Genomic DNA, 71,475 nt, shown 5'->3' with positions numbered 1-71,475 from the left:
CAATACTGTCCCTTAAAGTTTCCACTTCCTCTTCACTGAAAGTGCTCCTTTCCTCCCTTGAACTATGACTCAGAAGTGGGTATAGGCAATGGAATTGCCCAACACTTGCCCCTTAGGGTTTTCACTCCCTCTTCAACAAAAGTTCTCCTCTCTGCCCTTGAACTAGTAGGTATAAGCTATGTAGTTGCCAAACAGAGTCTGGTCCTACATCCAGTGCTAGCACAGGGGTCTCCTATAAACTCTTTCGGACCAGTTGCCAGGTCCCCTTACTGTCACTGATTAGCAAGCTCTAACATTACTCCTGCTTCAGTCACCACCCTGTGTCACCTTTGTTGGTTTGACAACATCTGGAGTGTTTTGTTTAGTCCTGGGCACCAAATTTTATCAAGGATATTGATAAGCTGTGGAGGTGACTGTCCATTTGAGACCATGCCACATGAGTATTTGTTGAAGGAACTAGGGTATTTAGCCAACAGGCAAGACTTAGGAGAACAAGATGACTATTCTTAGACATAAGAAGAATAAAACAAATATTAATCTTATCCTGCTTAGCTCTAGAGGAGAAGTAGAAAAGCAATAGATGAGAGCTTCAAACTGGCAGATTTTTGCTCCACCTAAAAATTAGAGCTTTCCAAAAAGGGAATGGTCTGTGCTAGATAGAGATTAGGGTATTCTCTTTCACTAGAGGATTTCAAGTAGAGACCAAGTATCCACTTGTGAGGGATTATATTCGAGGAACTCTTGCTAAATTTACAAGTTGATCTGTATGATTCTGAGGTCCCTTCCAAACCTGAGATTGGTGATTCTCTGAATCTCATAGTCCATTGAAATTTCATGGCATCTGAGAGATTGTCTAGTCCAACCACGCCATCTTAGAAGTATATGAATGTAGGCCCTAGGATTGCAAAGATAAATAAGGCAGTGTGTGAATTGATCTTCATTTCCATACCTGGCTATATAGACACATTTTTCTGTTCTGTGCCATTTTTCTTCCCAAACCTGCTTTGTTACATCTTAGGTTAGATGTGTGCATTCAGTCTTTAAGGGGTTCTATAGTAGTAGTGGTGGTGGTGGTAGTAGTAGTAGTAGTATAAGTATTAGTACTAGTAGCAGCAGCAGCAATAGCAGTAGCAGCAGTAGTAGTAGTAGCAGTAGCAGTAGTAGTAGTAGTAGTAGTAGTAGTAGTAGTAGTAGTAGTCATGGTTGTGCAATAATAGTGGTAGGTGTAGTAGTGGTGGTGGTGGTAGTAGTAGTTGTTGTTGTTAGAATTCATATAGATTATAAACTCCCTGGAGGAAAGGACTGTCTTTTGCCTCTTTTTGCATCCTCAGGGCTTAGCACAGTTCCTGGCACAAATGTTTATTGACTAATATAGCACTTTAAAGTTTGCAAAGTATGTTACATATATTGTCTCATTTGATCCTCCCGACAACCTTCTTCCTCTCCCTCCTCTGTCCACCAGGGCCACTGAGATCACTAATGATCACTCCTCTCTAAATAAACACCTTCCTCAAAATAAGGCCTGAACACAAAAGATGATCTGCAAGTGAAGGATGGGAATCCTTTTGTTTGGAATAACTAAAATAAATGAACAACTGGAACTTATTACAGAATTAGAAGACTGAATATAGATTAAAGGTTAAAAGAAGCAATTGTGTAACATAGTATGAGGAACATTCTCTGTCTCCACTGAAGACAAGGTCTTATGTCACAACAGGAGAGAATGAAGTAAACAATTGGTATGATATTCCTTACTACATGAGTTTTAAGGACCCACATGAGCTTTTCATGTTTGTAACTCCAGTCTGTTTTATGAGGATGACCTTTTCCCTCACCTCACGTGAAATGGGATCTGGGAGCAGCTAACACAATAATTGTGTGGAATACTTTCAGACAAAAAGGCTGGTGCTATAGACCTATGTGTTTCTATAGTGCTTTAAGGTTTGTAAAATGCTTTACATGTTTTCTCATTCTATATTCACAACAACTCTGTGAGGTAGATGCTATTATCTCTATTCTACCTATAAGGAAACTCAGGATGAGAGAAGTTAAATGACTTTCCCAGAGTTATGAAGCTAGTATGTTTCTGAGGCAGGATTTGAACTCAGGTCTTTCTGATTCTAAGTGCAAAACTCTATCCACTATATCATTCAATTGCTTTGTAATATTTTTAAACTGGGCCAGGGATTAGGAAGGAAAGGGATCTGGTGGGAGGTCAGTAGGTTGCTTCACTAGCTATGTACTTTGAGAGGTGGCCAGGCCTCTGGTCAAGAGAGGGAAGGAGCAATGTGAACTGCTGAGACAGTTAGGATAGGTCAAAGCATCTCCTCAGAGTTCCCAGGAGCTCAAGCCTATAGTGAATCTCTGGAGCAGGGAGGGGGAAGTTTGCCATGGGGGCAGTACTGAGCACAGAACTCTCTTAGATCAATACTCCCTACTCCTCCGATGTGGATATCTCTTCCATTCTAACTGCAAAGCAGGAAAGGGTGCTGCCCAGGAGTCTCAGAGAGTGAGTCTTCTGAGAAGTAAGAACTAGGCCTGGGCTATAGGAATTGCTGACCTTAGCAGAAATAGGAAGTAGCCGAGGATGAATACTGGGTCCTAGAATCCAGAAGTTGTTTCCTGAAGGTCAGTGTCTTACTTGGTGTGGGTAAGGGGGAAAGGGGAAAAGAACTCACTATTGGGTCATCCTCCAGAACCTTACTTTGTGGAAGAGGAGGGAGCTTTGTTGTTCAGTTGTGTCCAGCTCTTTGTGACTCCATTTGGGTTTTTCTTGGCAAAGATATTCAAGCGGTTTGCCCTTTCCTTCTCCAGTTCATTTTATAGATTTATAGATGAGAAAACTGAGGCAAATAGGGTTAAGTGACTTGTGTAGAGTCACACAGCTAGTAAGTTTCCGAGTCCAGATTTGAACTCAGGAAGATGAGTCTTCCTGATTGCTAGCCTAGTGCTTTATCCACTGTGCCGCTTAGCTGTTCTGTCCTACCCCTGCCCCAACCAAAAAAGAAAAAAAAAAGTCTAATGGAGTAGAAAAATCCCTTACCTATTAGCTGTACACTGGGCAATTCACAGCCCTTCCCTGGCCCAGTTTAAGTATCTGTGAAAAGGTGTTTGGAATAAATGATCCTTCAGGTGCTTTCCAGTTCTGATGTTCTACAATTCCATGATTCGTTCCTCATCAAAGATCTGCCAGGTCTTTGAGTTGAGGCTGGAGTCTGCTACTCAGCTTCATATAAGCATTTAGAATATCTAATCTTTATCTTCCTGATCTTTGAAGGATTCTAGGGATAAAAGCAGGTGTGGGAAGATAAAGAAAGGGGCATGTTAGGCATCTTGTTGAGATTTAATTTTATTCCATTTCTTGTATGTGAAAATAGTTCCCTGCCCTGCTCTCTTGAACAATTTTGCATGTTTATCCCTCTATGTATTGTCCATTCTCTTCTATGCCTCCTTTCCCTATAAACTCTGCTTCATGTTCCTCTCCACTCTCCAAACTGTGCTCCCTTTTCTGCTTCTCTCTAGAGGAGAAGCTGTCCAGGCTCAGGTCTGTCTTTACATAGTGATGCGCATTAATCTAACCTGATTGCTTTTTGGATTGTAGTGGTGGTGATGATGATGATGATGATGAGAGCTCACATTCACAGAGTGCTGTAGGGTTGCAAAATATTTTACATTTATTTTCCTTCTTGATCCTCATAATAATCTGGTAAAACAGGTATTATTATTATCCTCATTTTACAGCTGAGGAAACTTTGGCTAAGAAAAATTAAATGACTTGCCCAAAATCATCTGGCTACTATGTATCTGAGGTAGGAGATGGCCTTGTATTCATTTGGCTCTATCACCAACAGAACATCTACTATTATTGTTGAAATTGGGAGACAAATAAGGAGATAAGGAGACAAAAGTGGTCCTCTTGGTCCTTCTCAACTGCACTGGCCTAGGCTTATTTCCCTTCACTAAGGGAAATCTCTAAGCTTTCTCTCCAAACCCGATCTATCTTGATATGCCACGGAGGCTACATTTCTCTAACTATGCTTGTCAGTTCAAGTCACATCCTCTGCCATATATCCCAAAACAAGTGCTTTCCTCATGAAGACTGAGCTTGACTGAGCATTGCACTGAGTACCAGCAAGGACCGTTTCTTGATTGAACATTTCTCTTTCCACAGGAGTAAATCCAAGGATCTCTGTGCCTCCCTGCTATTAGTTAGTATGTCTTTATCAACTCCACTCTAATTAGCTGCCTTTCATCATTATTCTCTCCTTATGTACCTCTCTAGTCTTTCTCTATTTGTCTTTGTTCCAGGCACTAAAAGCCAACTACACTCAGGCTCAGGAGTAAACGATACAAACTTGAGAAGTAGTGGGTTTTTGGAAGTGGTAGCAAGAAAAAAGCAGCAAGCCAATTGCAAACCAGAGGAAAAGCACTCATAGAGAATGTAGTTAAAACAAGTCTGGGAACACAGTGGGGCACCAAATGTTTCGTTTTGTTTTGTTTTGTTTCTCTTTCTCTCTAAATATATTTAATATTTTCTTTTTCCCAAATTACATATAAAAACAATTTTTAACATTTATTTTTAAAATTTTTGATTTCCAAATTCTCACTCCCTTTCTCCCTCCCCTCATACCTCATTAAAAGGGCACACAATTTGATGTAGGTCATACATGTGCAGTCATGAAAATAACTTTCCATATTTGTAATTTTCTGAAAGAAAATAAAGACCAAAAAAAAAGCAAGAAAAGTAAAGAAAAATGTGTTTTGATCTTCATTCAGAGTCCATCAGTTTCCCTGGATATGGATACCATTTTTCATCATGAGTTCTTCAGAATTGTTTAGTCATTGTATTGCTGAGAAAAGCCAAGTCATTCACAGTTCTTCATTACACAATACTGCTGTTACTGTGTACAACGTTCACCTGGCTCTGTTCGTTCATTTTGTATCCGTTCATATAAGTTTTTCCAGGTTTTTCCAAGAGCATCCTGCTCATTATTTCTGATAGTACAATAGTATTCCATCACAATCATATACCACAACTTGTTTAGCCATTCCTCAATTGATAGGCATCCTCTCAATTTCCAATACTTTGCCACCACTAAAGGTGCTGCAACAAATATTTTTGTCCATATAGGTCCTTTCCTCTTTTTAAAAAATTTCTTTGGGATACAGACCTAGCAGTGGTATTTCTGGGTCAAAGGGCATGCACAGTTTGATTGCTTTTTGGGCATAGTTCCAAATTGCTCTGCATAATGGTTGAATTAGTCCCCAATTTCACTAACAGTACATTAATGCCTTAATTTTTCATTTGTCATATTCCTTTTCTGTCATAGTAGCCAATCTGATACATGTGAGTTGGCACCTCAGTGTTGTTTTAATTTACATTTTTCTAATCAGTAGTGATTTAAAACATTTTTATTTAACTATAGATAACTTCTGTTACTTTATCTGAAAACTGCCTGTTTGTATCTTTTTATCAATTAGGGAATGGCTCTTATTTTTATAAATTTGACTCAATTCTCTATATATTTGAGAAATGACTCCTTTATTAGAGAAATTTGCCACAAATTTTTTTTAACACTTGTAATTACTGTATATTTTCCTTCATCTGCCCCCTGCTTATCCTACTCTCTCTCTGTCTCTGTCTCTCTCTCTCCTTTCATCCTGTCCATCCTCAAGTGTTTCACTTCTGACTATTGCCTCCCCCAAGCCACACTTTCAGTACATCCCTCTTTCTCTTATCCCTTTCCCTTTTCTGTAGGGTAAGATATATCACTATAGCTGACTGAGTATGAATGCCATTCCAATGGCATTTTTGTGGTCAAATCCAATGAAAATTAAGATCAAGTCCTCTCCTCACCTCCCCCATCTTCTTCTCCACTGTAAAATATATATATATATATATATATGTGTGTGTGTGTGTGTGTGTGTGTGTGCTGCTTTTATGTGAGACAATTTACCCCATCTACCTTTCTTGTTCCCCTTCTCCCAGTGTATTTCTCTTTCTCATTACTTAATTTTATTTTTTAGATATCATCCCATCACATTCACCTCACACCTGTACCCTTATTTATAGTCCTTCTAACTGCCCTAATAATGAGAAAATTCTTGAGAATTACAAGTATCAGCTTCCCATGTAAGAATGGAAACAACTTAACCTTATTGAATCTCATGATTTTTCTTTCCTGTTTAACTTTTTATGATTCTTGAATTTTGTATTTGAAAGACAAATTCTCTATTCAGCTTTGGTCTTTTCATCAGGAATTCTTGAAAGTCTTCTATTTCAATAAATGTTCATTTTCCCCCTGGAGGATTCTACTCAGTTTTGCTGGGTAGGTGATTCTTGGTTGTTACCCTGGCTCCTTTGCACCCTGGAATATCATATCCTGAGTCCTCTGATCTTTGAATGTAGAAGTTATTAAATCTTGTGTTATCTTGACTATGGCTTCATGTTATCTGAATTGTTTGTTTTTGTTTTTGTTTTTGTTCTTCCTGGATGCTTGTAATATTTTCTTTTTGAGAGCTCTGAAATTTGGTTATGATATTTCTGGAAGTTTTTATTTTCAGACTTCTTTCAAGAGATACTCAGGCAAATTCTTTCGATTTTTATTTTATCTTCTGGTTCTAGGATATCAGGTCAGTTTTCCTTGAAAATTTCGTAAAATACGATGTCTAGACTCATTTTTTGATCAAGGTTTTCAGGTAGTTCAATAATTAGTTGTTTTGCAGTGAGATATTTCACATTTTCTTCTATTTTTTTCTTTCTTTTGACTTTGTTTTATTGTTTCTTGATGCCTCATGGAGCCATTAACTTACATTTGTGCAATTCTCATTTTTAAAGAATGATTTTTTTTTCAGTGAGTTTTTGTACCTCCTTTCTTTTTTGGCCAGTTCTACTTTTTAAGGGGTTCTTTTCCTCAGTGATTGTTTTTGCAGATCTTTTTCTCTTTGGCCAATTCTGATTTTCAAGGCATTCTTCTCTTCATTGGATTTTTTGTATATCTTTTTCCCCCCATTTGGCCAATACTGCCTTTTAAAAAGTTCTTCTTGTTAGTGGATTTTTGTGCCTTTTTTTTTTAACCATTTGGTCTATTCTGCTTTTGTTTTTAAGATGTTAATTTTTTTTTTTAGTTTTTTTTTTAGTATTTTTTCATCACTCTCATTTCTTTTTTTCATTTTTTCGTCTCCCTCTGCTATTTGATTTTTAAAACCTTTTGAGCTCTTCCAGGAATTATTTTTGGGCCTGAGATCAATTCACATTTTTCTTTGAGGCTTTGGATGTAGCAGTTTTGACTTTGTGGTCTTCTTCTGAGTTTGTGTTTTGCTCTTCCCTGTCACCATAGTAACTTTCTGTAGTCAGGATCTTTTTCTGTTGTTTGATCATTTTCCCAATCTTTTTCTTGACTTTTAACTTTATGTGAAAGTTGGACAGGTTATGCTCCTGGAGTGGAGGGAATGCTGTCCTAAGCTTCAGGGTTTTTCATGCAACTTATCTCAAAACTAGTTTTGGGGGTTTGTAAGTTTTCAGTTTTTCCAAGTTAATATGATCTAAGAAGAGGTGTATTTACTACTCTCCTGGACTGTGCTCTTGTCTGTAAGTGACCACAAGCACTCTTATGCCCTCTGGAACTGTGACCAGCATCTCTGTGGTTACAAGCTTTGATGTGCTAGTGCTCCACCTTGCCCTAGGCCTATGATCTAGGACTTTGACCTGGATCTGCGTATGGGTAATCCAACAGGGTCCTGCACCCAGTAATCTTCTTCTAACTAGTTGTCTGAGCCCTTTGCCATCTATGGGCTGAGAGCACTGGAAATATCTTACCACAAAAAAAAATACTAATTACTGGACTACCTGCTGCTGGTTTGCTGGGGTAAGGGCTCTGCTGGTACAGCCCACACTGGACTGGGCTGCCCTCTCACCCTGGTGGGACCTTTCCTACAAGTGCTTTGAGTTGCCCAGGGCTTGAAAATTGTTTTACACAATCATTTTGTGGATTCTGCCCCTCCAGAATTTGTTTCAAAGCTTTATTTTAAAAAAGTTATTTGGAGACAAATTTGGAAGAATTCAGTCAAGTTCTTGCTTTTTCTCTGCCACTTTGGTTCCCGTAAAATATTCCTAAAGGGGTATAATCAGAATAGGCTAAATTACTAAAGGTTATTTGATTTTGCATAAGGATAATAAGGTCAATACCAGACTGGCAGGAACTGAGCTTACCTACTGGAAGACTCTATTGAAGTGAGCATGGGCTAATATTTTACAAAATATAAGGATGAATCTGTCTCTCTTCCAGCAGGAGCTTGTTCTGAGAAGAAATCACAATTAAGTGCCAGTTTGAGGATGGTGTTATTGGATGAATCTACTACCTGATCAGCCTGTTCTGTCTTTCAATTCTTCAACGCACTGGCTGTGGGCATACTTCCCTTCATGGTGTCCTAGTCTAAAGGTTTTCCCAGTCTTCTTTCAAGAAACCTCATAGATTCTGTATCCAGGATCTCTTTCATGGCTCATTTCCTCCTTGTCTTCTTCCCTTGGAGGTCTCTGAGCTAATGAAACTGCATTACCACTCTATGGACAAATATTTAGAGTTAGCCCTGAGTCTTGTGTAAAAAGGCTGAAGAGAAAAGACACAATACATATCATTGGGAGTAGATTTGAGATATGACTTCCCAACTGTGAAGTGATCCTGACTGGCAATATCAACCCTGATCATGTGTAAGCAAAGTCCAGGGCCCTAGCTTTCTTGTACCCATTCCAGCCAGTTAATGCATACCTACAGCTCATAATTCCTACTCTCCAATTAGCTGTGACCACAGTCTCCATACCATTGTAGTCTCAGGACACCTCCAGGAAGCAAGATGATGTACATAAGGACAGCCCCTCCTTGTACCAGTGTTAAGTTCACATCACATTTTGATGCCTCTAGGACTTTAGGCATTTAACTCCTTGACCATCTTTCTCCTCTACTTTGGCCTATTAGAAGTATTAAATCAGGGAATTCACCTTCAAGTATTTGGAGGATTGCAATGTGGTACAAATATTGGACTTATTCTTCCTGACCTCAGAGGGTAGAACCAGGAGCTAAGGATCGAAATTGCAGAGGGACAGATTTCATTTTGACATAAGGTAAACTGGCTAGCAATAAGAATCATCTAACTGTGGAAGAGGCTGCTTTGGAGATCAGTGGGTTGATTGGAGGGTCCCAATTAGAGGTTGGACAACCACTTGTCCCACACACAATAGAGTTCATCTTTGATGTGGTACAAGTTGGTCTAGATGACCTCTGAAGTACCTTTTAACTTCGAGTTTTTATGATTCTAAGAAGTTATTCTACCCTTTGTTAGCAAGTGGATATTTGCAAGGTTCCTCTATAAATCTGACATCATGTCCAGTGCACTGGGTAGCAATTCTAGTTCTAGTTTTCTGCTTACAGGTTTCCCTGGCCTGGAGTGGGCTCACCACTGGATCTCTATCCCTGTCTTCTCTGTATACCTGGCTGCCATACTGGGCAATGCCATGATCCTCCACATTGTCCACACTGATCCGTCCCTGCATCAGCCAATGTATTATTTCCTGGCAATGCTGGCAAGTACACACCTAGGCCTGTGTGTGTCTACCATGCCCACAGTGCTGGGAGTTCTGTGGCTTGATCTCCGTGGCATCCACCTCTATGCCTGTGCCCTCCAGCTCTATATTATCCATTCCTTCTCTTTCATGGAATCAGCCATGCTCTTTGCTATGGCCTATGACCGCTTTGTTGCCATCACCAACCCACTGAGGTATCCCACCATGCTCACCAGCATCTGGGTGGTGAAGATCACAGTAGTACTAGGGCTCCGGAGCACCGTGCTTATCATATCTCCAGGCTTACGGCTGCTCTGGTTCTCCTATTGCCACCATAACACCCTCTCCCATTCTTACTGCCTGCATCCGGATATGATCCACCTTTCCTGCTCCAATACACAATTCAACAGTTTCTATGCCTTGACTGTCGTCTTACTCTCCATGGGGTCAGACTTTCTCTTCATCCTGCTCTCCTATGTCATGATCTTTCACTCTGTTTTGGCCATTGCTTCCCATAAGCAGCAGCTCAAGGCCCTTAATACATGTGTGTCCCACATCCTGGCTGTTCTGTGCTTCTATGTCCCAGCATTGGGCCTTTCAATCGTGCACCGGTTTGCTAGGCATTCCTCACCCATCATACACATCGTGATGGGCAATGTGTACATCCTCTTTCCACCTCTGATGAATCCTATCATCTACAGCATCAAGACCCAACAGATCCACAGGGCTATTATCAGGATCATCTCTTTGAGACAGGCCAGATAATTGTAGAGTCTCTTCAGCTCAGAGGATACCATTCAAAGAAGTTATTTAGTGAAATATAGTAATAAAATTAAAAAAAAAACACTTTTTTTTCTCATGAACCTTGACCTCATTCTTCCACAAATGTAGATGCATTTGAGGAGAAGAAAGTAACAGATATCCTGCATAGTCACAAAGAGGTAGTCAGGGTACACAGAGAAAACACATAGGTCCTGCACACATGAATGGATAGAAAATTCGTGTTTCTAACATTGAAAAGCAACTGATTAATGTCTTCTAGTAATTTCACTTAATTATTTTCTTCTGGGTGTGCTCTCCATCTGTCCTTGCTTTCTGCTGCTCTTATTGGGTATCACATTTTGGCTATAGTTGGTACCCACCTATCTTATATTTTCAAGTTTACCTAACACACCATCCAACTTCCACTAGGACTATTGAGATTAGTAGGACTTTCTCTTCCAGGAAGAGCTATTGATCTGTTAATCAGCTCATTCAACCACTTCCCCCATTCACAGAGTTCTATTGTTTGCTCATTGTTGTTTTAGCATACTTCTGCCCTTCAGGGAAGGATCTTAATTCTTTTCTATAAGATCTTTCAGTATTTCCTAGTACCTAAGTTATGGTCTTTAACTACAATTCTATTCTGAGCACCATCTACTACTCTCTCCTCTATCCACTAACCACTATGGTTAGTAAGCCTCTCCCCATTGAGAGGAAGACTATATATGTCTTTAGTCACTTCTTGCAGCCAATAGTTAATGATACTTTTCTTCTTAATCAATTTGCTAGAAAAAAATCAATTTGCTAGGCTAAGATCACATCCTACTCTTTGAACTCCTTTCTCATCTACCATTTCCTTTGACTTTCTCAGTTCAGCTCCAGTCTGACTTATTGTTGGAAACTCTTCTTAGTTCTTATACTTCCTCATACACCTTTATTATAAGGATCTGGATGAAAATGGTAAGAAATGGCTTTTTATCTTGCCCATTATATTCCTCTATCGTATACAAATGGAAATGCTTATGCAATTTGGAAAAGACTGAAAAAAGTGACTTTTATGCTGTTTCCCTCCATGAAAAACGATTACCATTACCATCCGACCTTTCTCAATATTCTGTCTACATAAAACATTAAATACTCCTTGGTCACTGCAATATAGAAGCCCTTTCAAGTTGACTCCTTTTAGTTCAAGCTATTCAACCAGTTCTGAATGTTATCTAGTTGTGTAATTGTGTGACCCACATTTTTCAGTCTTCCCAAAAATATAATAAAAAACTATTAATGCTTTGTTAAAATCTGGATCAGCTATATCCCCAGCAATCCTCTAATCTATTAGTTTAACAACCTGGTCAAAAAAGAAAGTAATATTAGTATGGTATGGCCCTTTCTTGATAAAGACATACTGTCCATTTATGATTAATGCTTCCTTTTCTAGATGTTCCCTAACCATCCCTTTATTAATACATTTTAGAATTTTGCCAAAGATCAAATTCACGCTCACTGAAGCATGCCACATGATTCTGATTTTGAAAACTAGATAACATGCCTAGAATCAGAGGTAGAGAACCTGTGACCTCAAGGCCACATGTGGCCTTCTAGGTCCTTGGTGCAGCCTTTTGACTGAGTCCAAGTTTTACAGAACAAATAATCCTTCTACTAAGGGGACTTGTTCTGTGAAGTTTGGATTCAGTCAAAGGGCCACACTTGAGGACTTAGAGGGCCACATATAGCCTTGAGACCCCAGGTTCCCCACCTTTGGCCTAGTTTGATCATTTTTACATCTCCCATTTACAATCATCTTTCAAAAATCACTGACTGGCAGTGGCATAGCAATTGCATTTATACAACCATTCAGAAATAAACAAAAAAAATACAGTATTTTCTGGGTCACTTATCTAGACACTCTTTGATCTTTCCTTACTTATCTGAAATGTCAATTTGTTTTTATCCAGATTTATTCAGTCTTTTCCTATCCAATGATAATTCTCCTTGGCAGAGAAAATGGACACAATTCAATAGCTGAACAGATTGATTTTCTTGGTTGTCAGTCAACCTCATCCCATCCAGTTTTAGCAGCAATTCTATATATTTATATCTATCTATCTATCTATCTATCTATCTATCTATCTATCTATCTATCTATCTATCTATCCATCTATCCCCACCACTTTGTTGTTCTTAGCATTTCTTTCTAGCTTCAGCTGGCTCACTATACACTTTAGATCTCCTAATAGTATTGTTACAGGACCATATCATGCTTTTGTGTTTATCTGCTATCACCTATTTGCTTATATCTACTATGCATGAATTGTCATATGTTGATCATTCATTTCCTGATGCAAATTATCTCTTTAGATGATTGTCTCTTTCTCTCTGTCTCTGTCTCTCTCTCTCAATTCCTGTTAGAAACTTCTTCCTTACCTGTCTTTAGAACTTGGTTCTTAGGAGTTTCATTTTCCTCATAGCATAACTTCCCCAAAAGTTTGACCAATGAATCTGCTTTAAGCAGAGGTGAGTCTTTAGTGGAATGGCTCAGGGCTTTGGTTTTAATTGTTCTGTCCAATATTTTTATCTGTGAATTAGATGGAAGTATAAATGACTAGTATATAACATTTTCAGGTGACACAATGTTGGAAAGAACAGTTAAAATGATAAATTATAGATTTTGTCTTTAAATGGTCATGTGTTATAGAAGCTAGTTTTCTGGGCTTGGCGACTAGTAATCTCTGTTGTTGCTTACTTGCCATATGGCCATTGACAAATTGCCTAACTTTTCTGAACCTCCATTTCCCCACGATTAATATGATCTTAATAATACCCTATGACTTATATCATAGAGTTGTTGTATGGCTCAAAAGAAAGTATGTATATAAAATACTTCACAAATTTTAAAGAACTAAAGAAATGCCATCATTATTGATGTTATTATTGTCATTGTTCCATTATTATTATATTGGTTTTCAAAATTTCTTGTTCAGCTGGAAATATGACTGAAATTTAATGGACATTTAAATTATGTTTAATTTAAATGAAATAAATTTAATTAAAATTTAGCTTAATTGAAATAAATGTGAATTTCTGCACTTGAGTTGAAAAAGCACAATGCAACAGCAAAATAATGGTTGTCATGGCAGAATACATCTAGATCAAGGCGTAGTCATAAACATAGATATAGACATATTTTCTACATAAATGTGTATTTGCATATGTAAGTGCATATATAAGTACATGTACTTTTATACATATATGCACTTATTTTTCTGTATGCATGTATATACTTGCAAACACATATATGGGCAGGTATGTGTGTGTATTCTGAATGACAATCAGTTTGCCCACCAGGAACAATAGGAAGAAGTTACATGTAATGGGTATATCAATTTGATGACTTCCCCATTCAATTTCATGGGATTGCAGGACATCACCTTGGTCAGAGAGGTCCCATGAATCCTTACCCCTGGCAGTGGATAATGTCTCTAGGTCACTTCCAATGACTGGGATTGAGGATGCACGGTGGTCACATGAGATGACCCCATTTGCTGTCTACAAGAGTGAGCTGTGAAATGGCCCGCCTCTTTTGCCTTTTTTCCTTTTACAGATTCTTTCCACCTTGGAATTTCAGTTCATCGTACTGCAAGGGTGTGCTCCCCTACCCCAAGAGCAAAAAAAGATGACTTGTAGGAGAAGCTTGGAGCAAGAATTTTATATTTGCTTAAGTGAGCCTGAGATTTACATCTCTGGATTTCTAATCACTTTCTATTTTCTTTCCTAAGCATAAGTCAAAAACTAAGGATCTTGAGACTGAGTTGGAGTTACCTTGTGAGTAATCCCACACTCAAGAGTTATGGAGATTGAGTGTTCCTGAGTTCTGTTCAGGAGGATAATTTCCTTAATGGTGTGATCCTCAGAAAAGAAAAGGACCACCAATAGGAGAATACTGTAGCTGGAAAATTAAAGCCTTTCCAGGAGGCCTTTCTGATATCATTGTGAGTTGCTTGGGCAGAACAGGCTCATCAAGAATAGGAAATATTTGTTCAGCAGTTTCACAAATCGCCTTTGATTCCTAGGGAGAGGATAATAAGTGTAAATATCTATTTCAGGGTTTTATTTATTTATTTATTTAATTTGTCTGTGAGTTCCCATCAGTCCTTTGTATATTATGATTTTTGTATGGTGGATAAAATAAAAATGGTCTCATACCTAATACTCATATTATAGTCCAGGAACCCCTCAGGATCTCTGAGTCCTTCTCAGGCAATCTGTGATGTGAAAACAACAACAATAACAAATTTAATTTCTAATACAGTAAATATAATAAATATAATTCATATAAACAAAAGCTTTTTAGGCATACTTAGTGATCTTTAAGAGTCTCAGGGGTCCTGATATCAAAAGATTTGAGAATTGCTGTTTTAGAGCAAACAGATGGGGATATAACCCAAGAGAGGCTGACCCCACCTTAGAATCAGGTCCCCAAGATCATACCTGGCATATAAATCCGGAGTCATGGAGAGGGGAAGGATAGCAGACTGGAGCATCCAGTGGCCAACAGATAGAAAGAAAGATTCATTCTCTATACAAAGAAAAATGTTACTAACAATTGAAGATTTCCCAAAGGGAAAGTAGGCTGCCTCAGGAAGCAATGACATTTTTGTCCCTTGAGATTTTCATGCAAAGGTTGGAAGGGTGCTTATTGGATGTGTTTGTAGAGGGGGTTCTTGTTCCAATGCCGACAAGACTAGCTGGTCTCTGAGGTCCACTCTACTTAGGAAAGTTTCTAATTCTATGATATACAGGATGAGAGAAGTATGTCTAGAAAGCAGGGCTCTTGAAGCAGCAATTCAAATGTGATTTTACGTTCAATGAATGCAGACGTAACATCGAGGAAGCGAGAGCTGATAGGCCTGTTGAATTCTCCCCTGTTCAAACTGCGACCAGAGTGGAGTGTTCACTTCTAGGCGTCATATTTTATGAAGGACATTAATTGAAATGTGTCGAGAGGAGGTCGTAATGGTAAGGACTTGACATTACTCCAATAAAGTGAATAAAGATTATCATTCAGGAGAAAAGGCCGGAAGTAGATAAGACAACTGTCCTCAGGTATTTAAGGAATTGACATGTGGAAAGGAGATCAGACCTGTTCTGCTTGGTCCCAGAGGATATACATAGGATCAGTAGTTGGACATTGCAAAGAGGCAATGATATTTGCAAATGTTCTTTCAAAAATGTGCAAAGATATTTGCATCAATACAATTTGCATTAAAAAATATGCAAAGATATTTGCATCAATACAAAGAAGAAAAGCAATCTGATAATTAGAGGTTTCCTAAAGTGACATATGCACAATGAAGAATCAAGAATTCACTATCACTAGAGATCACCGGATGGAGGCTGTGTAACCACTGCCCGGGAATTTTGTAGAGGAAGGAAATGAATTAGGAAGTGGATAGGCTAGATGACCTCTGTGATGCCTTCTAGATCTAGTATCCTCTTTGCATTATGCTTCAGGTTTTACTTTCCTCTCAAAATCTTTCCCTGCCCACGATCCATCTTGTTCACTCCTCAAACACTGAACAAACATTTTATTGGCACATTGTGCCATGGTCCATCTGCTATCTCAAAGTTGTCTCCTCGGAGACAATTATAACTATCCTTCCCAACTCTCCCTCACTTCCTGCTAGGTAAAATTTCCATCACTTTTAATCATCTAGCCCCTCCAAGGAACTTACCTGGAGGAGCCTAGAACTAATCACAGACTGACTCAAGAAGTTTGAAGGGAAACTTAGGGGTTATCTGTGATTAGTTCTAGGCTCCTCCAGGTAAGTCCAAATCTTTTTTTTTTTTTTTTTTTTTGGGGGGGGGGAGGCAATTGGGGTTAAGTGACTTGCCCAGGGTCACACAGCTAGTAAGTGTCAAGTGTTTGGTCTGAGACCGAATTTGACCTCAGGTCCTCCTGATTTCAGGGCTGATGCTCTATCCACTGCGCCACCTAGCTGCCCCTTAAATCTTTTTTTTTAAACTACAACTGTAACTGCTTCTTCTCTTTCTACCACACCAAGATAAGAAAAATCAATATCTCTCAACATAGTTCCTCCTTTTAATTCTCCCTCAGCCTACACAGAATATGAATTCCTATTTTTATGTTATTATTTTTTAATTCTCTTTATTCAACATGTGTTCATTCACTATATATCTACCCACTATCCACCTAGGACTGTGAGTCTGTGTCAGAGTGGAAGTCTTGGAGGCAAGTTCTTTATATCAGCCTGACAGCTCCCTGTTCCTCAGTTTAATCTGCATTCTTCAATAGATTGAATATATACTTCTGTAATGGGAGTACAAGGCAACCTCTTCAGGCCTTTATCGTATATGACAGCTGGCAGGACAAGTCTAGTAGTAGACACCCACATTGAGTGTGAGGGGAAGAAGAGAGATGGAATGAGTAGGAGGCTAGGTGGCAAAGGGTCTGTGAAGGGAAGAGGGAGGGATATAAAGTCATTGGTCAATTATGGGAGTGGAAAAGGGAGGTGATTATAGCTTGTGGGATGGGAGAGGATTTGTGAAAGGGAGAAAAGGAATGTGTACATGCATGTTCATATACCTGCAGACTATGATATCCATACTCCAGTTGATAAAACCCCTGGACTCAGGGCAGGCATTTCCCCATAAAAGAGACAAGGGACTAAAATATCCAGAAAGAAGGAATCAGTTCCTTGGTCTTCTAGAGCCATAATAGAATGGGATAGCCATAGAAAGGATGAACATGATCGAAAGAATGGTCTGGAGGCAGGGTTAGGATTAAATTACCTTCCAAGACATCTAAGGCATATCTAAGTATAGGTGCTTGTGATACATTCCTTCCCCACATCCTCAACCTCACACCACCCTTCATCCCCACCCCTTTAAGCTGTTTAGAGACTAAAAGCAGTCTCTAGAGGTTGAGGAAGCAATAAAAAAAAAGAGAAGAGATTCAAGGACTGGGGAGACAAGCTTCTTGAAATATGTGGCTCTTTTCCTCACTCTGATTAACCCAATTTTGGGGGATAGGATACCTCAGGAGACTGTGGAAAAGACCAAGGGAGAGAGCAAGAGAGGCTGAGCCATGCACCTAAGCTACCAGAAACTACTTAGTGGTGGTGACTATCTATGGACCATAAGAGCTGAGACATTTCCACCTCCTTATTGTCCTTCACTGCCCCAGAATAAGATCAGATAAACCTGAGAGAGAAGAGGGAGCTCCAGATACTCTGGATTGAAGGTGGAGATATTGGCTAGTAGGGCACCAAGGGATTTTTCAAAAGCTGTCTCTTAGGGTCAGAAAATTTGGGGGATCCAGGTTGCAAGGATGGTGGGAAATAGTACCCTCAGCTTTTCATTTTTTCACTGGCTTACTCATTCAAGCAATATTTACTGGGCAAGGACTTTTGTCTTCGGTAGAATTTGGAGAGGTGCTCAGGAGAAGGAAAGGTGTCCTGCCCACAGGACTATAAATCTGGGATTGTCTCCCTTGGGATTTTCTACCAGGAACCCTCACAACTATTCCCTATACCAGCTTCAGTGAACTGGAACCATTAGTCTGAGCATGAAGAGCAATAAAGGCAAATGCATGCTTCTTGCCATCTCCTTTAAGGTCCCTGTCTCCCAAGGTTTCATTTCCCATGGCCTCTGGTTCTTCTTCCCAACCCCATGTTTCTATATCTTTTCTCTCCCCTCCAATTCTCCTTTCCCATCTCCTCCCATTTACCCACTCCACCAAAATGAGATGCGAAACAAACAGAAAGGAAAGAAAACTCCATGAAGCTCATTGGACGGAATGCAGTTTATTGGTCAGGGGCTTTGCCCATAGGGCCAGGCCCCATTCATTCCATGTGCAGAACATGGACTATAGGGAACACAGGAGTCTCAGCTGGCTGAAGGCCTCCAGAGGGGCAGGGGCTTAATGGTACTTGTGGGCCAGGGCATTGGCCACACCAGCCACCACTTTCTGCCAGGCAGCCTGAGCCTCAAGGGTGAAATCATGGCCAAAGTGCTCAGCCAGGATGATCACAATGATGTTCCCCAGGAGCTGTGGAAGAGATAGACAGAGGGACATAATGAACCTTTGAAAAGAGGAATCTATCCAAACTTCCTAGGCAACCCATCTGTATTCCACTTCACCCCCATATCCAGCCTTGATTCCTGGGCCATATTCACTCAATAGGTTTCAAATTGTAGAGCCTGGTCCTTTTTCTTCACAATGCCCCCCTGAATTTCCCACATCCCCCAGTTTCCTCCAGATCCTGATCTTTCTTTCTACTATTCTCCAGATATTATTCCATCATTAGACTATTTAATTTCTCATTAAATAGAAGTATCCTTTTCTCTTCATAAGTTTTCCCCTTACCCCATCCCCCACCTCCCATCCCTGACTTTATTTCTGTGTCCTTTACCAAATGACAGTGGAGTCTTTAAGACCTACATGATCCCCAGAGGGGAGAGATGAAAGATTGAAGGGGAAACTGAAGAACCTGATAAACCTAATGAGCTAGCAAGGGAAAGGCAAAGTAGGGAGATTGAGGAAGAGAGAAAGGAGGAAAACAGAGAGAAAATTGATAAGAGATAGAAAAGTAAAAATAAAAGAGAAAAGGAATTTCATTAGTAGAGAATGAGAAATGAAGGAAGGGGAGAGAGGTTGAAAAGAATGAAGAAGGAAAAGAGAGTATATGAGGCGCGCTACAGAGAGGGTGGAAGGAAGGAAGGTAAGAGAATAGGGAGGTAGAATAAAAAAGGGTGAAGGAGAGAGCAAAACAAAAAGGAGAGAGAAAAAAAGAGAGTGTGTATTAAAGAAGGGAGAATAAGAGAGAGAGAAAAGAAATTAAGTAAAGCTAGAGATAGGAGCCCAAGAGGTTCCTACAAGCCTTTGAGGAGTCCCTACTTACTGGGCCATTTGTCACCTCCTGAGCTCTACCCCAACCCTTCCTCCTGAGCCACTTACCCTTCAGGACCCTGTGGGGGCAGAGATCTGACTAACAATTTTGATGTCCATAGGAAGTACCATATGGAGAGAAATAGCCCAATATGAGCGCTCAGTGTGACATACTGGACAGAGCCCTGGATTTGGAGTCAGAGATCATGGACTCATATTGCACATTGTTCATTCACTGTCTTGTGGCTCTGGACATGCTATTTCCCCAAGTGCAAAATAAAGACAGAGGATTTGTGAAATCCTTTCTAGCTTCTAATTTGTGATCCTGTGAACTTGTAATTCATCATGTAAAAATAATATGAGAAATAATTAAGAAAAAATTAACAAAACATTTTAGTAGCTTCTAAATTTAATTACTCTTGTAAACTAAGCACCGAACTCAGTTGCTTCTACCTGATAGAAGGCATTGTACATAAAATTCTCTGTCACCTGCCCTAGTTAGAGCTTTGTGTGGGGGCAATCCTCCTATTGGGGCTTCTCAGGGGAGCAGCCTCAGAACTTACCCTGAAGTTCTCAGGGTCCACATGCAATTTGTCACAGTGGAGCTCACTCAGGCTGGCAAAGGTGCCCTTCAGGTCGTCCAGGTGCTTTATGGCATCACCAAAGGCAACTAGCACCTTAGCTCCATGGGCAAGGACCTTAGCATTTGAGATGACAGCCTTGGCGTTGGACAGGTCACCAAAATGGTCAAAAAACCTGGAGGTCCAGGGGTAGACGATGAGCAGCCTTTTGGGGAGAGACAGAAAGGAGAAGGTGAAGTTTAGGCTGTTTGATGACCACCCATAATCCCCATTCTCTGCCCTTCTTCACCCCTTCTCCATAACCTCTGGTACTTACCTCGCAAGAGCTTCACCACCGACCTGTTCAATCTTCACCTTACCCCACTGGGAGGTGATGAGGTTCTTCTCCTCAGAACTCAGGTGCACCATTTTGACAGGTTTGTGAGTTTGCTTGTAAACAAAGATGTGTCAAAAGCAGTGTGATGCCTCAGCTGTCTCAGTTCTGCCTTTTATCCCTGTCTTCAAAGCCTTACCCTTTGGGCTTCTGGCCATCTATTGGCTCTGGTAGGGGTGTGGCTGACCTGGAATGAAGCCAGTGGAAGAGAGGGTGGTACATGTGTTGGGGGTGGAGGGTTGGGAGGTGATGGACTCCTGTTTATTAGTTCAGTCCCCAGGCTAGATTGGCACCTCCTCAAGGTTTGGGACTCTTTCAGAGCACTGGCCTGAGACATAACTCTTCCCTTATCTCTTGGCCCCTTATAGGTTAGACGTTGATAGCAAAACATATTATGGACTGTCATAGCACAGATAAAAACCATTTTCCCGAATATTTGCTAATGTTCCCTTACTGCCTTCTCTTTGCCCCTGTATGCTTCTCCCCATGGTTTGTTCCTTAATCTCAAGGCAGTTGGATATAGTGAAAGGTACCAGTGGCCCGGGCAGAAGACTTACTAGCTCGGTGACCATGGTCAAGTTAATTAGCCTTTCTGAGCCTCAACTTCCTAATATGGCAAAATGAGGATAAATAAGACATGTTCTATTTACTTCCCAGGGTTGTTATGAGGACCAAACAAGAAAATATACACACTTGAGTTTTGGGATTAACTTTCACCCAAAATATGCCTCATAGATAATTTTTTTTCTACTTCCAACCTCTGATTTCCTGGGAGAAAGGAGATGACCTTTCTTGGACTCCAGAGATTCTTTGTCCCCTCTGAGGTTACCTGCCATCTACACTTTCCATCTCATCACTTCTTTCTCCCTTTTCCTCTTTCTCTCTTTGTCTCCCTACTTTTCCTTTCCCTGGCTAAATCATTAGGTTTACCAAGTTTTTCAGTTTTCTCTTTAATCCTTGTGGGAGAGATAATCCTTGGTAGATAAATTATGAAGTTCTTACTCATTTCATCATACATTTAGAGCACTTTAGACCTCTCATTTGGTCTGGTCAAATAACCCTACTTCCCAGAGGATTTTGGTTCAGGATCATTTTCTTTGATTCCTAAGCAGATTTCTTTCTCTCCCTGGCCTTCAATACAATCTTTTTTTCCCCATAACTTGCCTGAGAACTCTTTTCTAAGTCCAAACCTTTCCTACTGACAACTCCTTTCCCTATAGCCAACCCCAAGGGAGTCTATCACATGAATAACATGAGATCTAAGATCCTTTCCTCCTATGAGACTCTCAAAGTCTTCCTCGGGGTAGGTAGAGAGGCTGAACAAGCACCCCTGCCCTTTGCTCAAATACCCAGGCCAATGAAGGCACTCTGAGCTCCCAGCTCTTAACAATAATATAAAAGATCCACAGTATAAACAAACAGCTACATGCAAATATTTGGAGCCATTTCCTTACCCTACCAACTTTTGGGACCTGGCTTTAAGATATTCTCTAGTTTACCTTAAGGCTTGAATTGGCCCTGAGCCCTCTCTACCCCCAGACCATTCCCGTGCCTAGAATAGGGAAGCTCTCACCACCCTACCCGACCCAAGCTGACTCAGCTCTCTCTCCTCCCAAATAATCTCACAACACCTAGAATTCCACCTCCTCAAGAACCCATTTTTAAAAAAAAAAAATTGCTAATCAGAAGAGGTGGTAAACCTTCCCTCCCCTGCCCATTCCTTTCTTCTTTCAAATATGAAATTCAAAAACTTACCCTTCCTCAAACTCTACAACTCTTTTACTATTCTTCCACAATTATTTACTATGTTTATTCAGCATTAATTCACTGCAGCATTCTGGCTATAAGTCTTAGCATATTTGTTTCATAGTGGCACCCTTGAAGGTAAACCTTAAGTGTGTTTCTGTCAGACTGAAAACCTCTTGTAAGCAAGGTCTAGGCAGCTGTATCAGATTAAGCAATCCTGAGGACAGTCTTTTATGTCTTCAGGGAGGGAACCCCAGCAATCAGGGTCTGTGTATTTGTGACACATTGGGGCCAACAGAGTCAGAGCCTGAGTCTTCAGTACCCTGGTCCTAAAAGGACCTTAAGTGCAGGTTCTGTAGTCTGCCATGGTCTCTGTGTCAAATTTATACTGCTTTAAATAATATATAGTTATAGTATAACCCCCTCATGTAATATATGGGGTAACTGAGACCTAAGGAGGAGAATATACTTGCTTAAGTTCACCTAATTAAGCCCATGCCAGAGCCAAGACTAGAATAACAATACTGATATATCACTTTACAATTTTCAAAATACTGCATAAATTTTCGCATTCTCCCCATCTAACCACCCTGTGATGTTGGTGCTGTGGATAGTATTGGCTTCATTTTTCAGATGAGGAAACTGAGGCATATAGGGGTTAAGGAACTTGCCCACAGTCACATGGATAGTTCTTTCTAAGGCAGGATTTGAACCCATGTCTTTCTGATTGTCTCAGTCCAATGTTTCCTACCCAAGACTACCTTTCCAGGTCTCTACCTACAAACCCTGTGCTTTTCACCACCCTGGTCTGCCCTTTTAAGGAAATTCTATAGTTCTTTCTAGCTCATCTAGAGTGTAAAAAATTTCCTTTTCTCTTAGTTCTGCCAAATTAGATGTGAGATATTATCAGGGTACTTTTTTGTGGGGCTAGAAAATGAGGAAAACCAAAAGGTTAAAAATAGTGAGTTTACGCAGTAGAAATCTCATCAACAAAGTCAAGTCTTGACTCGAGAGTTGGACTGAACTTAGAGAGTCATGAAGCTTTATCAGCATCAAACAAGAAAACTTGGTAAAAAAAAAAAAGTAAATATAAGGTAATTTCTTGAGGTTGCAGGTGAGGGGAGGGGTGAGGGGAGGGGATTAGGCAATTGCTGTTGAAGTCCAGAAAAGTTTTATAGGAAATGACCTCAAGCTCACCTTTGAAAGAAGCTAGGGATGCTAAGAGGCAGAGGTAAATAGGTGGCAACTTCCTGGAATTAGGGACTGCCATATACAAAATCACAGAGGCAGGATATGAAATATGGTGGATGAAAAATAACAAGTAAACGAGTTTGGATGAAAGGTAGAGTGCATAAAAGGGAGTAAAGTGTAATAAGCCTGGAAAAGTAGGTTGAAGTCAGAGGCTGAAGAGCTTTAAACACCAAACAGAAGAGTTTCTATTTTATCTGAGAGGCAATTTAGCATGACTAGAATTTTCTAAGTGGGAGAATGACTACTGATTTGAGAATAGCACTCTGATAGCAGTATGGACAATGGGTTGGAATGTGGGGGAAGTGAAGGTTCAGAGGTTAATTAGGAAAGCACTGCAAGTGAGAAGTGATGAAAACACAAGGTAACCCTGGGATTAAGTAATGAAGATGAATACACAAGGTAACCCTAAACTACTGTGGTGGTGGTGGTTTGAGCAGAGAGAAATGGGCCAATGCCTGAGTTAATACACCATAAGAAGTCCTAATGGAAGGGGCCCAGAACTTACAAAATTTGTCAAATGGTTGGATATGTTAGGAGGGAGATAGAAGAGTGAAGCATAATTTTTAGGTTGCAAACTTTAGTTATTAGAAAGACATTGGTGCCCCGAATAGTAACTAGGAAGTTAGGAAGAGGAGTCAGTTGAAAGGGAAAGATCATGAATTCTCTTCACCCCTTCTGGAAGAAACATTGGCCTCTATTAGCATTATACCTAGATTTCTCTTTTGTCCCCATCATATTCTACCTTAAACTATGACTCTTTTGTATACTTTTCTTGTTCTCCTGATTTCTTTCCAGTGCCTTCCCATCCTGGGTTGTCTTGTGTCTGCCTTTTATGTGCCTTATATATACTTATATACATACACATTGCTTCCCCTTATAGAATACAAGTTCCTTGAAGGCAGGGGCTTTGTATCCCCAGTGCCTAGCACAGTGGCTGGCACATAGAAGGGGCTTAACAATGCTTGCTGATCCATTGACTCCTCCCAACCTAGGTCACTTAGAGAGGAAGGCTGTGGCCCTGTCTTTGTTTGTGTAAACAACTTTAAGTTGGACAGTGCTCCTGTTGGATACAGGGTGCAGGTCTGCCTCAAAAGAATTCAATCATGCAAACCTTCTTTCAGTCCAAGTAGAGAGTTGTGTGATGCCAATATAAGCGGGACAGACTCCTAGTGAGTCTGTGCAATTGATGAGGGTAAGATTGATATTTTATACAGAAAGAAGGTGGGAAGATCTGAATGGGATTAAGGAGTGGCAAATAACCTGGGATGGGGCCAGGTACAGACAAGGGAAGGAGTTAAGTGGTGGGAGAGCCCCAGTGAAAGGGCAGTTAAAAGGATTGTCGACTGGGATGAATCAGGTGCCTCAAGAGCACCAGAGATCTGGGTTTAGGGGCTTTGTGATCCAGGTCCCAAAGACATGGTCTTTTCCATCTGGGGGGTCCATCATTAGCACCCCATCACTAGCACTTGTAAATCATCACTTATTGCTTTCCTCCTCCCCTGACCCAAGTGATGACCTCCACCTTTCCTGAAGAAGTGAGTTATAGTAAGAGTGTTGAACTTGGTAACTCTGCTATATTCTGGCAGTGTGAACTCATATTCCCCATCTATGTTTTTTTCTTTTTCCCTAGTCTGTAAAATGAAGAATTTGGACTCAGTTTCCCCTCAAGGCCCTGCCAGTTCTGGGATTACCTGATAATCTGTCATGGACCCCTATTCTGATTCACAGTAGTAATGAGAAGCAAGTTGCTCGTTTTCTCTTTTCTTCTAATTGTCCTTCCCTAATTTCAGTGAGTTCTCTGTGTCAACAGATCTCCCCTGAGTATTCTGTGACACATATCTTCAGTATGTCCTTCTCCAGTTTTAGGAGACTGAAAAGTCAATATGGATCAATAGTGTTACATGTATTGCTATCCTACAACTCCCCACTTCATGTGAGGGTTAGATCCCTTTGACTACAGGTGATTCAGGTGCCTTTGACCTTGAGCGGGACAGAAGGTGTCTAGTGGACAGTTGAAGATTATCTGGACTGTGTGTGTGTGTGTGTGTACACTTGAGAAGATTAATGTCTTCATTACTTTTTTTTCAATTACAGGAAAAAAGAGCAAAGAGAACCTGGTCCTGTGGTTACCTCTTTACTTCTTCCTCCTCAGGTTCCTTATTTCTCACCCTGGCAATAGGAGCCTCCGTAACTTAATAGAGGAGGCGTCAGAGCTCAGAGACACCAGAGCTCCCAAGCTGTCAGCAGTTGTGTAATGACAGAGTCAGTGACAAGCTATGGGATCCAAGGAAAGAGTTCTGCCCTCTTTCTCCACTCCAGCAAGATCCCTAGAAATACAGAGCAATCTAGTCAGTCTGAGAGTGAAAAGCATTGGGGTCACTCTGTCTTCATGCATGGGTCGGGGCTTTGGAGTAGGGACATAAGTTAGGGCAGAGTTGGGGAACCTGCAACCTCAAGTCCATTTGTGGACCTCTAGGTCCTCAAGTGAGGCCCTTTGACTGAATCCAAACTTCACAGAACACATTCCCTTAATAAAAGGATTTATTCAGTAAAACTTGGAATCAGTCAAAAAGCCGCACCAGAGAACCTACAATGCCACATGTGGCCTGGAGGCTGCAGGTTCCCCACCTCTGACTTAGGGGTATGAAGTGAAGAGGAAACATCAGTGGGCCTTCTTAAAACTAAATACCTCTCATCACATTAAGCTGAGACATTTTACAAGTGGTAGGAGAATAAAAGTGGGCTTTATTACTAAAGGTGAGGTTAATAAAAGCTCTTAGTGTTCCAACTATTGCCTATCCAGAATCCATGACTATTTTTCCCATTTCTACTCAAAAGAGGATTCTCTAGAGTGCTTAAAGTTTAATTAGGGTCTTCTGCCTTCTTCCAAGTATTTCCCAAGGCTTCTGTCTCCTCTAGGGGTCCTTATATCCATGCCCTAGGTATTTGATTTTCCCATCTCACCATCATTTTTTCACTCTCAAGAATACATGGGCAGGCGAGTTTCAGAAAAACAAACAATCGAATTAAGAATGCTGAGCTAAAAGTCCTTCGTTAGTCAAGAATTGTGTCAGCAGACTGCCTGCAATATTCTGCCCAGTTACAGGACAGGCTCTGGAGTCTGATGAGGCCTCTGTACAAGAAAGCTACTCCTATATCCCTCCAAAGATGCATTGGCTCATGGTTAGTTGCAGGCTGAGTGCTGGCTACACCAGCCACAAATTTCTGCCAGGTGGCCTGAACCTCAGGGGTGAACTCTTTGCTGAGATGCTTCTCCAGTACAATTACTAGTACTTTTCCTAGGAAATATGGAAGAGACAGAGGGTCACAGAGGCCTGGAGAGCAAAATTCTATAGTCAGGTCTTATTTAAGAGGAAAAGATTCATATCCCACCCCCTTCTCTCAAATCTCCTTTTAGCTCTGTGTGTGTGTGTGTGTGTGTGTGTGTGTGTGTGTGTGTATGATGTTAGAGTAGCCAGTGGATCACAACCTCTTTTCCTTTTTCCATATAGTATTCCCAGACTTGCCTCGTGCTTTCATGATGCTGCTGTTTCTCCTCTCCCTTAAAACTTCTGCCTGTTTCCCAGATAGATTTATGAAATCTTAGAATTGGATGGAACCTCAGAACCTCAGGGCTCTTTAGCTGTGTCAGCATATCAAAATCAGATTTTTAGTTCAACTGAAAAATATTAAGGAAATACTACTCCCCAGCCATTTGTCACCAGGATGGTACTTTAGGACTCTGAGTGATAGGTAAGCCAGCTCAGCCCGCTGCTGGTCAGCCCAAAACTTCAGAATATTCTTCCTACTATTGACTCTACATCTGCTTTCCTGTAAATTTCTCCTCTTTGGTTCAAGTTCTGCTCTCAGACTAGCTCTTCCCATGTTGATACTTCCATGATCTCTCTCATCTATGCCTGAAGGCCACTGAAGAGCTATGATACTGGTACCAGGAGACCCTGGGAAGAACAGTCATACTTACTTGAACTTTTTTTCCAAGTATCAAAAAACAATCTGTAGGCCTCACTCTGGAGTTCTCAGGGTCCACATCCAGCTCACTCAGTTTAACAAAGGTACCCTTGAGGTTGTTTGGGTTCTTGTTAGTACCTTATTACCATGAGCATGGGTATTAGGGTTGTTTATGACAGCTTTGGGAGGGGACACGTCATTGAAGGACTGAAAAAACCTGTGGGTCCAAAGGTAGACAATCAGAAATCTGTTATTACTAAACAGTGATTGGACCTTGCTTCCTTTCCCCTGCTATTCAACCTTCACCCGGGTACTGGTCACAGATACCTATGAGGCCTAGAATTTCTACATCCAACTTGTCCCAAATATTTTTCTTTAAAGACTTCCTGGAAGTCTAGTTGAAGCATGGTGGTGCCTTTGTAAGTTTGCTCTTGAGCAGCGGTGTATCAATGGCAAAGAGATACGAGTATATATATATTTATGGACCTGTACATGTGTATGTGGGTACAGAAGTTTGGACTGCAGAGCCTTATTTAATCCTTGAGAGATTATAGGGCTTTTCCTATCTTTTATTTCTGGGCCTTATCTTCAGGATCCCTGAAGACCAATGATTTTGACTGAGGCATAGGTTATGCGAGGTAGGGCTAGAGCTAAGCTGGGAGGAATTGCTTAGAGGGGGCTCTTTAGCTGTGGGTCAGCATATCAAAACCATATTTTTAGTTCAACTGGAAAATATTAAGGAAATAAATATTTCTCTAGCCTGAAATCCTTTCCAAACTTATCTGAAAAAGAACACTTTATCAATAATTTTTAAAAATTGAATTTTAGTGGAAGAAATTATTTCTAGAGAATTTTGATTAAGGACTGAAAAAGTTTCTTTAGGTAATTCTTGAAAGGACTGTATCATGGAGACAAAATATTTTTACTATTTTCATTTCTACTAAATAAGAACTATTAATATGCTTCTATCTCTCTATAGAAACTCCCAGCTTTATCTGCTACACACCTTGTTCCTCCTTACCTAGAATTTGAGGAAGCTTCGGGTGAGCGAATGATACCTTCCCTCCTTATTTCTCATCCCTCTTCCCGTAGTGAGTCATTGATAATAGCAGCACTGTGCTGAGGCCCCATCTCCTAAGTGTAGCAGAAGTTGATAAACTAACTTCACGTGTGTGCGTAGAGAACCTATAAAGAACCCCTCTTAGGAAAAAAGGGAAATTGCTCTTTTTTCTTTCTGTTTTTTAAAATTTGGTCTACTTTTTCTTTCTTTGTCTTTGTCTCACAGTCTGTCTCCTTGTCTCTGTCTCTGTCTCTCTTTCCCTCTCTTTGTGTCTTTTTGTGTTGTGCTCTCTCTGTATCTCTCTGTCTCCCAATCTCCTCCCAATCTTCTTTCCTCTCCCCTGCCTTCCACTCCTCTTTTTCTCCCCTCTGTGCTCTAGTACAATATATGTCTATACATACATAAATATATATATATATATACACATACATATATACTTTTATACATATACATATATACATACCCATACATATATGCTTTTAAAATATATACTGCTTTTATCGTATATATTTTTCGAAAGTATAAAATCATTTTGCACATATTAGTGATTCTTTTCTTCAATTTAATTGTTCAAAAGATTTGATGTTTATATAGGCATTCCCTCCTCTGGAGTTGATTGCAACCTCTCTATATAAGGCCAAAGATATCTTTTACTTTACAGAATCACAAAATGTCACCTAAACTAGGAGACCACCCAATACAAACTATGTTTCGTATTCTCCACTATATGTCAGTAAAGAGTCATCCAGTCTCCCTAGAGATCTTTTTCCTTCCTTCTCCCCAAAAGGAGAGAGAGCGAGAGTGAGAGTGAGAGAGAAAAGAGAGAGAGAGCTTTTCTCAGAACAAGGTTTTTAAATTAATAACATAAAATGCATAAGATTACAAAAAAACCCAACTTTATTGAAATGCAATTATCAAGATATATAAAAAAAAAACTAATTCAGGGACCCCAGATTAGGAACCACTGATCTGTTTTACTTTGAGACAACTGTAATAATTATATCATTTCCCCTTATATTTAGCTGAAATATTTCTCTTTGCTACTTTTGTACTTCTCCCTATTAAACCAAAAAGACAAAGGCTGAGTCCATTTTCCCCAGAAAAGCCCTTTTTTATTTGAAAGCAATTGTCATATCCTCTGAACAATTATCTTATCCACCTTCAACAGCTCCAGATCTTTCCACTGATTATTAGAAGGTCACCATATTCTAACACTCTTGGTTGTCTACTAATGAATATAATCTAATTGGAAGGGGGCTCTTATCAGCAAAACCCTAAAATATCTGCTCTCCATTGCCACTACCCAGATTTGTACCCTGACTCCCAGAAAGCAAGTTCCCTTCCTACAGACACTTACCTCTGTCAAAAAAACAAACGAACAAACAAAAAGAAAAAAAATAACCCCAAAATACAACAACTACAGGTTGTTTATTTTTCAGGTTGAGCAGAAATTGCCTAAGAAGAAAGTGAACTGGGGAAAGATGCCTGATAGCTAATGTCTTCTGACTTCCATCACCACCAAACTACTGGTGAAAATGTTGAAGCGTGGGCTTTTCTGATTTCCATATTTTCCCTTATAACCAAATCACCTCATTAAGTTACTGTACAGATGGCCCAACCAGAGGAGCTGTCATCAGCAGAAAATGAACAGGACTGAATAGAATGCAAGGACAAATTGTCCAAGGTAGGTTGTCTACTCCTCCAGCAGTTAATCCATTCAACCAACCTTTATTAAGTGCCTCCTATATGCAAGGCACAGGTACCATTTACTTGGGATATGCACTTAAAATAAACCTTGTCCCTGCCCTTAAGTATACCCACCAGATGAATCACAAATACATAAGTACAGAAATGAAAATTTGTGGAGGAGTAAAGAAACATGGAATGAGAGGATGATGTCCAGTTTGGGGTACTTTAGTTAATGATGGATTATTTGTCTGGGACCCCTATTTTGAATCACAGTAATAGAGAGGAGTCTGATTAGCTTCCTCCCTTCTCCTGATTGCCTTTCTCTAATGTTACTGAGCCTTCCTTCTAATATCCTTCTATCTACAGGTCTTCCCTCTCTTAATACTGCTTATCTTGAGGCCCTGTAGGCTCCCTCATCCCTTGTAAGGATTTAAATGGATAACAGAATTAGAAGGAGTAAACAGTGTGTCATAGACTTTCACTACATAGCTCTCAGCTTTTGTTAAGGTTAGGGCATCATGCCTTCAAGATATTCAGACGCTGGGTACCTGTCTGCACAGATTGTTCCCGTGGACCACAGACATGGAGTGAATAGGGACCAGTTAAGGAGGTTTTTCTGGGCTGAGTGCATTTGTGTGTGTGTGTTTGTGTGTATGTGTTTAACAAAAACCTGTCACTTCATAGAATCAAAGAATTATCCAATCTCCCAAGTTGGAAGGGGTATCAGAAGTCACCTAGTCCAACCTGTACCTGAGCATGGATCCCTTTCAGAGCAAGTGGTCATCTGGCCTTCAGTTACAGAATTCCTTAAAGGAGAATCCCCTATCTCCAGAGGCAGGCCATTCCACCTTGGACTGCTCTCATTGTTAATTGCTACTTAAATCTCATTGTCATTCCTTCAAATGAACCAGAATCTTCCCTGTAATTTGTACCCATTGCTTCTCTTTGTAATTTCTGAGGCCAGGCATAAAACCTATTCCTTTTCCTTCAATGGCCCTTCAAGACACTTATAGACAGTAATCTTATCTCCACTGAGTCTTCCCTTCTCCTAAGTTCTCCCCAGTTCTTTCAACTCATCTTCAGACACAAGGGATGAGGGAGATAGTCTCCCATCCCTTCATCATCTTGTTCAACCTCCTCTCTAATTGCCTCAAATTGTCTTCTTCAGATGCTTCCAACTGCCAATGTTCTTATAATGTGGCACTCTTACCTGAACACAGTCTTCCAACTTTAGACATTTGTAGCTCTAGAGCTGGAATAATCTAATCTGAGAACTACAGAATTTTCTAATTAGAAGGGTCTTCAGCAGCCATCTAGTCCCATACTGAAATAAAAGAAAATCCCTGCTCCAGTATCTATGACAAATAGAACTTCTTCTTGAAGAACTCCAACGAGTGGGGACTATTGTACTTCCAGAAGCAATTCTTTCTACTTATGGACAGATCTCATTGTTAGAAAAAAAAATGTGTTCGCATAAGACAGAAATTTCAATTTTGAAACTTCTACCCATTTTTCTGATTCTTCCCCTGGGGGTCATACAGCACAAGAATAATGTCTCTTTCACATGATAGCCTTTAAAATACAGGAAGACAATTACCTTCCCCTCATCCACTACAGGTCCAATTTTCTTTGAAAGACCTAAGTTCAAATCTGGCCTCAGACACTTCCTAACTGTGTGACCCTGGGCAAGTCACTTAATCTCTGTTTGCCTCAGTTTCTTCAACTGTAAAATTAGGATAATAATATTAACCCCTCCCTCACAGGGTTATTATGAGTACTAAATGAGATAATATTTGTAAAATGTTTAGCACAGTACCTGTTTTGTTAATCCAAGTTTAAGACTTTGAATTTATCTCTACCAAATTTCATCTTATTAGATTCAACTCAGTGCTCTAGGGTCTGAAGACTTTTTTTTTTTTTACATTTTTAATCCCTAGTCTATCATCCTTTGAGTTAACTGTCATAAACCAAACATGGCCAAGCATAGTTTCCTGGGACATTGCACTGGAGTCTTCCTCCCACGGAGACTTTAAACCATTGATGATTGCCCTTGGTATCCAAACATTCATCTAATTCTGGATTCATCTATTTGTTCAATAGATGTTTCCCTATCTTTTCCATACAAATCACATGAAATTCTTTGTTAAATCCTTAGCTCAAATCCAGGTAACAAATATCTACAGCATTCCCCTGGTTTAAGACTTTAGTGACCCTGTCAATAAAGGAAATGAGGAAACTCTGCAATGAACTTTTCTAGATGAAGTTGTACTGACTCTTTGTGATGACCTCTTCTATTTCTCTATTTTGACTGACCATTTATTTAATCCATAATTCAATTTCCCCGGGCAGGAATTGAAATGAAATTCATTAGGTTATCTGTCATTTCCCTCTTTTGAATGTCAAAATAGTATTCACTGTTCTCCAGTCTTTTGGTACTTCTTCTGTTCTCAGTTACCTTTGAAATGTCACTGATAGTGGCTCAGTACTTATATTCTAGATCTTTCAACACTGGAAGATATGATTCATGTGGACCTGAATTCAATAAGAGCAGCTAGGTCTTCTCTTACTTTCTCTCTATGTTAATGTGAATATCGGCTCCATTAGCTTATTTCAGTTATTCCCTTCACAACCCCAAAGTCAGAAGTAAAATTATGATCATGCAACTCTTCCTTCTCTGCATTGCCAGTAATTAGTCTTAAGTTTAGTCTTATCTTTTATCTCATTCTCCTCTTTTCCACAAAAGACCTCATTAGTATGATTGTTACTATCATCATCATTATTATTATTATTAGCAGTAGGAGTAGTGGTAGTAGTAGTAGTAGTAGTAGTATCCTTAACTTTCCTCATCACCCTTAGTACATTAGCTCCCATGACACTATTCTTATGGGACCATCCCATGTTTTTTTTTTTATTCCTTTCCTATTACTTGTCTTTGTTTTAATGTTATATACCTATTTTAGATATGCTAGTGAGCTCTCTGTGAATACATGTCTGTCTATTCAGACCACTCTCCTTTTCTCCTTCTCATTAGAAAAGATTTCCTTTGTTTCTTTAAAATTTCATTTCTAAAAATTTCCCATTTGTCCTGAACTGACTGCACCTGAGTTCTAATCCTGAATTTCCTTCATATGAAGCCTTTTAAATCTACTTTGCTCCAAACTGGGTATATCATATCAGATTATGCCCAGATCGCCTCCTTGAACTTTCCTTCTCCTTCTCTCATACTAAATATCTCCTTATCTATGGGCTCCCTCTTTACCACCTACAAATGTGCCCAGGCCTCCTTCATCTTTAAGAAGCCTTTATTTGCCAGGTGGATGTTGTGACCCATGTCTGCAATCCCTGCTGCCAGGGAGACTGAGAATGGTGGATCACTTGAACTTGGGAGTTCTAAGCTACAGAGAAGCTAAAGTCAATCGTGTGTCCCCACTAAGCTCAGCACCAATATGATGAACTGTTGATACCAGGCTGTCTAACGGCGTGAGGGGAATTGGTCCAGGCCAGAAGAAGAGCCAGTCAAAGCTTCCATGGGATGACTGCACTTTGAGCCTGAGCAAGATAGGAAGATTCAGGGTCAAACAAACAGCAACACCCACAACAGTAAACCTCTTTACTTTCCTCATTATTTACTGAAGCTGAAATACTATATCTTTTTTTTTTTAATGTCAAACTCCTGAAAAGGGTGACCTCCACATATTATCTCCATTTCCTAGCTTCCCACTCACTTCTCAGCCTTTTATTGTCCAGCCTCCAACCTTATCACTTGACTAAACCTATTATATCTAATGTTACCAATGCCTCTAAATTGCTAAATCCAATGACCTTAACCACATCCTACTTAAAATCTCTCTTCAGCATTTAACACTGTTGACCACCCTCTATTGCTGGATACCCCCTCTTCCCTGTTTTCTGACAGTTTGGGTTTTTTTATCCTACTCTCTCCTAGTTCTGTCATTTTAATTCAGTAGCTATGTGGAAAACGGATCAAAAAGAATAGAAAAAGGAAGGAGGGAAACTGATTAGGAATCTGTTCCAATAATCCAGAGTAGTTTGGGTGTGAGTGGAGAGAGAGTGACAGATATGAAGACACTCTGTAGAGCGAAGATTGACGGGACTGCCAAGTGGTCAGATATGTAGGATGAGTGTGATTGAAGAATTGGGGCTGACTTCAAGCTTGTGAGCCCAGGCAGCTATTGAGAGAGACGGAGCCTCGGGCAGAAAAGAAAAAAAAAAGTAAAGTTAGAAGAGGGGTGGGTTTGGGAAGGAGAGTGAGTTCCCTTGGGAACCTCTCTGTAAAATAGTGATAATAACCATAGCTATAGTAAATTGCATTTACATAGCAGTTTAAGGCTCCTTTAAAAATAAAGACTATCTTCTGTGTGAAAAGAAGGAAGTAAAATGATCTGAAAAGAATAAGGTGACACCCATCAGCATCAGGAGATTGGAAAGTGGGAGAAAGTCACACAAAGGAAGCAGCAAAGAGGGACCATTGAAGAAAAGTGGGCTAAAAAAAAAAAAAGACATTTGACATATGACTTGAAGAGGAGGTAGTTGTGTACTCTGTGGAAAACCAGTAACTTATTCTGGAAGGAATGATGAAGTGGATACGTGTGTGTTGTAAAGTGAAAGGTCATCAAGTAAAAGCCTGAAGAAGAAAAGAATAGTCTTGTTTCCTGCTGACAGGTACTGAGACAGCTAGTTGTCTACATGGTAACGCTGAAATGACCTGTTACTTTCCCAGAACGTGATTCAACACATGATAGAAAATTGATGATTACTACTCTTGTCAGTGTTCCATGGGTTCACAAGATGACTCTAGAATGAACCTAGAAAATATGACTAAAATTTATGGGATTTTGGACAAGAAAATGAAGCTGAAAGGTGAAGAATGTGTATTTCATCAGTTTTGCCAATAACAGGCAAAGGATCCAGAAGAGAAAAGTATATTTAAGAAGTGAACATCTATTTAAGAAGGCAGTATCTGAGATTGGCATTTGAAGTCTGCACCACAGTTTAGATTAATACCTGTTCTTTTCTTAACCTAACCAGGGTGTCTTTCCTTAATAGGTCACTGTTGGGAGAATTTTCCCACGGGAGTTCTAGCTTCTCTTGGTAGAAGCTGAGGGTCACAACCTGTTGCATGGCAAAAACAAGGAAGTCTCACAAGACCTCTCCTTTGCTGACACGCAGCTCCCACGGTTGGCTCGGCTCTCCTCTCATTGAGAGAAAAATCCTACTCATACCCCTGACGTGAGGGCTGCAGGTGTCCAGCAGACGTGGTGATTGGCTATCACGTGGAGATCATGCTTTGATCAGGTGTTACCAGGGATATAAAAGAAGGCTACTAGCACTTAATAAACGGAGCTTCTGCCATCTTGCTGTCTCCCGCCTCTTCAATGCGCCTCCGGGTTAAGAGTATTGAGCTGGTCTCATGCTCACCACTGCAGCGGCCTCATCAGGCCACAGTCTCCTATAGTTTAAGTCCTTGTTCCAAGTACAAAAAGACAATTAGATCAACTTTGGAAAGAAATAGTGAACATTTGCTTAACCCAATAATTCCTCTTTTATCCCATTCTACCTCTTTCAGGAAATAAAAAGATTTATAAATGAACCCTCGCATCCTTTTAAAAAAATGTATTAATAGGCTCCTGGCTAGGGATGGAATATTCCTAATGAAGATTGGTAAAAATGTATATTTCTAATGTCATAAATTTAATAAAAAATTTTCAACTGAAAATAGAGAAGTATACAGCTTATCAAAATACATGTAGAATTTAATATCTACAATGTAGGAAGATCAGTTGAGATACCCAGAAATAAACAGAAGACAAAATGCAAAAAAAAGTAGTAAAACACATGGTCTCCAAAGTCTAAATATTAATATGCAAGATTATGCAACAAATATGATGAACCAGAAGTCCTAATGCAAGACGTTATCACTGAGAGTTGGTGGAATGAAATTATGACTGAACTATGGTTTGAGTTAATCTGTTTTATTCAAAAGATTCAGTATAGTTAAATGAGGCAAGGTTAGTTTTCTATATTAGGAAATATACCTATGTGACAAATCAAGAAAAGGTGGGGGGAGCATGCTGGGAACATTTTGATGAAGAACAATGGAGGTAAAAACAGAAGCAGTTTTGTTATGAAAACATCTTACAGAACACCTAAACACAAAGAGAAAACTTTAGGAAACAGAGCACAAAGTAGAGATGATGCATTTCAATTATTGAGATATCTCCTGGAACTCTCTCTTTGCCAAAAGCAATTCAAATTCTTGAATTACTTTAATGAAAATTTCCTACTTCAAAAAGTGGAGGAACTGTGAAGGAGGCAATCTTTTCTAATTCACACCATTAGAGAGAGAAAAAATTGCTTTGGTTAAAATTACAGAAAATGGGAGAAGTGATCACTCCTTTGGATTTTGTGAAATAAACAAATAAAGCTGGGCATGGCCCAAAAAGAACCCTAGATTTTCAGAGAGCAGATGTCAAAGGGATCTGGGAGAAAATTAATAGGATAATATCAGTTAAGAAAGAATAAAATTACCTGAAAAATGAAATGTCTCTCATCTGAAGACACAAAGAAATAATTCTGATATGGAAGAAACTGGGGGAGGTGCCTAAAGAAATGGTACTCAGAGATATCACCATCAAATTTAAAGTTGGAAGAGATATGCAGAGAAGATGGAAGGAAGGGAAGGTAATAGAGTATAGAAGGAAGGTGATAGACGTAATAGAAGATGGTACAGTACTTTCAGCTGTCAAGTGTGCTAATAATTGGAATAAGCTGAGGAAAGGAAAGCAAAGCAAAAGGGGGAAAAATTGGAGGTTATACTGGGGAAAAGTTGATGAACAGTGAAAGGAATATAACCATTGACCATGGTGTATCAGTTGATGATAACTGACAATAGAGAGAAAGCAGAGCTGCTCAATTATTTTCCCCTTCTATTTTCTTTTACAAAAAGAATGGAGATATGAACAAAAAAGATAGAACAAAAATGTTGAATAAAGTTTTTCCACACAGTGCCAGATAAACTATCACCTCAGGTACTAAAAGAATGGGAAAATATGATGATCAGTGATAATTATAAGATAGTGGAGAAAGAACACATGACCAACAAGATGGCTAAACAGTTGATTTTAGCAGCCCTCAGAAATAAAAAACCTCAGGAAAAGATATAGAGTAGTTACAGCTGAATCCACTAGATTAGAAGACAGAAACTCCAAACATGTAAAACCCTAGTAGAATAACATTGGATAACTTAAATAAAGAGAGCTCCCTCTCAGCATTGACCCCTCCTCTCCTACTCCCCACACTGCTACCACAAAGTAAACAAGCACGTTTATGACTCAGGATCTGCCGTAGGCATCCCTACCCAGTCCCCCCCTGCCAAATGTAGAATTTATTCATCCAGAAACACCACCCCACAAATGTAACAAATATTGACTTGTTGCCCCTTCAGGAAAAGAAAGGGGAAAACAACTGGACAAGAGAGAGACAATCAGAAAGTGAGTTCAAGTGAAAGGTGTGGACAGTGCAGAACTACTGAATACAAAAGAAATAATATTCACTGCCAAAGGAATGAGGGCTGCAAATCCTTGGGGGAAAGGAGCCCTCCATTCTCCCCAGGACTGACCACAGATAAGAACTCCACAGACTGACTTTCACTTACCAAAAGCCAGGAAGCTGATAACAACAAGAACATCCAGTCTTTGGGAACCGGGCAGCAGTGGAAGAAACCAGAGACAAGGGGCTGGAAATAAGAAATATTGAAAAACCAAGATTTTGTAAGAAAAAAAAAGAATAAAGCCTAGGTCATGATTAGAAAAAATAACAGAGAATATGAAAAAAAGGGAAGAAATGAATAAAACTTCAAAGAGAAGTCCTAGCATAGTAAAAGAATATTAGGATGTGAAAGAAATTGCACTAAGATTACTTGATGAAAAAGATAATTTGGCAGACTTCCCAGAGATCTTGGAACAGTAGCCAAAAACTCCAGTAAGATTCCCAAGAGAAATAAAACTTCCCAAAGAGGAAATTGGAAATGAATTTAGGTCAGAAATCAGAGTTCTCAACGCAGGTGAAAAAAAATACATCAACAAAACAGTAGGAAAAAATGAATACAAAAGGGAAAGTCTCACCAAAGGTTAGTAGCAGAATGAGAGACAGAGACAAAGACAGAGAAAAACAGAAACAGAGAGAGACAGAGAGTAATAAATTTGAAATCTAAAAATACAAGATTTGAAGAAATTTTTGCAGAAGAAAAGCTAAAGGCAAAAGATTAGAACAGATGAAATCTATACAAACCAATGGAGCTGATATTGAAGATAGGATGCATAATAAGTCTTCAAGAAGAAAATTACAAATCAAAAAACTTCAATGACATACTACAAGAAATAATTAAGATGAGAAAACTTCCCATTATTTCGGAATACTAACCATGTACCTCTGATCAATAGATCCAGTGCTTAGTAGAGTGTCTGGCATATGGTAGATACTTTAAAAATATTTATTGATTGATTGTTTGCATAGAATACAAAGATTACCATTAGAAGAAACAAAAGAACACATTTCAAATGTGAATGTATGTATTAGTTAAGTTCTATAATTAATCAAAAGATGTTCAGATATGAATGAAAACCTATTTAATAACCCATGATTTTTCAAATCACAAAAAATCAAAAAAAATAAAGATATGATATACTCCAAAGGAGTTAAAGCTATAACCCAAAATAATATATTCTGAAAACCTGAACTTATTTGTAAACAAAATAAGATGACAAAGGAAAAGAATTTGAAACATTCCTTCAAATTCCCCAGCCAGCAAAATGTAAGAAAATTAAATATATTCAATTAACAAGAAAATGCTAAGTAATGAAATTAGTTTTCTTATGTGTATATACTACTGATCTTTTTAAAAGGACTGACAGGAAGTGAAAGAAAGAAGATAAAGAGATCATAAAGGAGAAAATGGAACACAAAGGAGTAAAAATTTAGGGACAATTTAAAGAACTTCGGAAAAGAAAGGTTGAAGATTTTGGAGAATTTAAAGAACCTTGAGAAAAAAATGGTTGAAGTGTTGTTTTAAAACTCTGTGGGCCAAATGCTCTGGTCCCCATAACTGAACAAATGCCTTTTGTAGGAAGGGATAACAAAGTAGGAAACTGCTTTAACAGAATGTGGGGGGGGGTGGATAAGTGACAGAAGGGAATGGGTGATAGACCTTAACCATGATCAAAGGTGCGTAGTGAAGGAATGGTGATTTCTATTGTTTTCATCAATAATGGAAGCTGTGATCATACAGGATGAAAGCAATGGAAGGAGGTACTGGAATATAGGAGTATAGGAAAAGGGGACTCTCACCCAGAAATCAAAAGAAAAAGGTCCTACAAAAAGGCATTCTCATGGGAGAGTGAACACACTGTGCATATGTAAGGGAGTAGGGAGTAGAAAGGGATACAATGAAACCATAAGTGGTTATAAACTCTTTGAAGTCAAGTACTATATCTGAATTACCCTAAATGCTGAAGACGTATGAATAGATGAGGTGCCATATTGTCTTGGGCAGCTTTTCTCCTGATCTTTTCCTCCTCCAATTTCTTGCACCATAAATGATGTGAGGATGATGGTGGAGGAGGGATCTTTAGCAAAGCAGGACGAACAGAACTTTCAGGAGCTGTTTGGAGAGGACAGCTCAGACCAGTGAATGTCATATGATTCCCAGAACCCTCCTCCTTGTACTGCTCCCCTCCTCCCCCAGTCTTTTTATACCCCTCAGCTCCTGCCTTCCTGCTGTAGTTTTCTGTAGAATATTTACTTCCACCATAAATCAGTAAAGAAAAAGGTAGGCATAGTTTAAAGAGAGGGCCCAGTCTCTGGCACAGGACAGACTGAAACTGGAGGGTCCATTCTTTCTGGGTGTGCTAATAGTGCCCGTTCCCTTATTTCTGGACCCTGTTTGTCCTTATATATGTCATTCTCCTCTCCCAACAAACTGATTTTCTCCTCTTCCCCACCCTGAACTGTCTTTCTCAGAAAAGGCACCTCCCGCCTGTACATTCCATAAGCCCTAGGATCATGGGATTTTAAGATAGAAAGAAAATTCAAAATTATTAATCTCTCTCTCTCTCTCTCTCTCTCTCTCTCTCTCTCTCTCTCTCTCTCTCTTTCTCTCTCTCTCACACACACACACACACACACTTTATAGCTGAGAAAACTGAGGCTTAGAATATGGAAATGACATGTCCAGGGTCACATAGGTGAGGATTAAGTAGCAAAGCTGGGATTCAACCAAAGTCCTCTAAATCAAAATTGGTGCTTTCTACTACACTATAGTTTATCTCTCCTTTTCCTTTACAAGCATATATCAGGTCATTCTGCCCATTTTGCCCTCAAATTTTCTTTAAAAACCTTTTTTTCATTTCCATTTCTGTTGTTACCACCTTCCTCACCTCTCACCTGAGGTATTGTAACAGATACCCAAGAACATCCCATTGCAGTGGAAATAATGGTGGATTTAGATTCAAACAATCTCAGTCCAATCCCTAGCTTTGCCACTCAGTTTCTATCTGTGTGACCTTGGATGTTCTTAACCTCTCTGAGCCTGTTTCCTTCCTGTAAAATTAAGGTGTTGAACTAGAAGACTTCTAAGGTCATTTCCAATTTTAGATCCCATGATCTAAAGTATTTGCTTTAGATCTCAAGGCTCTCCTCCTCCAATCCCTCCTAATACTTCAAAAGCAAGGTTCTGGTTGCATCATAACCCCTACTCAACAGCCTTGCATTCATCTGCAGTAAAGCACAGACAAGATACTCCATCTTTTGGTTCTGGACATTTATTCTGTCCCCCACAAATGCTCTCTCCTCAACTCTACCTACTGATTTCCCTGGCTTCCTTTAAGTCTCAACTGTAATCACATAATAAGCCTTTCCCAACCCCTCTAAATTCTAGTTTCTTCCCTCTGTTAATTATTGTTAATTTATCCTGTATATAACTTGTTTTGTATATTTTTTGCATGTTGTCTTACTCCCCTCCCAATTAGATTGTAACCTCTTCAAAGACAAGGACTGTCTTTTGTCTCTTTTTGTAATGCCCAGCACATTGTAGGCACTTAAATGTTTACTGATTGATTAATTGGTAAACTCCTCATCCTAGCATTAAAAATCTGTCAGTTTGCCCACATCCAACTTGCCCAACCTTATTTCCCAGCACTTCTAATTTAGGCCTCTGTTCCAAACAGGCCTTTGTCCCTGTCTCTTAGATACACCAGATTGATTCCTCACCTATGAATGAGTATGAAGGAAGGAGTGGGACAAAGGACTTTTCAGATTAGTGTCTTCTCCTCCCATCCCCATCTATGTTACCATCTCCTGGTAAAGATAACTAAAAGTAAAAGACAATGACAATGGATTGCCAGGCTAAAAAGCATTTTATTGGTCAAGGACTGGGACTGCAAAGAAGTATGTACACCATTGCTCCCGTCCCTACTCGCAAATGTTGGGCCTCCATTTGCCCACAGACCCCCATCACAGACAGGTCTATGTTTAGTGGTACTTGTGGGCCAAGGCACTGGCCACGCCAGTCACCAGCTTCTGCCAGGCAGCATGCACTTCAGGAGTAAACTCTTTGCCGAAATGAATGGCCAGAACTACAACCAGTACGTTCCCGAGGAGCTGCAGGAGAGGAGAGAGAGAGAGAGAAAGAGAAACTCAGGGACCTTATAAGGAGAAAGCTCCAGCCAGAACACCTGGGAAGTCTACCCATGTTCTCCTACCCATGTCCAGAACTGTTCCCAGCTCACCTATCATGGAGTAAGATATCATCTGTCCATTTTATCCTTAGTTCTTGACCTCTAAAGGAACCTATCTCTTCCTCTCCAGCTCCTCCTGTCCCCAGACCCACATAAGTGTCCCATGATCCTCATGCCCAGCTCCATTTCTGCCCTAGTCTATTCTCTTGGGTTCCTCTTGTCTGCCTCTTCCTACTTCAAAACACTTTTCTCTCTGCCCCCACACCCTGCCTCCTAACCTGCTTCTCACAGCCCAGAGTTCACAGCACTAAGATAAGGGCCTTAGCAGGTCTAACTCAGACCTGAAAAGAGCTAATTGAGGGTGGGAGGGGGAAGTTGGAAGGGAAAGGAAAAGAAAGAATCATCAGTGGGAAGAAAAAGATAAGGAAAGTGAGAAGAGGAAAGGGTAAAAAGGAGAGAGAATGAAGATAAAAGAAGAAAAATAATAATACTATATTCATGACACTCCATAGAGACAAATAGAATCCCAGAATTTCAGAAGGGATATAGAGGAAGTCTAGTCCAACCCCCTATTTTATAGCTGAGGAAAGTGAGACTCAGAGGAATTGAGTGATTTTCATAGGATTGCAGAGCTAGTGAGGAGAACCTGAATTTGAACCTAATACTCCTTCCTCCAAAATGAAGACTTAGTAGTTAGTGCAAACAATATGACTGTCAGTTTCAAAAGAGAATAAACTGAGGGTTAGCAATGTCTTTGCAAGCTTAAGAGATAGTGAGGTTCCCATTGATACTGACCAGAGTTGGGGTTTAAAGTAGGGACGGAAGATTATGACAGAGAAGCAAAGCTCCACAAAAAGCACAAACTAGAAGAAAAACAATTAAATCAGAACCCCAAGTCACCCCACTTTTCAAAACTAAAAAGGCTAGTTGGGAACTAGGTATCCAGTGAAGTGTATGAATGTGTGAGAGCAAAGATGGTTATAGGGAGAGAAAAAAAGAGGGAGTTGAAGACAAATTGAAAAAGAATGATCAATAGAAAATTCAAAGGAGGGTAAGAGAAGTATTGGGAGAGGGAGAGAAAAAGGAGAGAAAGAACTGAAAAAGAAGCAATGAGGGCAAGAAAAAGGAATGTATGAACAAAAGAGGGGCACCAAGAGCTGTTAAGAGATAGAAAGGAGAAGAAGTAAAGCTATAGGTGGAAAACAGATCCCCTAAAATATTTGAGATCATCAATGACAAACTTGGGGTATCCTGCTTTATTCTGGCCCTGGCGCTTTTGAGCACTCAGCCACTTCAGGACCTTGTGGCAACAGGAAGAAAGCTTAATCTGACTATCACTAGCTTGCTAAGCAATGGAGCCCAAGACTTACCCTGAAGTTCTCAGGATCCACATGCAGTTTGTCACAGTGCAGCTCACTCAGTTTGGAGAAGGTAACCTTGAGGTTGTCCAGGTTCTTGACAGCCTCACCCAAGGAGGTCAGCACCTTCTTGCCATGGGCCTTGACCTTAGGGTTCCCCAGGATAGCAGATGCAGAAGACAGGTTGCCAAAGGAATCAAAGAACCTCTGGGTCCAGGGGTAGACAACCAGCAGCCTATAGGAGAAGGCAAAAAAAATGAGTCCGAATGTGTAGGAGAGCCTTCTAGAAGCTGTCAGATTCTCTTAGGGTCAGTCTGTGCCCCTTAGGCTTGATTTCAATCCCTGCCCCTGCTACTTACCTGCCTAAAGCTTCTCCACCAGTCTCTTCCACATTGACCTTGCCCCACACGCTAGTGATGGCGGCCTTCTCCTCAGCTGTGAAATGCACCATGATGTTGGTCTTTGTGAGTTTGCTTGTCAACACTGATGTGTGTCAAAAGCAGGTTGATGCAGCAACAGGTCCTCGGCTGCCTTTTATTTCCAGTCCTTGGCCCCCTGGCCCCTTGCTCTCTCCAGACCTCTAAAGCAATTGGTCAGAGTTCCTTGGAGGTGGAGCCGATGACAAGAGTGGTCGTTATCAGTACTGGACACTCGGTTGGTCAGTGTCTGTGTCTTTGGAGACCTGCAGGGGGGCTTATTTCCTTCTTGGACACTAATTCTCTAATCCAAATAATAGTGTCCTCATATCAGTGGAATAGATTAGGTATACAAGACACAATAGTAAATGATTGTAGTAATCTATTATTTGATAAACCCAAAGACTCCAGATTAAGAACTCATTATTTGACAAAAAATGCTGGGAAAACTGGAAAATAGTATGGCAGAAACTAGGCATAGACCAACTTCTTACACTGTATACTAAGATAAGGTCGAAATGGGTATATGATTAAGATGTAAAGGGTGATACCATAAGCAAATTAGGAGAGCAAGGAATAGTTTACCTGTCAGATCTGTGTAGAAGGGAAGAATTTATGACCAAACAAGAGACAGGGAACATTATGAAATACAAAATGGATAATTTTGATTACATTGAATTATAAAAGGTTTTATACAGATAAAACCAACACAACCAAGATTAGAAGGAAAGCAGAAAGATGGGAAAGAATTTTTACAACCAGTGTCTCTGATAAGGGCCTCATTTCTAAAATATATAGAGAACTAAGTCAAATTTATAAGAATACAAGTCATTCCCCAACTGGTAAATGGTCAAAGGATATGAACAGGCAGTTTTCAGATGAAGAAATTAAAGCCATCTGTAGTCATATGAAAATATGTTCTAAATCACTATTGATTAGAAAAATGCAAATTAAAACAACTCTGAAGTATCACCTCACACCTATCAGATTGGCTAATATGAAAGAAAAGGAAAATGATAAATGTTGGAGAACAGGTGGGAAAATTGGGACACTAATGCATTGTTGGAACAGTTGTGAACTGATCCAACCATTCTGGAGAGCAATTTGGGCCTATGCCCAAAGGGCAATCAGACTGTGCATACCCTTTGACCCAGCAATACCACCACTAGGTCTGTATCCCAAAGAGATCACAAAAAAAGGAAAAGGACCCACATATACAAAAATATTTATAGCAGCTCTTCTTGTGGTGGCAAATCATTAGAAATTGAGGAAATGCCCATCTATTGGGGAATGGCTGAACAAGTTGTGATATATGTGGTATATGAATGTAATGTCCTATAAAAAATGATAATCTGGAGGATTTCAGAAAAACCTGGAAGGAATTACATGAACTGATGCTGAGTGAAGTGAGTAGAAGCAGGAGAACATTGTACACAGTAACAGCAACGTTGAGCACTGATCAACTATGATAAACTTGGCTCTTCTCAGCAATACAATGATCCAAGAAAATTCCAAAAGACTCATGATGGAAAATGCTATCCAAATCCAGAGAAAGAATTATGGAGTCTGAATGCAGATCAAAACATACTATTTTCACTTTTGGGGGGCTTTTGTTTTTTGTGGCTTTTTTCCTTTTCTTCTGTTTCTTTCACAACATAACTAATGTGGAAATATGTTTACAAAATTGCACATGTATAACCTATATCAAATTGCTTGCAGTCTTGGGGGGGGAGGGAGGGAGGGAGAAAATTTGAAACTCAAAATCTTATAAAAATGAATGTTGAAAACTAGCTTTATATGTAGTTGGAAAAAATAAATTATTATTTACAAAAAAAATATTTCCCTCTTGTTCACCTTCTATTGACTAGATTTCATCCTCCACCAAAAGGTCAGTAGGTTTCAGTGGGGCTAAGCCTCTCTACTCAGGTTAAGGTAAAAGTGAAAGGAAGGTAATCAAATGAAAGGGGAAAGTGCTAAAGCTAGAGCAAAGTATGAGGGTCAGTCAACTCAGCTGCAATGGATATGGTAACAGAATACATTTTAAAAAAAGAAATTAACTCTATTAACAGAAAGGAAACTACTGGTTACAAATGTAGCAGTCATTTCTGAGCTATACAATCCAATTATCTATTATTCAGGGCAAAGTTCAAAGTAAATACCAAATACAAAAGGGTAAAGATAAAGATGGAAAGATGTTATAAGGGGATTTAAACATCAAATATTCATTAGATTTTTGTTAGCATTACTAGTCACATAGCTGGTATCAGAGACAGTTTTAAACCCACATCTCTAACTTCAAATTGAGTGTTCTTACCAATGATGACTGAGATTATTTCTGAATTTCTTTAACTTACTTATTGCTGTGACTATATTTCTCTAAGAAATATTAATAGTTATATTTAATTTCTACCTAGTTCCCATTTGTCAGAGAAGACATCCTACTTAGGTCCCTACTTTCTTAGAGGACCCAAAAGACCCCTTGTGATCTTCCTTCTCCCCTAAGAACTTCCCTTTCTCTTCCCTCCACATCTTCTAGCCTCACTTCTTCCTTCCATAATCAAAGGATTGCTTGCTTCATTTGAGAGACAAAGAAAAAGAATGGATCCCTGCAATGAAAAACATCCAGAGCAGTTGGGGAAACAATATTTAAACTCACAAAATACTGAAAAAATAATACAGAATACATTGTTTTAAACATTAGAGTATGGGGCTCAAATTCCAAAGTTCAAAGGAAGAAAGAGATCCGAGGGAGAATTGATGTAGGCTATGAGGAAACTCTAGGGTCAGTCTGTTGTATTTTCTGCCATGTTTACTGAACTTGGGGGCTCCTTCCTGGTGACTCTCTGTTTCTCCCTTTCTTTTCATCTCTTTGTCTCACTGTCTCTGTCTCTGTCTCTGTCTTCCTCTCTGACACTTCCCTCCTCTCTCTCTCTCTCTCTGTCTCTCTCTATCTCTCTCTGTTTCTCTCTCTCTTCATCTCTCTCCCCCTCTCCCTCTTACTCCCTCTCTCCTTTTCCCTCTCTTTCTGCATTCCTTTGTCTCCTTATGTCTGAGTTCTTTGTCTCTGTATATCTCTTTATCTGTCTACGTGTGTAAAATTTTAAGAGGTTTTATTCTTCAGAGTACCTCTGTGTGGAGAGTCTTCTGAATGGGCAGAGGGTGACAAGAAACTCCAGTCATGTCTAACTCATAGAACTGTCACCTTACAGAGCCCTCTGCCCAGACCATTATAAGAATGGGCCTTTCTTTACCTAACTCTTTTGTGTCCCCCCCCATCAATACATACATACATACATTCCTTTGTCCTTTACTTCTCCAAACTCCAAACCAAGACTTCTTTTTCCTAATCTCTTCAGATTAAGGAAGAAACAGGTGTTTTCTATCAGTTTCCCTAAAATCTCCCTCTCCACCTACCCCCAAATCCCCAGTACACAATATCATCCCCTGGAGCCCTGGGGTTAGATCAATCCTTGATTTGCAGTTTTCCAGGAGGGAACTTCTTTGACAAAACAAACACAACCACAAAGAGCACTTATGTCTATAGTGATTTGAGGTTTATGGTCTCTTCTGCACAACAACCCTGTGAGATAGATGCAAGTTGTTTTTTTTTTTTTTTACCCTCCTTTTATACATCAGGAAACGAGCCTTGGAGAAGCAAAATGACTTGTCCTGTGTCAAATTACCAATAAGGACACGGGATTAAAACCCAGGTCTCTCCCGGGCTCTTTCTATTTCAAATTCATACAACTTCCACATCATGCTGCCTCTTCCTACTCTTTCCTACTCTGACTCCCTCTTTTCTACTGTCTTCGCACTCTCAATGGATAAAGCATGCCAACTTATGGCCAAAGTCCCTGTAGATCTAGATTTACCCTTCTAGCCTGATTTTGCATTAATCTCCTTCTGCCTTTTGTTTTGTACAAATCTATCTCCTAATCGTTCCTTGGACTCAAAATTCCATCTCCCATCTCAAAGCCATTCTCTAAGCACAGAACACATTTCCTCTCTATTTCTGTCTCTTAGAGTCCTGATCTTTCTTCAAGGCTCAGATCAAGGGCCAGCTTCTCCATTAAGCCTGTCCTGATTCCTCCCAGAGGTTAGTCCCCACTGCCTCCTCAAATTTCTTTATTTAACTGGATAAATGCTATTGTCTCCAGTGGCGTGTGAGCCCCTTGTGGACAGGAACTGTTTCATGGGATGATAGATTTAGGGCTGAAAGGAATCTTAGAGATCAAATCCACAACCCTTCCCTTCATTCTAAAAATGGGGAAACTGAGGCCCACAGAGTTGTCAGATAAATAGTCAGTGCTAGATCTGGGATTCAAACCCAGGTTCTCCAACTTCAAATGCAGTGTGTTTTCCTTTGCACCATGTTACCTACTCATTTCCAGTGCCTGAAAGAGTGCTTTATATAGTGAGGTATTGATTAAATGTTTGCTGAATTGATTTCTTGATCTCACTTTGTTTTGCTTGTTTTGTGAGGTACCCTCAGGACCCTGGTTTAATCTATTTCTTTTCCACCTAGGTCATTTGGAAATTCTTGCTTCCCTCCCAGCTCTACAGTCTAACCCTCAACTCTCCTGAGGGACCACTGAAGAGATCAGTCATTCCCTCATATTTATCTAAATGGTTATCCATTGGTAATTGAGGGGCCTCTCTGGACCCTCTTTAACGTTCTTAAAGCAACAGAAAACAATCCCATGTTCATTCACATTTGAGTGTTTATCAGTTGAGTTTCTTGAATTGTTCAGGTGAGGGTTCATTGGATGGAGACTGAATTGGAAATCCCCAGTGGTCCATGATATAAGGACTAAGGACAATAGGTGTCAACCTTTGAAACTCTGATCAGGCTCTTCTGTGGTCTCAGGGGGATGTAAATAGCTTCTCCCAGGAATCTCCTGGGGACTGTGGCTAATACTATATTTGGGGATGGTCAGAGACTATGAGGACACAGCTTCAAGTATGATTTCAAGGATAGGATATTTGAAAAGTGGGTATAAGTCAACAGAAGTGGAACTCTTACCTTTGGAAAGGGGGTATAGAAGCAGTGTGCTACATAAAAAGGAAAGGGTTTTTCCTACTTGGACCCATTGGGCAAAATACAAGCAGCGGATCAAAGTTGCAGAGAGGCAGATTTCAGTTGAGGAAACTTTCTAATAATCAGACTTGTCATTCTCTGATCTGTCTAAAAGAGAAATGGGTTGTCTTAGGAGACAGTGAGCTCCCCAACACTAGAGGTCTTAAAATTAGAGACTCAATGACCATTTTGGAGGGATCTTATATAAGCAATATTTGACCTCTTGAGCTCCCATCTCTTTATATGAGTCTATAATTCTAAGAGATGCTGGGGAAGGGAGGGAGAGGTGTATAGTAATTCACATGCTAATAGGACTAATGATGTAAATAGTAAACATACAGCCTCATATGTACATATAACTTTACATGTTTTAATATCTTATTTGATCTTCACAACTAGTTGCATTTAGGATCAGAGATTTAGCTGGAAAAAACTTAGAGGTTCCTTATGGTTCAACTTTCCTCCACATTCAGGAATCCTCTCTACAGACCCTGAGAGGGGGTCATCCTGCCTCTGCTTAGACACCACAAATGGATCTTGTTCAATACTTTCTGAAGCAATCTATTCAAAGATGCTAGTCTTGATTTTGAGTCCAAATCTAGCTCTTTATACCCTACACCTTGCTCTTGGGTCTTTCCTCTGAGGTTAAGCAGAAGAAGTCTAATCAATCAACACACATTAACTGAGGACCTATCATGTGCCGAACTGTGCTGGGTACTAGGGATACAACAATCTCTATTCTCAGGGAGCTTATATTTTATTGGAGGGGATTGACTTTGCAAGTACATACAGCATAAATACAGCATAGTTAAATGTAAGGTAGTTTGTCATGTTATAAGAGTGGAGAAAACAAACATATGCATAAGTATAAGAGAATAAATACAAATTAACACAAAATGATTAAATACATGATAATCTGGGAGGGAGGCTAGAAGTTAGCAGGTGAGGGAATCAGGAAAGGCTTTGTGTAAAAAAAGATGGAGCTTAAGCTTCATCTTAAGGGAAGAGATTCCATTAGGAAAAGATGAGGAGTGAAAATATTCCAGGTATGGGAGATGACCAATGTGAAGTTAGGGAGATGAGAGATTGACTGTTGTGTATAACACAGAAAAGAAAAGATTGGATTACAGAGGGTAGGAGTGGGAAAGGAGTATATAATGAGGTTTAAAAAAAAAGTTAGTTTGGGGCAGGTCGTGAAGAGCTTTGAGAGCTAAATGAAGGGATTAATATTTTATCCTAGAAGAAGGACGAAGCCATTGAAGTTTATTGAGTAGGGGAGTGACATGGTCAGATCTGTACTTGAGGAAAACCATTTTTTCAGTAAGGTGGAGAGACTTAAAGTGGGGAGACCAAGTAGGAGACCACTGCAGATGAGAGGTCATCATGCCATGTGCACAAAGTGGTAGCTAATACCCTCTGCCAAGAAATCCCTTCAAATACTTAAATACAGCTATAAAGGGTTGAAGGTAGTAATGGATATGGATTTGCTGCTCCACTGGGGGATTTGACCAATCCAGGCATCTCTGGATAAAGAAGAAATTCTGCCTTATTCCCCACCCTTACCCTCCATATGCCCACCAAAACCATGAAGCAGGGAGAGAAAGAAGTGGGGGTGAGGTGTCAGTGTTTTCTATCTTCAACCCAGTAGGCATCATCCTGGGCCCCATTTTTCTCTCAGCCTTGTCCTGGCATCAATAACCCCACCCAGTGGTGTCCTATCATCAGAGCCTGCTGTATTTTCCTCCTCCAGGAAGGACTTGGGTTGGAGATAACAGGGGTGGATAAGCACACAGCTGGAGTGTGCAGATAAGGCAGAGAACTGGTTAGGGCTGAGGATCAGGAAAGGGCCTGGGCAAGCCCCACTAATTATTCAGAGGGGACAGTGGAAAAGATCACCCTTTGTGTGTGTGTGTGTGTGTGTGTGTGCATTTGGTGGGGCAAGGTACCCATGCCAAGTTTATGTGTTTTATAGAGTAGCTGTTCATAACGCCATATATCCATGTGTGTGTTTTTTGAGTGTATAACAATGACTAAATCAACATGCATTTGGCAAGCATCTATTATGGACCAGACATGGTTCTAGTTGTTAGGATAGCTAGAATATCTGTCTCTCTTTCTCTGTCTTGCTCTCGCCTCTCTGCTAGGCCTGTGATTTGAATAGTATAGAGAATTCCCAGGTGGGGAAAGTCCGTCTATCAATGCAAGTTAGCAACTTGATTGAAACTTATAGATTTAGATGGGTGCCCAGAGCACTGATATGTTAATTGACTGTCCAGGGTCATATAGTCAATATATATAAGTGACTAAATTGAACCCTGGTCTGCCTGGCTTCAAATCTGGCTCTCTATACTCTATGCCAGGCTACCTCTCTCTCACTGGGAGGTGAAATGGGAGTGCATTCCAGGTAAGGGGGATGGCCAATGAAAAGGCACAGAAATGGGAGGCATAGTGTCATATTTAAGGAGTCATAGCAATTCACAGGAGGAAGGCAGGTCATCTAGTCCAACCTGTACATGAATTTAGCTCCTTCTTGAACATCCCCAGTAATTAAAAAAAGAAAATTCACTACCTTGTAAGACATATCTCTCTGTCTGTCACTATTTTTCTCTGTCTTTATGTCTCTGTGCCTCTCTCTGGCTCTGGCTCTTTCTCTCTCTGTCTCTCTGTTTCTGTTTCTGTCTGTCTGTCTCTGTCTCTGTGTCTCACTGTGTCTTTCTGTCTCTCTGTCTCTCTCTCTCTCTTTCTTTCTTTCTCTGTTATCTCTCTAACCTTCTCATGGTTTTTGTCAAAGAAAACATACACAGTGTATTCTTTGCACATAGCATAATAGAATACCACACCAAAGATAAATACTTAGAGATTATCTAGTCTAACTCCTTCATTTTACAGAAATGGAGAAACTAAGGCACACAAAGTGAAACTGACTTGCCTAAGGTCACATATTGAAGGTTGATTAAATGATTCCTTCTCATTGCCCCTGGCTTGGGTCCAGATGCAGTATGGAAGTCAATAGATTCTGTACTTGTCATCTTCACTGCTAAGACTTTGCTGGTTGACTCAGATAGTAGATTCATCCCCGACAGCAGAGAAGTATCTGGCTTCACAGCCCTCATGTCCCAGCACCTCCCATCCCCCCTACCCCCCAGCAAGACTCAGCATAGCTGAACTGAGGCTCAGGGTTTGTGCTGGAGTGTTTTGAACTCTTTAGAGTAGGAGCTTCCCACTGAGCATTGCCCATACCCTTAGCCCAGGTCTTCCTCCACCCACATTACACAAATACACCACTGGAATAATTGATGCCAAGACAATGGAGAGGCAGATTGAAGGAAAGCCTGAGGAAAGCACTGGAATTTAGGAAAAGGGCAGAGCGCAAGAGGGGAAAGATGAAGGTCATTCAGGCAAACCAATTTAGGTGCAGACAACACTGAGCCACATACTTCTGTGTATGACCTCCTTGCCTTTGCACAAGATGATCCCATGCCTGGAATTCACTCCCTCCTCATCTCCCCTTCTTAGCATCCCAAGCTTCTTTCAAGGCTCAGTATGGGAGACTTATCTCCATCTTATCACCTTATACCCTGCCCCCTTACTAACGCTCTTATCCCTGAAAATTACATCGTATTTACTTTTCTGTGTACGTGTTGCTTCCCAGGATAGAATACTGGCTCTCAGAAAGTAGGGAGTAATTGTGTTGTCTTTGCATACTTGATGCCTGACACATAGTAGGTGCTTAAATGTGGAATGAATGAATATAAAGCACAACTCTGCTCCCCATCTTCCCTCTGTGATAGCAAAGGTAATTAGCCAATAACAATAACTCAGATTTCTATAGAATATAAAAATTATTAGAGGCATTATATCTTAGAGAATAGGGTAACTAGGTGGTGCAGTGGATAGAGTGAGAGGCCTGAAGTCAGGAAGACTCTTCTTCCTGAGTTCAAATCCAGCCTCAGATACTTGCTGGTTGTGTGACCCTGGGCAAATCACTTAACCCTGTTTGTCTCAGTTTCCTCATCTATAAAATGAACTGGAGAGGGAAATGGCAAACCACTCCTGCATCTTTGCCGAGAATACCCCAAATGGGGTCATAAAGGGTTGGACGTGACTAAAAGAACTGAAAAAACAACAATAATCTCAGGGAATAAATAATTAGCCTCAAAGTCTGTAAGACCAGCGTTCAATCCCACCTCTTACACATATTGGCTATGTGACACTGGGGAAGTAATTTAATTTCTCAGTGCGGTAGACAACTTTCTAATGCCTTAAGTTCCAAGGAAGGTACCAATTTGCATCAATAATCACACAACCATGATCAATAGGTACATAATAAATTCATGTTATTCAATTTCAAATGGGCATTATTGTTGCCAGGCAATCCTTTTCTTTTTGCCTAATCCTTCATCTCATTTCCCATTAAATCTTTTTTTTTTCCCAAGCTTGCTCTTTTCAAGCCTCCTATCCCTCCCTTGGTCTCTTCTCTTTGAAATGAGGACCTTGCCTCTTTACTGAGAAAATTGGGACTATTCAACATGAGCTCCCACTTGTCCCCTTCTTTGCAATGTTTCATTGTAACATCACTTAATATTATCCTCTATTCTCTCTGTTTCTTCTAGTCTCTAATAATGAGGTAGCCCTTCTCCTTGCCAAGTCTAGCACCTTAAGACTTACCCTTGATTACATCCCCTATTTTCTTTTCCTTTGTTTGTGAGGCATTTGGGGTAAGTGACTTGCCTAGAGACACACAGTTAGTAAGTATCATGTGTCTGAAACCTGATTTGAATTCAGGTCCTCCTAATTCCAGGGCTGGTGCTCTACTCACTTCGCCACCTAGCTACCCTCTTTTTTTTCTTTTCTTTTTTCCCTATTTTCTTTTTAGCAGATTATAATACCAATTACCCCCCTCCCCAATCTTCAAGTTTTCCCTACCTAAAAATTCCTTCCCTACTTCCTTCAAACTTTCCCGTCTCTCCCACACTTAAACAACTCACTAGATCCTATCGTTCTCTCAAGCTGTCTTTCTATATCTTTCCTCCTTTTCTCAGCCATATTCCTAGAAAAAGCTTTCTATACTTTCTGTCTCTGCTTCTTTTTGAATCCCTCAACCTTTGTAATCTGGATTTCACTCTCTTCACTGAAGTGAAACTTCTCTCTCCAGAGTTACCAGTGAGCTCTTAATGACCATACATGATCATATTTTTTCAGTCTTCATCCTTCTTGACCTATCTATTGCATCTGACAGTGGTGACCATGCTCTTCTCCTGCATGTCCTCTCCTCTGTGTTTTTGAGACACTACTCTCTCCTGGTTCTCCTCCTACCTCTCCCTAATTGCTCCTTAATGTTTTTTTTTTTTAACTGGTTCATCTCCTTAGCTGTGGATATTCCTCAAGACTCTGCCCTATGCCATTTTAACTTCTCTTTTCTTTTTATGTCCAGCACTTAGCAAAGTTCCTGACACAGATTAAGTGCATAATAAATGCGTGTCTTTTGGTGACTTTATCTTTTCTTGTGAGTTTAATGATCTCTATGTCAATAACTCCAAGAGTTATGTATCCAGCCCCAATTTCTACCCAAAGCATCAGTCCTGCATTACCAATTGTCTATTAGATGTTTCAGACTATACGCCCCAGAGATATCCCTAAACCCAATATGTCCAAAGCAGAATTAATTTTCTCTTTCTTTTGAAGACCACTACTGTCTAGTCTCCCAGGTATATAACCTTGGTATAGTCCTTGACTCTTCCTCATCTCACAAATATAATCTATTGCTAAATCTTGCCATTTCTACCTCCACAACATCTCTCACATGGACCCTCTTCTCTATTCGTACAGCCACACTTTAGATCAAGCCCTCATTACTCCTCACCTAGATTCTTGCGGTGACCTAATTGGCCTCTCTGCTTCAAGTCTCTCTCCACCTCCCTCCACACTGCTTGCCAAAGTGATTTTCTGTAAGCACACATCTGATCATGTCACTCTCTTAATCAATTCCAATTGTTTCCTTTTCCCTCTAGGATTAAATATGAATGCTTATGTTTAAATTCTTAAAGCCTTTCACAGCCTGGCCCTAATCCATCCTTTCAGCCTCATTATATATTACTTCCCCTCTAGGACCCAGCCAAACTAGCCTTTTCTCTGTTCCTCACATGTGACACTCCATCTCCCTTTTACAGTCAGTAAAAAAGTATTTAAGTATCCACTATGTTCCAGACACTCTACTAAGCATTGTGGACACCAAAAGAGAGGAAAAAGACATTACCTGCCCTCAACGAGTTCACAATCAATTGGGAACAATAAAAAAGCAAATAAATATGTACAAACAAGCTAGGTACGGGATATATAGGAAATAATTAACCAAAGAGAAGAACTAACATTAAGGGGGATTGGGAAAGACTTCCTATCCAAGATGCAATTTTAACTGGGACTTGAAAGAAGATAGGGAAGCCAAGAGGCTGAGATGATAAGGCAGAGCATTTCAGGCATGGGGCACAGCCAGAGAAAATGCCTAGGGATGGGGTTGGGGGTCTGGTTTATGAAGGGCTTTGAACACCAAACAAGGGTGATAGAGAGCCATTGGAGTTTACTGAGTATTTGGGTGACATTTCCTTTCCACCATCCCTCCCTCCCTTCCTTCTTCTTCTCTCTCTCTCCCTCCCTTCCTCTCTCCTCCCTTCTTTCCCTCCTTCCTTCCCTCATTCCTCCCTTCCCTTCTTTCTTCCTTCTTTCCTGACTCCCTCCTTTCCTTTATGCTTCCATCCCTCTCTACCTTCCTTACTGCCTCCCTTCCTTCCTTCCTATCTCCATCCCTCCCATTCTTCCTTCCTTCCTATCTCCATCCCTCCCATTCTTCCTTCCCTCCTTCCTGCTCTTTTCCTTCGCTCCTTTGCCCTTTTATTTCTTCACTTCCTCCCTCTTTCTCTCCTTTCCTTTCCTCCTGCTTTCATTCTCTCTTTTTCTCTTTCCCTCCCTCCAATTCCTCCTTTCTTTCCTATTTCCTTTTCTTTCTCATCCCTCTCATCCCTTTCCTCTCTTTTTTTTGTGTAGCTCTATTTCCTCTCTTTCTTCTCTATTTCTCTTCTCCATAGCCTCTTTGGCCTTAAATGCTTTAGAAATGCCATGGTTCTTCCCAAGGCATTGTTAAGGCATTTAATCATGAAGATGTTACTAACATCCTAGTTACAGAGATGAGGCGATGAAATATTTAATTCAATTCAGTAAATATATATATACAAATCATAAATGCCCCTGATGTGAATTAATGGAAACAGAAGGGTACAGAACAAAATCAGAAAAATCAATATTAGTCCTAATTATAGCATTAAATTAGGCTAGAAACTTGGGTTGGTGACAAGTTGTGGAGGGCCTTCAAACCCTGGAGAGGAAGTTTGTATTTTATCCTATAGCTAATAACAAGCCACTGAAGGTTTTTGTACAGGGAAATGACATACTCTAGTGTATTCATTAGGAATATTTGGCAGCCTTGTGAAGGGATTGGGTTGGGGAGGAGGGTAGAAAACAGAAGAGTTTGGAGATTATTATAATGATCTAGGTGAGAAGTGATGAGGTACAGAAATAGAATAGTGGCTACCTAAGTGGTGGAGAAAAGAGAGAAATGCAGGAGATATGATGGAGGCAGAATTAGTTGAAGGCAAAATGGACATCAGATTTTTTGTTAATGCAGTCCAATAATGTGCCAGCCACATTATATGGCCGCACATCTCATTGTCAGCAGCTATACAAACACTTGGAGTTAATGTCTTCAAGAAACAATGTACAGTGATTGCAGAGCCTTGAGTTCTGACTCATATCTCACCACCATTCTCCTAAGAATTAGCATTAGGTCAAGTTCTCGAATCCTGCCCTGTGACCCTTCTCCTAAACAAAGATTGCTACCAACTGCCTGGGCTCCTAGACAATGTTCGCTCCTGGGGGCAAAGGGCTGGGGGATTCAGAGTGCCAGTAGTGCCATATTGTGTTGGGGGTGATTACCATGACTGGGCACTTGAATGGTAGGTGCTGCTTCTCAGAGTCTATACAGCCTCACACCCTCCTTTACCCCCCACACCCCTAACCATGGCCTATGCACGTTCTTTATCTCCCTGGAGGGCCAAGGACCCCACCCCGACCTTGCTTTCCTGACCCCTCTTGCTATCTCACAGCCTGGATCTGGGGAGGCCTCCTACCACCACCTGGAGGACCTTGATAGCTCTGCCCTGCCCTGCCTTGGCTGGGGACTCTGATACACGAGGGCACACTTGACTTCCCTGCTCAGAGGACCTCAGGTTTGCTGAGTCAGGCTCGGTATAGTTAGATGTCCAGCCTTGTCCTACCTCCTTCCCTGCTCTGCCTTTTGAGCCCCATTCTTAACCCCAGCTACAGTCCTTGTCCTTCCTATTTGCCCCTTCTAAGTGACAATAACTACAATTATCCAGGGCATTGTGGGGTGAAAAAGAATCAAATGTGGTGGTAGAGAATAAACAAGATCATTTTTTTTAATGAGACCTCTTCAATCTGGAGAAATGGAGATTGAGAGGGGACAGGACTTGTCTCTAAGTTCTGAAAGGCATAAATCAGGGGTAGACACACAGTTCTTAAACCCCACAGACTCAAGTCAGAACTGGTAGGCAACTGGAAGGAAGTGGTTTGAGACCAAAGGGAGACCTTATACAGACCACATTTCCCCAAGTAGGCATGTGCTAAAATTAGGAACATGATCCAGATATAGTTGTGAAATCATGTAAACACTCTGAGGCTCAGTTTCTCATCTTTAAAATGATAATAATAACACTTTTAGCCATTTAATCTTATAGGATCATGAGAAAAACATTTTATAAATATTAAGATGTTGTAGAAACGGGAATTACTATCATCACTGTTATTATCTAAATAGGATTAGAGAAACTCCCTAGGCTAAAAACCTTGGGGATTGTGGGGCAGGGGTTGGGGGGTATCTTCTTTGTTCTATGTGGATGCCATTAAGAAAGGCCATCACAGCCCCATGCCCTCCTCTGGGCCTTGGTTACAGTACCAATAGATCCTTAATAATGAAGACTCTACAATCTCCTCACTAATAATGGCTATTTTGAGGTTCATGTGGCACTTTGCTTACATTATATCATTTAATTCCCATGATTATTCTGAGGGGTAAGTATATAGTATTATCCCCAGCTACAATGAAAGCAATATATTGAGAGTTTATTTGATTTCTCCATCATCATACAACTAGTAAGTGGCCACCCTTCTAACTTAAATCCCGTTTTTCAAAAAAAAAATATTAAAGAGAAGTTGGATTTGGGGGATGTGAGAGGAAGGGAAAAGGAGAGTATTTGCCAAATTTAACCTATGAGAGAACAGGATTAGAAAGGGAGAGTGTGGATTTGGCCACATTGGTGTTAGAATCAGAGGCAGGCTTTGGGTCCTTGGGTACATGATGTGGATAAGGGAATATAAAGCAAGTGGTAACACTTAGTATAGTAACTTCTGAAGTCATGCATAAGAGAATAGAATGATAAAATAATTGGATTAGAACTGAAAGGGACCCTAGATGACATCTAGTCCAACTCCTGACCAGAACTTGAACCTAGACCCACAAAATGACTATAGTTTGTTCTCTTTTCACTACCCTGCCTCCGTTCCCTTTTCTACACCAGGGCTTGTCTCTGCCCTGCCTATGCTTCACTATCAGCCAGAGTATCTCACATTATTTAGTGCTCTGTGCCAACTCCATAATCTGATTCAAGGCTTCTTAATAATAATAATTGAACCATCAAGTCTGGATTGAGCACTTATACATCCAATGCTGGGCTAAGCTTTGTAGAGGGAACGGGAGGAGAAATGGTTATAAGATCAGAGCATTTCTATGTTAGATGGGACTTTAGAAAACATTGAGTCCAATCCCCACCTCGCCTCACACAGCAGTCCTTTGTGCAATATATGACTCATGGGCTTCTAGCATCTACTTTAATTATAAACACTTAGAGTCATAGGAACTTTCCTAACTCATTAGGCAGCCCAAAAGGCTTTAGGACAGCTTTAAGTGCAAGAAAAGTCATGCTTACATTGAGCAAAATCTGTTTCATCTGATCACAGAATTTCAGAATTAGAAAGAATCTGAGAAAGCATTTAACACCAACCATTCTGGAATAGGAATTCCCTTTACAATTCCCCCAACAAATTGCCATCCAGACTAGGTTTGAATGTTTCCAGGAACAAGGAATTCACTACCATGAGAGGCAGCCCATTTCACTTTTGAACAGCTTTGTTATTTCTCCATTCAGTGAGACTAATTATTTTGTTCTGTTTGTTTGTTTTTTGTTTCTCTTTTGTTTGTTTCCTACGATGAAGGGCATTAGAATTATTGTGGGTGAGCCGCTAAGTGGGATGTGGGTATCCTTCTTTTGAAGGCTTTTAAAAACAGTAGAAAGTAAAACAGGAAAATAACTGCACAGCCCACTGAAGTTCTCCTTCAGTGGATAATGGGCTCATAGATTGAGTTGGAAGGGATCTTAGCATCTACTGAGTCTAAGCTTCTCATTTTACATATGAGCAAACTGGAATACTGAGAGGCTAAATAATAAAAATAATAGCTATAATTTTTTATAGCACTTTAAAGTTTACAAAGCACTTTAGGACTCTGATTTTAGTGTCACAAAAACCCTAGGAGATAGATGATATTATTATTCTCATTTTATAGCTCAGGAAACTGAAGCAGACAGCTTTTAAGTGATTTGCCCAGGGCCACACAGCTAATAAGTGTCTAAAATAGGATTTGAACCCAGGACTTCTTGACTCCAAGTCTAATACCCTATCCACTATACCATACTTTGAGTTACTCATGTGTAGACATTGGGGGAGAGAGCTTGAATGAGAAGCCTTTGGGAGGGATATCCCAAACCAAGACATTTTTGATTCAGCAACTCCTGTCAAATTAGGCAATGATGATATGGGTAAGCTTAAATCAGGAGGATATCCAAGGAAAACATGGAGACAGTCTAAAAATACCACAGATAGTGGCCAAATAACCAGTTGACTAGAAAAAAATAGCAGAACTCATAGGAAAGAGTACCCTGGAGTGTGTTTTCCCTCCTTTACCCTCCCCCTTGCCTTACTCTGCCTTTACCATGCCCTTCCTCTGTCTTTGAAGATAGTCCTATCATTTCCCTAACAGGGGTCTGTCTCCTATGGCCATGCTGTGGAGTGAGTCAGCCAAGAGAGATGGGACCTTTCTGATATTGACAAGCCTGTGCCTAGGAGCCTAGGCCATGGACCAAATTCAAGGCTATCCCTAAAATATAAAATATAAAAATATATGAAAGGCCCACCAAATAGGCCCCTCCATTCCTCCTAAGACCTTCCATACTTTCTTCTTATCCCCACCCGAGTTGGAGAAAAATCTTTTTTCTCCAAATTCTGTTCTTTGTTGTTGTTGCTGTTTTTTTCTTGTTTTGCACAAGTCACTCAGGAAGTTTTGACTACTCTAAGTTAAACTGACCACTTAGGATTCTGCCCTGAGGCTCCCCCTTACATTCTGTTTTAAAACCATAGTCATATTGGCCCATTTGGCTCTCCAGGATGGATGCTCTCAAGGGAAAAAAATCAACTCATAAAGGTTCAAATCTCTGCTAGCTATGTGGCCCTAAAAAATTCACTTAACTTTTGTTTCCTCATTTGTGAAAATTAGGTTGGAAAATATTTTCTCTGAGGTTGGTTTCTTTAAAGTCTAAATCCTGTGAAGTCAAGAAAGAGACAAAAACATGTGTGTCAAATGCCAGACACTAGATTTCATCCCTCTTGGAGCTGGAAAAAAAATGGCTTGAGCCCCAAATCTATGCCTTACCTATTGTCCTTGGGTTCTCATCCCTCTTAGACAAGAACAGAGTGGATATAAAACAGTTCCACATAAGGTTGGAGGTTGAGTCTTGGATATGCCCCTGTGGGAGGTTTTGAAAGTGGAAATAAAGTTAAGGAGGGCATCTAGCCCCCCAACCAGAAAGAATCTGCACAGACGGTGCCTGGCTCTGGAATGACCTAGAGTCTCATCATAAAGGGGTGGATGCTGAAGGTCTCTGTTCTCATGTACTCCTTTGTTGTATAAGATTGTAGGATTTTAGGACTAGAGCTGGATGATTCCCTTCCTTTTAAAGATGAGGAAAATGAGATCATACGTTCATAGATTTAGAACTTGGAGTTATTGAAGGCCGTCCAGCCTTGAGAACTTGCTTTCCTAGGGTCACACAGCTAAGTAAGTATCTGAGGCCAATTCAAACTTAGGTTTTAACCCAATTCCAAGTCCAGCATTCTATCTGCTGCGCTGAACCTAGGTCCAGAGAGGTTGTGACTTACCCAATGGTTCATACTCAGGTACCTCATTTGAAATTCCTTCCACTGCATAATATTACATTTTTCTTGGGGCCCCATGTGAAATGGGGTTCTTAGTCCCATGAGAGGTGAGTATAGAAAAAAAAACTGAAGGTTTTGGAGATCAGCATCCTGTGCCACCTTCCCATCTCACAGCCTTAGGGAATCAAGTAATAAAGACAAGATCCAGAATCAATCATTTTGTGAATGTCCCCAAAGTAGTAGGAAGCATGTGGAGTATGTAGGGGAAAAGAGGAGTCGTTGGCTTCCCAAGACAACAGGTCAGATGCCCTGAAGCTACAGCATTGGAGGAGATTGTGGGAGAGTTAAATTTGAGCTTAGGTAGCTCTAGAAATCTAGCCCATGGGGCCTAGAGATGTTTTTGTGTTTGAAGGGACAGTAGGATTTGATGGACACAGAATGCACAAAGATGAGGAAAGAACTGAGTTTTAGTTGTTGATGTCATGATTTTTTGTTTTTTTTTCCTTTTATTTCTTTTGTTTGAGGGCATGAAGAACTGAGGAATAGTCTGGGGTATAGGGAAGGAAGAAATTGGTGGGCCAAGGAGGAAGGGTGCAAGGAGAGAAAGAAGGGAAGGGACTGAGGCATAGACATTCATTGAGTCAGTCCTAAAAAAATAATTGTTTAATGGATGATGAAGTAGTGAGAGCTGGCCTGGAGGGAGACATTGAGGGAAGAGGAAAAAGAACAGGAAGAATGTTGTGGAGAGAAGGGCAGACAGTAGTTTACGTGCAGAGAAGGTTGTGATTAGAGTGACTTGCTAGATATTTGGAAATAGATACCCAGCATATAGTTTATGGAGAACGTCATGTGCAAATCAGCTTTTACTAATTTTGAGGGATCTTTTGGGAAAGGTATAAATGTCTCTGCCCATCTCTGGGATTGCTGGATTTTAACAGAACTGAATGTCATAAATGGAAAGGATCTCAGTGACCACCTGGTCAAACATCCTCATTTTAGAGTGGAGAAAAAAAAGTCTGAGAAGGGTTAAGGCACTTCCCCAAGGCCAGAGGGTAAATGAGCAACAGTCAGGCCAAGATTCTAGGTAACCCTAAGGCTATGGCGCTTTCTGTTAGGTACTTCCTTCCTATCTCATTTCTCTTTCCTCTAGCTCCTACTGCTTATCTGGGCCTTGCAGGAGCCTAGCCAAAAAAAAAAAAAAACCAAAAAAACAAAAACATGGAGCAGGAGTTTGGGGCTTCATAGCCCCTCTTTCCCACTCCCTTTTCTGCATCTTAAAATAGTCTCTGAAAGTGTAGGGTTATCAAAAGTGGGAAAGAAGGGAAGATTGAAGAGTATTGAGAAAGTTCAAGAAGTCCAACTCTTTCATGGGCTAGGATTTGAGTAAAACATAAAAACAGCCCTCAATATAGACTACTGTCACTAGGGTCTGGGTTTAGGTCTGCCAAGTAGTAATGATAATAATGGCCCCCAGTGCTATAGAAATTTAAGGTTTACAAAGCATTTGCCTTACAACAATCCAGTGAGTCGATTCTGTAAGCATTTTACCCCCATTTTACCAAATAGGAAATTGAGATTCAGATGGTTGAAGTGACTTTTTCTAAGATCAGGCTGCTAGTATGAGTCAGATTTCTTGCCTCTACTACACCACATTGTCTTCTATGGAACCCAAGCACTGCCATGTCTAGGCTCTGGTTGTCTTGTACCTATCCTGGCTTTCCAGAGGTTGGGATGATTCTACCAAGTCAAATGTTTGACTGCACTGCCAGTTCACCATGGGAGCATGACAGGTGTCAACCCCTATCCTATCTTCCTTCTCTTGAATTTTTCTCCCTCTCAAGTCTCATGGTCTCTACCCTATTCCTGGCCTCTCCACTTCCTACTTAAATACTATTAACAGTTCCCATTGTATCCAGCCTGTCCCCTCCGGTCCATGCTTAACTTGTTGCCAGACTAGTGTTCCTAAAGAATCACTTTGCACATATGACTCTCCTACTCCAGAATCATTGAGAGGTCCCCATGTCTACAAGATTAACTTTAAAGTCCTTGCCTGATGTTAAAATCACAGGGTAATCTAAGTGTACCCCACATATCTTTACTTCCCCCAGCCCCACAATCTCATCAACAGCTACTTTCAGCATGGTTGGTCTCCTTCTTGTCCCCATCTCTATTATTTTAGGCTCAGTCTTTCCCCTACATCTTCTAGAAACAGCCTCCTTTCACTTTTAATGGCTTTTATTCTGCCTTCTCAAACCCTAGCCATACATCAGAGCCCAGCTCAAATCCCTAGTACTGCCAGCTCAGACAGAGTCCTCAGAACTCTCTGAACTCTCACAGCCCTGACTCTTCTTCAAAGCCACAAATCTTAGCTTTGATTCCATGCTGACAGTGGGGAAAAAAATTAGAAAAGGAAAAGGCCTAATAGTCTGTTGAAAGATATCATTCTGTTGTGTTGTCTGTAGAGAAAGAAATGGCAGTTTCAAAAAGATAAACTGAGAAAGGCTAAAGATGAGAATAAAGGATGGAGGAATCTCAAAAGTTGAGAAGTTTTTCTGCTAATGTAGCATGATATGCACTGGCAGGAATACAGGACTTAGAGTCAGTAGACCAGGGCTCAATTTCTCTCAATATAAAATTAATGAGTTGTCTGCTGTTTCAGCTTTGTCAGTTAGTACCCGTGAGATTTTGAATTTTTGGAATGGTACAATAGGAAAAAGTAGTGACTTGGAAGTCAGATGGACTGAATTCTAAATTCTTTGTATGACCTTACTCAAATAATTTAACCTACCTCTGTCCATAAAATCCATAAAATAAGAAGGTTTACACTAGATAGACCCCTCGACATTCCCTTCCTATATCTATGATATTGTCGATTTCTCTTGGCCTCTGTTTCTCTTTTATTAAAAAAAAAATCAGATTGGAGTAGGTGATCTCTAAGGTCTCTTTTATCTCTGATAGCCAGTGATTTTGTTTGTCGTTGATGCAATCAATGACTGCAATTCAGGGACTATCCTTTCTATTCGGTACCAAGCTAGGTGAACACAATAGGAGCTCACAACTTTTTTAGAACAATACAGACTTTTTTGGGGGGGACCAGACAATTGGGGTTAAGTGACTTGCCCAGAGTCCCACAGCTAGTAAGTGTCAAGTGTCTGAGGCCCAATTTGAACTTAGGTCCTCCTGACTCCAGGGCCGGCACTCTATCCACTGTGCCACCTAGCTGCCCCAGAACAATATAGACTTTTAGAGCTGGAGAGAATCCTCACAGATCATCCAGCCTCATTTTCTCATTTTCCATCATTTACTAGACACTGCAACCAAATTGAATTTACTTGTCATCCATCCCCTGTTCTTATCTTGCTCTCACCCATCCACCCTTTTTCTCACATGGATCTCCAAGGGTTCCGACACCTACATTGAACTCTTCTTCATCCTGAAACCCCATCTCTTCCCATTGAAACCCCCATGTTTCTTCAAATCCTAGCTCAGGGACATTTCCACTATGGAAAAGCTACCTCGGCCCTTTCCAAAACTGTGCCCCATTACCTTACTGGAAGTGACTTTTTTCTTTCTCAAACTTAAATGGACCTCTCTTTTGACCGTATTACATTCTCCTTTGTATAGTATTTATCTGGGTACATGTTATATCATTCTGTTGGCTTGTAATTTTTTGGGGGGGGAAAGCCTCTGACTTTTTAAATTTTTGTGTTCCCAGTGCAAATCACAGGGCCTTGTACACATTCAATTAAGTTGAACAAGCATTTATTAATGCTAAAAAAAAATGCAGTTCCTACAATTGAAGAATTTATATTCTACATAGTAGGTGCTCAATGTTTGTTGAATTAAATACAGAAACTGATGCCCAGAAAGAAGTAACTTGTCCAGGATTATACAGGGAATTAGTGGCATAGAAATGATAAGAGCCTATTTATCCCAACTCAGCCCGCTACTTCTTTTCTTACACTCTTTGATTAATTAGTAGCTTGGCCCTGGGGTATTTCTCTGACCACTATAGGAAATTAATACATTTGTTGAAATATGAATTGAAGTGAATTGAGCAGAAATATGGTGGACTTCTAGGACGAGATAACGTATACATTGTTGAACATGGTTTCCATAGTAGACTTGTTTGTTTGTTTGTTTTGTAACAAAGGAAGGTTGGAAATGATTGATGTAAAGATGAACATCATCAATAAAATATGCCTTAAAAAAAAAAGCAGTTGAGCTCTCAGGATCTCAGGACTCCATCTTCAACTTGGAGAAAATAATTGCTTTGTAGTTTGAATTCACAGGCATAGTGAGCACTGAATGAGAACTGAAATGAGAACGATCTGGAGGATTTGGGGAAATAGAATGTACTTTGTCCATCCAAGATACCTTTACTGTCTTTTCTTTCTGCTATCGCTCTTGACCCAGAGAGGGAAGGGGTCTTGTCTAAGGTCACCTAGTGAAGCATGTAATATTGGAAACCAGAAGCCCAGATTTCCTACCCAGGACTGGTTTTCTTCAGAAAAAAAAGACGACTCCAGATGCAGCCTCTTCTAGGTAGCCCCACCAAGTACTTTTGTCCGGTTTTGACTATCGTCAGTAAAGGAAACACATACCCCCTGGTGGCCATAGACTTGGTTGCAGGCTACTTCCATGCCTGGGAAAAAGGAGGAAGAGAGAAAGGAAGAATGGAATAAGAAAAAAAGTGAAAGTGAAGAGGATAGAGAGAAAGGAGAAAGAAAGGTATGGGAAAGCAAGAGGGGTGGAAGAAAGTGGTTTCTTTACAAGAGCTATGTTAGGGATGTAGCAGCACAAACATTTGTTTACAGATGAGGAAGCTAAGGCTACTGATTTTTTTTTTAATGAGAAAAGGAGGACAATGATAATAGAAATGACAGGGGACAGTTATGGAGCATTTCATGCTTTACAAAGTGCTTCAAATATGCATGAGATTAACTGTTATATCACGCATTATGCATCTATATTATTGTGTTTACTTACAACCATCTTATGAGAAAATTAGCATAACTGTGATTATTCCCATTTAACAAAAGAGGAAACTGAGTCAGAGAGATAAAGTGAATTGTCACATAGCTGGTATGTACAATCATAGCCCTGGTAAATGTCAATACCAGTATTCAAATTCAGGTCTTCTGAATCCAAATCCACTTTCCACTCTGTCAGGCTGAGAATAACTGTTTAACACTCAAGCCAAATCCATCCACATCCACCTGGTTGGAGATGACTCCCCAGACAACTTTACCTCTGTTATTTTGATTACTTCTGAGAGTCCTACCTTGGGAAGAACATTGAGAACAAAGATGGATAGATGGAACCAGCGAAAGTTTAGCCAGGAAAAGAGAAGACTTGAGGTGGGTATGATAGCTATTTTAAGGCATCTGGCGGGCTGTCATTCCCAGTTCAGTTAGTGCCAGCATAGAGAGAAACATATACATAAGCTGGTTGAGTGAGGACTCTGTCTATATCATGGCCAGAATAATGGTGTTCTCAATCATGGAAATCATGCATAAGCAAGATTAGACTTATTTAACCTAGTCACAAGTGGGGAGTAATGGGAAGAATTTTTTTTTTCATTTTTTTGTTTATTTGTTTGTTTTCAGTCATATCCAACTATTTCTGACTGTATTTGGTGGTTTCTTGGCAAAGATAATGGAGTGGTTTGCCATTTCCTTCTCCAGCTCTATTTACAGATGACAAAACTGAGGCAAACAGAGTTAAGTAACTTTCTCAGGGTCACACAGTTAGTATCTAAAACTAGATTTGAATTCAGGAAGATGAGCCTTCTAATTCCAAGCAATATTAGAGCTATCCAAAAAGGGAATGAATTGTCTTGAAGTTAACATGTTTCCTATGTCTGAAAGTCTTTATGTAGAGTCTAAAAGATAACTTGTTGGGGATATTATAGAGGAGATCCAGGTTTGGGCATAGTTGAGGTAGACCTTCAAGGATCCTTCCAACTCTATGGTTTTGTTTTTGTTTTGTTTTTGTTTTGAACAATTGTATCCTGCTCTGTTGCAGATTGTCCTTGGGACCCATTTTCCCTTCATATAGTAATTTCCTTTTTTTTTCCTTCCAGACAGATCTCCATGCCCTCTTCCTGTATCCAAATGTTTTATTGAGGAGATTCTCCTGCTCCAAACTCCTTTGCATTCCTGACTCCAGACCCTTTAGAATTTACCGATATCCTTTGAAAATGTGGCTCCTAGAAGTGAACGTGATAATCTAGATATGCCAGATTTTCATTAAATGAACTGACATAGAAGTTGTTAAAAAAAAAATCTCTTGGCAATTTCTCTCTTTTCCTGGCCTGCTATGATTCTACTGACCACAGTCTCTACTCCATTCTTAATGCACCTTCCTCTGAGAGAGAAGATGGAGGATACTTTGGCGGATCTGCTTGGTCTTCACAGTGTAGATGACGGGGTTCATCACAGGAGGTGACAGCAGGTAGACATTGGCCATCACCACATGGACCAGCGGGGAGGCATGCCGAGCAAAGCGGTGGACCATTGACAGCCCTATCATAGGCACATAGAGAACAAGCACAGCCAGAATATGGGAAAGACAGCTGTTGAAGGCCTGAAGACGCTCAGCTGGGGAGGCAGCATGTAAGACACTGAACAATATCAGCGCATACGAGAAAACAATGAGGAGAGGGTCAAGCACATAGATGACAATGACCAGCCCAAAGCCATACCAGTTGTTGATTGTGGTGTCACCACAGACCAGGCGGATCATGTCCTGGTGGAGGCAATAGGAATGAGTGAGTATGTGGGAGTTGCAAAAGGGTAACCGCTTGAGCAGGAAGAGAGGGGGCAAGACTGCTACAACACAGCGGATAATAATGGCCATCCCAATCCTCCTGACAACTGCATCTGTGAGGATAGAGGCATAGTGGAGAGGGCGGCAGATGGCAACATAGCGATCAAAGGCCATGGCCAGAAGGACCGAAGACTCCATGAAGGAGAAGCCATGGAGGAAGAAAAATTGGACACAACAGGCTTCCAAGCTGATCTTGCGGGCATTGAACCAGAGGAGGCGCATGACTGTGGGCAGTGTAGTGAGGGTCAGACCTAGGTCAGTTAGTGTTAGCATAGAAAGAAACATGTACATGGGCTGGTGGAGTGAGGGCTCTGTCCAAATGACAGCCAGGATGGTGGTGTTGCCAATCAAAGAAATCATGTATAAGCAGAAGAAGGGGATGGAGATCCAGATGTGCACTGCCTCAAACCCTGGGATTCCCGTAAGGATGAAATAGAAGGATTCTTCAGTGGTGTTAGTGTTGGCTGACATGACAGTTGAATGTAGCTCCAGGGCAGGTGTCTCTCTACAAACGAATAGACAGTGTCTTATTTTGAAGAGAATTTTTGAGTGCTATAATTTTTCTGTTTACAAAATAATATACTCCATGTATATAATTATAAGGCTTTGAGAAACATTCACTTATTCCTCTTTCTATCATTCCCCTCGTAATATCTGAGTAACACATCATCACAGAGAACCTGTAGAGGGGGGCAGAGATGGTAAACCAGATAACTTATCATTGAGCTCAGGGCATATCAGGCATCTTGCCTCTGCATGGGACCCAAGAGCAAGGAGGATCATACAGAAACATAAAAGACCAAAGAGGACCTTAGACTATGAAAAAGGATGAGACAGGGACACAGAGAAGGCTGTCAGATGGAGCTGGGGTGATATAGGCACTATACAAGAAAAGGATTATGGAAGGTTTTTGTTGTTTTGTTTTATTTTTTTTTAATATGAAGATCACAGGATTATTTTTAGAGAAATGAGAAGTTGACAACAATATAGTGACTGATAATACATGAGAGAGGATTTATGGGGCAGCTAGATAGCAGAGCAGAGAGAAGACTGGTCTTAGTGTTAGAGTAGAGCTGAGTTTAGGTCCTGCCTCAGATATAGCTGTGTGATCTTAGACAAGTCATTTAATCTCTCAGCCTCAGTTTCTTCATCTGTAAAATGGAGATAATAGTACCTAACTCACAGGGTTGTTGGAGGCCTCAGTGAGATAACCTATATAAAGCACTTAGCAAAACTTAAAACACAATATAATGCAGATTGGCTATTGTGATGAGACATTCTTTCCTCTTGCCAAAGGTGATGTACTATGGGGTAAAATAACCCTGATTGCTTTGCTTGCTTCTTTCACTTTGCTTTTTGTTGTTTTTATTGTTACGATAACATGGGGCTGAAGCTTATTGGGAAATGACTAGAGTTTTGTGGTTGTTGTTTTATATTGTGATTCTCAGATTCTGTTTTTTTAGGGGAAAAAAAAAACAACCTGTACTAAATGGAGAAGGAATTTTTCAGCACCTTGTACAGAAGAGAAGAGGAAAAGCAAGACCCAGTCCAGGGCAAGATAGAAAAGAATCACTGGAGCCCAGGAATATGAGAGGAGCTAGGACCATCTGTGAGTGGGAACACAGGAGGAATACAGAGGGAATGAGCCTTCCCTGCCTGTCCTTCTACCCACAGTATAGATCCAACAAAATTTACCTTTGGAAGGTCAAACTAATTCTGAGTGATCTTTTGTTCTACATGCTGTAAAGGGGTAAACGGTTTGTAGATGGTCCCTGAGGTCCCTTCCAACTCTGAAATTCTCTAAGTTGGTGATTTATGCCTGACAAAAATGGAGGCAGGATAGCAGAATGTGGTATACTCTGGCTCTGGGGTGAGGGGACCCTCGTTTATAGTGTAATTCTGCTACTTCCTAGCTATGTGACCTTGGGCCTACTGAGACTCAGTTTCCTCATCTATAAAACGAGGAAATTGGATAAAGAAGGCCTCTGAGGTCCCTTCCAACTCCCTATGAGGCTAAGAAAGGCTCCTGAAGTCAACTCCACATCTACCTAGACAAGTAGTCTGTACCCCTGGAGTTTTCAGATTCTTTTATTCTTTTATTCAGCCTGAAATATTATCATCAACAGGTAGTATGGGGAAGGCCAGAGTGACCTTCCTTGAGCTCACTCCAAAAACATTCCAAAGGTCAATCCCCTGAGAGCACACCATTCTTGTAGTGCCCCAGGCTTACAACCCACTTGCCATCCTTGACACTTTACCTATTCAGTTATCAAATCCCGTCATTTACCTTCATAACATCTCTCCAATACTTCCGCTTTGACATTGCCACCACCTGGTTCAGGCCCTCATCACCTCATGCCTGGTCTGATCATTACAATGGTCTGTTTCTTGATCTCTGTCTCCAGTGTCTCTTCATTCAAGTCCATCCTACACTCAGCAGTCAAATTGATCTTCTCCAAACACATCTGACCATATTACCCCTCTTTTCAATAAATCCAAATGGCTCTTACCTTTAAAATCCTCTGTTAAGGTTTTACAGCCTACCCTAACCTAGCCCCTTCATACTTTTCCAAGTCTTCTTATACCTTACTCCTCTCCACATACTCTGATTGAGTGCCATTGGCTTCCTTACTCTTAATTAAACTTAACACTCCATCTCCCCACCCAGCATTTTCACTAGCCCTCCCTCACACCTGGAACACTTTCTCTGCTCATTTTCCCTCCCATCTTCTTTGGTTTTCTTCATGTCTCACTTTCTGCAGAAAGTCTTTCCCACCCCTCCTCAATCTTAATGCCTTCCCTCTGAGATTACCCCCTGTAGATATCTTAATGGTGGATAGCTGTTTGTATGTTGTTCTCTTTCTCCCTCCCCCCACCATTAAACTCATTAAATTCTTCACAGTAGGGACTGGTTTTTGTGTGTTTGTTTGTTTTTTGTTGTTGTTTTTCCCTTTCTTTGTGTCCTCAGCATTTAGTGCAGTGCCTGGAAACTGTAGATCCTTAATAAATTTTAGGCGAATGACTGATAGTTAATGAATTATGTGGTAGTCATCTAAGAACCATTTAATTCTTTCCAGATGTTGGTTCTGTTTCTGACCTGAGTTACCTCTTATGAAATTAGTTACTTCTGTAGGCCAGAAGTTCTTAACCGGGGATCTGTGATTTTATATATATATGTGTGTATATATATTATATATATATATGTATTATATATATGAATATATATATAATTAAATTTTTTGACAAGACAATCAGCATTGTGACTTGCCCTGTGTCACAAAGCTATTAAGTGTGTGTCAAGTGTCTGAAGCCAGATTTGAACTCAGATACTCCAACTCCAAGGCTAGTGCTCTACCCACTCTACCACCTAGCTACTCTGCTAATTGAATTTCAATATAATTGGTTGCCTTTTTAATGCTATGTATTTTATTTTATACATTTAAAAACACACTTTCTAGAAGGGGACCATAGGTGATACCAGACTGCCAAAGGGATGATCCAGGGACAAAAACAGTCAAGAATCCCTATTTCAGCCCATAGTAAATTTAACCATTTCCAATATCAGATGAGATCATGGTTGATAGAACATATCTGTATGCCACGTTTCCAACCCCCTCAGAAGTTTGCATATTTATTCTGTCCTCACCAAACCTCCATTTTTACAGAGAAGTTTCTTCAAAGTGTCAGTTTGAACTCACACACTATTCCCATTCCATGAATCTTCCTAGTCCCCCTACTTGAGGCTTTCTTCAGGTACCTTACCTGTTAGGTTCTCCTTTTTCTGCCTCAAACAGGCTCTCTCTCTCACA

At 40.3% G+C, this 71,475-nt stretch overlaps 4 protein-coding genes across 4 annotated transcripts; 1 reads left to right on the top strand and 3 right to left on the bottom strand.

Moving 5' to 3' along the window:
* The first annotated feature begins 9,379 nt into the window (after positions 1-9,379).
* Positions 9,380-10,324, top strand: LOC114042270 (olfactory receptor 51V1-like). The gene has a single exon (XM_027860936.1). The coding sequence runs from the start codon at positions 9,380-9,382 to the stop codon at positions 10,322-10,324; it is 945 nt and encodes a 314-aa protein (XP_027716737.1).
* A 7,797-nt stretch (positions 10,325-18,121) lies between these two features.
* Positions 18,122-20,283, bottom strand: LOC114042271 (hemoglobin subunit beta). The gene is made up of 3 exons (XM_027860937.1): positions 20,124-20,283; positions 19,790-20,012; positions 18,122-18,386 (listed from the first exon to the last, which is right to left on the bottom strand). The coding sequence occupies exons 1-3, from the start codon at positions 20,213-20,215 to the stop codon at positions 18,258-18,260; spliced, it is 444 nt and encodes a 147-aa protein (XP_027716738.1). The 5' UTR covers positions 20,216-20,283; the 3' UTR covers positions 18,122-18,257.
* A 21,074-nt stretch (positions 20,284-41,357) lies between these two features.
* On the bottom strand, positions 41,358-51,975 carry LOC114042272 (hemoglobin subunit epsilon). Its single transcript, XM_027860938.1, has 4 exons — positions 51,937-51,975; positions 43,366-43,726; positions 43,019-43,241; positions 41,358-41,571 (listed from the first exon to the last, which is right to left on the bottom strand). Exons 2-4 carry the CDS (start codon positions 43,455-43,457, stop codon positions 41,443-41,445), a joined length of 444 nt encoding a protein of 147 aa, XP_027716739.1. The 5' UTR covers positions 43,458-43,726; positions 51,937-51,975; the 3' UTR covers positions 41,358-41,442.
* Positions 51,976-66,928: 14,953 nt separating this feature from the next.
* LOC114042273 (olfactory receptor 51Q1-like) lies at positions 66,929-68,541 on the bottom strand. The gene has a single exon (XM_027860939.1). It carries the CDS (start codon positions 68,135-68,137, stop codon positions 67,190-67,192), a length of 948 nt encoding a protein of 315 aa, XP_027716740.1. The 5' UTR covers positions 68,138-68,541; the 3' UTR covers positions 66,929-67,189.
* Positions 68,542-71,475: the final 2,934 nt, after the last annotated feature.

The sequence above is a fragment of the Vombatus ursinus genome, unplaced genomic scaffold, assembly GCF_900497805.2.
Source record: "Vombatus ursinus unplaced genomic scaffold, bare-nosed wombat genome assembly UNPS02014337.1, whole genome shotgun sequence".
NCBI lineage: Eukaryota > Metazoa > Chordata > Mammalia > Diprotodontia > Vombatidae > Vombatus > Vombatus ursinus.
The sequence above is the reverse complement of the archived record's forward strand: the minus strand, read 5'-3'. Positions and strand labels throughout refer to the sequence as shown.

What these genes read in the sequence shown, in the direction of transcription:
- LOC114042270 (XM_027860936.1), top strand. Translation starts at nt 9,380, where the DNA reads ATGTCCAGTGCACTGGGTAGCAATTCTAGTTCTAGTTTTCTGCTTACA.
- LOC114042271 (XM_027860937.1), bottom strand. Translation starts at nt 20,215, where the DNA reads ATGGTGCACCTGAGTTCTGAGGAGAAGAACCTCATCACCTCCCAGTGG. An exon ending in GGTGGTGAAGCTCTTGCGAG is followed by an intron (nt 20,013 to 20,123) that starts GTAAGTACCAGA and finishes TCTCCCCAAAAG; the next exon opens with GCTGCTCATCGTCTACCCCT. An exon ending in TGGACCCTGAGAACTTCAGG is followed by an intron (nt 18,387 to 19,789) that starts GTAAGTTCTGAG and finishes TCTCTTCCACAG; the next exon opens with CTCCTGGGGAACATCATTGT.
- LOC114042272 (XM_027860938.1), bottom strand. Translation starts at nt 43,457, where the DNA reads ATGGTGCATTTCACAGCTGAGGAGAAGGCCGCCATCACTAGCGTGTGG. An exon ending in GGTGGAGAAGCTTTAGGCAG is followed by an intron (nt 43,242 to 43,365) that starts GTAAGTAGCAGG and finishes CTTCTCCTATAG; the next exon opens with GCTGCTGGTTGTCTACCCCT. An exon ending in TGGATCCTGAGAACTTCAGG is followed by an intron (nt 41,572 to 43,018) that starts GTAAGTCTTGGG and finishes CCTCTCCTGCAG; the next exon opens with CTCCTCGGGAACGTACTGGT.
- LOC114042273 (XM_027860939.1), bottom strand. Translation starts at nt 68,137, where the DNA reads ATGTCAGCCAACACTAACACCACTGAAGAATCCTTCTATTTCATCCTT.